This window comes from Physeter macrocephalus, chromosome 6 (assembly GCF_002837175.3).
Source record: "Physeter macrocephalus isolate SW-GA chromosome 6, ASM283717v5, whole genome shotgun sequence".
In the NCBI taxonomy this organism is placed as follows: Eukaryota; Metazoa; Chordata; class Mammalia; order Artiodactyla; family Physeteridae; genus Physeter; species Physeter macrocephalus.
In genome coordinates, this window is record NC_041219.1 from 38,463,872 (window position 1) to 38,525,446 (window position 61,575).

Sequence of the window (61,575 nt, forward strand, 5' to 3'; positions counted from 1 at the left end):
AGAAGTTTACTTCCCTCACACATAAAAGATGTCTCGAGGTAAACTAAACAGTCGAGGGCAAATATGGTGAACCCATAGTCACTGGGAACACGGGCATCTGTCTTTCTGCTCCACTGACCTCACTCTATGGCTTAGGCCTCAAGGTCACATCATGGTCCAACATGAATGCCACAGTGCCTGTCATTTCATCTGCATGACAGGCCAAATGAAGGGGGAAATGTGAAAGATCAAAGGGAAGGAAAAACAGTTCGTCCCCTCCCTTTTAAGGAAACTTTCCAGAAGCACCAAACAACGCTTGTGATTACATTTCATTTGATAGAACTTAGTCACTTGGTCACACCTAGATAAAAGGGCACAGTAAGGGAAGCCAGGAAACATCATCTTTTATTCTAGATGGTGTGCCCAGGTGGAAATTACTGTTTGTTACTGAGGAGAGAAAGTTAACAGGAGTTTGGGTAGGCATCTAGCAGTGTCTGCCATAGGAGAAGGAAAATAGGGTTTTTGAGCACAAACTACCTGCTAGGTATTTTAACAGACTTTGCATGTCTATTACATGGCCATAGTGCATGAGATATGCTCATACTAAAAATTTATTTCTGGTGTATCTGAAATTCAAATTTAATTGTGCATGCTATATTTTTGTTAGTGAAATCTGGGAATCCTACACCCTCAGGTGGTAAAGGCTGGCAATTAGCTGGGAGACTATATGGTTTAGCAGCAAAGCAAGCCAACTCCAGAGTCCGAGTACGAGGGTTCAACCCCCACGGGTGATGGGACCTTGAATAATTTCTTAGTGTTTCTAGTCTCTTCCTATGCTTCAGGTTCTTTGATTGTAAAATGAGGATAATAATAGGCTCTCTTGGGGTATAGCTGTTAGGATTGGATGAGCTCTGTGAACAAAGTACCGAGGACAGGGTGTGTCTAAATAGATACGGGAAGTGGGTTTTGGATAAAGAACCCGGTCCATTATCTTGTCCCTCCTGGCTGTCAACCCCAACAGGCTATGGTCCAGAGAGCATTTGTTACCCTTGACCCTCTATATTTCACAGTCATTACTATTGCGAATTATAGTGATTAATCATAATAGCAGTAATTTTAATCATGTATCCACTGTGCTTTACAAGGTATGAAAACAATCTCCCTCCTATTAGCTCATGCGCTCAGCCTCCATTTTCTCATCTGTAAAATAGCAGCTGATGTAACTAGAGACTGAGATCACATGTGTTGAGTGATTGGTACCTGGTAGGTATTCAACAATCCTTGTGCTTTATTCCTGTGCTCTACTGCGTAGCCCTAGGTGTGCCCCAAATATCGTGTTTATATGCTGAATCTTTATTTCATATATATTTGGATATTGAATGTATATTAATATCTGTATTGAATATATAGGTTTATATTGAATATTCATCATAAATAAATGCCTAAATGAACCAATCCTTGTCAGAGCCACTAGTCATCCTCAAAGATAACTTTTATAGGGGGAATCACCCGAGGCACTTTTCTTCTCAGCAGCCATGGCTCACGGGCCCAGCCGCTCCGCGGCATGTGGGATCTTCCCGGACCGGGGCACGAACCCGTGTCCCCTACATCGGCAGGCGGGCTCGCAACCACTGCGCCACCAGGGAAGCCCCCGAGGCACTTTTGAATTGGAGTTCCCTCTCTCGGGTGTCTGAGCTTAGTTGTTTCCATTTAGCCTGGCCCTCACACCAGTATAGTAACTCAAACCTTTTTTTAATCACCGTCCTGTGCCTGGTCCCTGCTCCCAAAACCCCGAGTCAGGAAAGAGGCTCCAAATGAGAGGAGGTTTTTGTTGTTGTTCTTTCTGGTGTCGGCCTGGCTCAGAGCTAAGAGAATGTGGGGCAGGAGAAGAAAGGATATGGTAAGGATGCTAGGTGGTGCCTGGGGTGCTGAACGCACCAGGTGGGTCCCGTGACCCACGGAATGCTGTGACTGCTGGCTATTCCTGGGTGACTGGGATTCTCAGGACTCCGTCCCATTTCCTGGCAATGCCAGGTGGAGAAAGACAGCAAAGGGGACAGGAGAGCTGGTATCTGGTGTGGGTGGGCAAGACAGACAGAAGGGTGAGGCTTCCCCACGGGGTTCTCACCAGCAGGGCCTCAGACATCCCTTGTCTATATTTGAGGTTGAGAGAGGGCAGGCCATGTCACACAATCAACAGCAACCAAAGAGGACCGACTCAGAACAGATGTTAGAAGGCATATTTCACCAGATAGGGAAAATACAGTTCTGCCATGCCCAGGCCTCACAAGCCAATGGGTCAGAACTGTATCTGGCCCGATACATTTCTGCCCACATTCCATCTATCTACCCAGAGTCCTCTGGACCAAGGGCCAAATGGTATGCACCTGCCTCTTCTTTCCTCGGAAGGGATCAGAACCTTGACTTTCACCCAGCTGAAGTCACAACAGGGAGAACCCAAGTGATGGGCTCAAGACTTTGGTGGCCTGGCTTCAAGTGTTAGCTCTGCCCAGTGCAAGCTCAGGCCTCAAGAAAGCAGGTTCACCTCCCCAGGGCCTCAGTTCCCTCACCTATTACATAGGGATAATAGTAAGCCCCTGCTGGGTTATTATGTGGATGAAATGAGTCGATGTAGGATAATTTGTCATTAATTGTGAGTCATTTTGTGGCTTCCCAGCATCTGAAACTTCTAGGCCTATGACCCAGGCCAGAACCATCAGACACACCTGCCCAGGATCTCAACACTCAAAATAAGGATCCTCAGAGCAGGGAAGGGGGCGAATTCATTTTAGCAGCTCTGACCAGGGCCACTGCATTTTCTAGGGCAGCAGTGCCCAGGGGCCGGAGGTCAGACCTGGCTACGGTGGCAAAGCCAGTATGAGGGCAGTGTCCAGCCATGGCCGCTACAGTCTTCTCAGCAAACAGGCTCTGTGGCCCAGTTTTGGCTGAATTCTGGCCACCTTGCTTCCTTTATATCCCCAAGCTTTCCGTTTTCCAAGACTTGTTGCCCAGACTTCCTGGAGATTCTGGGAGCTGCCTCATATTCTTTCATAAATTCCTTCTCTGCTCAGATCAGCTGGAGTTTCTTTCCGTTGCTTGCAACTCAGAGCCCTGTCCCTGGCACAGCGGTGGGAACGACTTGCCACAGTGCCTGGTCAGCAGCAGGCGTTCAGCACATGCGCACCTCCCTCGGACTTAGTCTTCTGGCCGTGTTAGTTTGCTAGGGCTGCCAGAACAAAGTACACCAAATTTAGGAGCTTAAAGCAACACCCAGTTGTTCCCTCAGGGGCTCAGGAGGCTGCAGTCAAGGTGTTGACGGAGCTGCATTCCTTTTTGGAAGCTCTGGGGAAGAACCCACTCGCAAGCTCATTGAGAGGCTGACAGTTCAATTCCTTGCTTCTGCCGGACTGAGGTACCCGTTTGCCTGACCTGTGGTCTCCTCTATCTACAAGCCAGCAATGGCTATTGAATTCTTTTCCTACTCCCAATCTCTCTGACTTTCTCTTCTGTTTTCTCCTGCTGTGAAGGGTCCGTGTGACTATTCTGGGCCCACCTGGGCCCATCTTCCTACCTTAACGTCAACCGATTCTAACCGAAATCACGTCTACGAAGTCCTTCTGCCATTAGGGCTGGAATCTTACGGGGGCTGTAATTCTGCCCATCCCCCTCCCCCAACCCACTCTGCCATGCCTCAAATTTCTCCCCTTGCTAATGAAACAGCAGTAAAACATTGACCAGCTTAACGGGGTTTGCATCCTTACATGGGTTGATTGATTAGTCAAACCTCGAGTTATTTTACCGAGACAGCACTGCACATGTGCAAGACGGGAGGCCGGGTCTCCAGGATGACCCGGGAATCTTCAGTCTACGGAGCTCCAAGAATAGAAATGCTGCCACCAGAGCCCTTCACGAAGCGAGAAGTGCTTCAATAAGGAAATGCTGGCCTCCGGCAGCCCGAATAGCTAATACGGACGGATTGGAGACTAGCCAATCAGCCTCCAAGTTTGAAATTCCCCTGACCGTTTAAATTTCGCCCTGGACGCAGGATCGGGGAGATAGGTTTGCGAGCTTTGCCTTCTGTCTCCTTATCAGTCGACCTCGCAGTACAGCTTTTTCTTTTCTCAAAAGCCGGCGCCATAATATTGGCTTCTTTGCGCACCAGGCGCGAGCCCCTGCTCAGTAACACTAAGACTGTTGATCTCTCCTAGAAAATGTTTTCAAGCGAGGTCTGATCTGCATTTTAGAAAGACGACTCGGTGGCAGGGTGCACGAGGGAGTGGGGAAGGAAGAAAGCAGTCGGGGAAATCAACTGATGTGGGAGAGAATGAGGGTGAAAACGGGGGGCCTGGCCGTGGAAGCAGACGGCATGGAGGGTGATGGAGAAACCACCTGGTAGACGGAGGTCGGGAGGCGGGTGGGGAGGAGAAGCCAGGCATAAAGCAAGGCTGGTTCTTCCCAGTTTCCATTCTTCTTATCTGGTGCCATTAAGCAAAGTGGGAAACCAGGGAGGAAGAGAAGCGGGTTTGATGGGTGGGGAAAAATGGTTTTAATTTGAATGCATTGCATTGGAAAGGCCTAAAGAATATCACAGTGAACATGCATCCCCAGGTCCCGGGAGGAAGCAGAGGGACCTTGAGAAAACAAAAGTTAAAGCCAAAAACAGCGAACACAAAGGCAAGGGAGGGTGGAGGCACTCGGAGGGAGTGGGAAGTGCAGTCAGGGCAGGGAGGACAAGAAGCGTCTCAAACATACTGACAGCGCTGCTAAGGAGTCAGATCCTGCTGGCTGTGCCCAGTCCGACATGTGGTTTTTAAGTCTCCATCTGCTGCGGAATCATACACATTGCCTTCCTGCCCCATGAAACAGTGGAAAGATCATGGGCTCAGGAATCCAACAGACTTAGGTGAGTACCTTAACCAGCTGTGTGGGCTCAAGCAAGTTGCTTAACCTCTCTGAGGCTCAGATTCTTCACACATAGAATGAAATCAGTAATACCTGTCTCAATAGGCCTGTTGCGAGTAAATTGCCTATTACAGTGCAAAGGAGAAATCCAATCGATGTCAATCCCCATCCTCCAGCCTAGCACACAAGCCTGTGGATCTCTTTTCAGAGGCAGTAAGGTACAGCCAAAGGCCCCAGCGCCAGAATGACAGTGGTGAGCGCAAGCTTTACAGTGAGAGGGACTGAACTGCCACCTGTCTTTGCCACTTCTTACTAATATAACTGTGGGCTCATTATCTAACCTCTCTGAGCTTTGGTTTCCTGGTCTAGGAAATAGGGGAAGTAATAGCATGTGTCTCTGCTGAGGATCTGCCATGTGCCCGTCCAGATGTACTCTCCACCTTTTGCCATCTGCTCTGAGCCCGAGGAAGGTGACAATTACATCAACAGATATCCCTGCCCGCTGGCTCCGGTTGAAGCTCAGCTGCGGGGGCGAGCTGGCAGATGAGAGGAAGGGAGAAGAGTGACGTGGCCATTTCCAAGTTCCCTCCCTGCTGGGTCAGCGTGGAGCAGAGTATGGTACCCAGGTTGCCAGTCCCAGGGAAGGGTTCTAAACACTTCTGCCCACTGCATCTCGGTGCCAGAGTCGCCAAGAAGAACACAACGCAGTCAAGTACTGGTTGGAGCAAAGCTTTACTGACACGGAAAAGAGACAGGACAAGATCAGCTTCCAGTAGTGGGTGTGGGTCCCTCCTGGCTGGCAGGTCTCTCCCAGTGGCTGATGGAGGACAGCTGGCCTACGTGCACTCCTCTGTGCCACCGTGGAAGGAAGGACAGCCACAACAGTGGGGCTGGCTGGGTGCCATGTGACACGTGCTGTTAGACAAAAGAGCACTCGTCGTGCCAGAAGCAGGGAAAGATAATCCCACACAAAGTGGTAGGCACAGTGCAGGTGGGGTGGGCCCTTTCTCTCTCAGTAAGGAAGCGGTCCTTAGGCAGCTGAGTGGAGGCTGAAAGACTGCCGGCCGGAGACTAACTTTCCCACCAGTCCCCTCAGGCTGCTCTTCCCCTGATGACAGCTCCTATCCTTCCAGAGACAGGGACCAGCCCCCTTCCTCACATCTTCCTCAATACCCCTCGCTACTTCGGAAATTGTCCTTTTATTAAAATCTCAGGTTATCCTGTTTCATACCAGGACCCTGCCTAAAGCTGATGAGGAATGAATTGATTAATAGATGCCAAGGGCTTAGAAAATTTTCTGGCATAAACACTAAATGGTAGCCCTTATGTTATTTCAGAGGGTTTTCATGAAAATTTAATGAGATAATTTTTGTAAAATGCTCAGTAGCGTGTCTGACACAGAGGAAGACCCCAATTAATGGCAGTACTAGGAGAGTGCTTATTCCTTTTGTTTTGACAAAGGGAGGGGAACTCCTTTTCTACTTAACAGAGGGAATATTAGGAAGAGGGGCACGTCTCATCCTTCTCTTCACTACTCTTTCCTGTGACACAGAGTGATTGACTGTCTGGCTGGTGAGACCAGCAAAGGGGCACAGGGCAAGGTCACCCAAGGCCTTTTGGGGTCACTCTCTTGCTCAACACCCATCCTCAGGAGTCCCAGCTTCTCCCCAGGTGAGGTACCCTATGTGGAGGAGGCTTCTCTGCCTCTCACAGCTAGACAAGTTCACCTGAAGATAAGGAGCCAAAAAAGCCCCATATGGCCTAAGGGCCAAACTGTAGTCGCTGATTTTGCCAGATCATCAATAAAGCTAACACCTGGGTCGGTTTCTCAATGGAGTTAGAACCTGGAGCAGAAAAAGTGAAAATTGTTATCCTATCCTAAACTAGAAGTTAATTTGGTATCATCATCATCATCACCATTATTATTATTATTATTATTATTATTCTACCAAAAGATAACTTGCAAACAAAAGAGAAGCAGTATTCATTGCTTGGCTTTTGAGGAAATATGCCATACGAGCCTGTTTTGCAAAGTCTGTCCAACCTGGGTCTTCCCATACAGCGTACACCACAGTTCTTGTAGTTAGGGCTGAAGATGCTGTATGTTCAAACTTAACCTTCCTTAATATGGTCAACACCGTGGATATTTGTTATCCTGGCTGCCTAACATCTTTGAACGCTCATCCTTTGTCCAAAGAAGTCCCCATCTTATGAGGCTTAGTGCAAGGTAGAGGTTACTGTAGAAACCAGATAGTCACTTCCCTTGCCCCTAGGGTACAGGCATGTGACCCAATCCCTACCAATTAGACAAACCCATGCCCAGCTTTGACCCACAGGCAGACCCCACGTGTAGTCTATTCTAGGAAGGGCAGTGGCAGGTACCTCCAATTTTCAGGGGCATCTGTGACGAATATTGTATCATTAATGGCCTGTCCCCAGCATCACCCTGTCAGACGTTGGCGGGGCAAGGGACAATGTCTGTGACCACTGGGGCCGGCGGGGGAGTCTCCACCTAACGAAGTCTACAACAGAACTGTTTCTGCACTTGCAGTCTCAATGTCTGGCCCTCTTGAAGGTTCTGTGTTTACTAAATGGCCTTTAATAATTTCCATTTCTTCATAAAAGAATCAGAACTTGTTTCTAATGTTTGAAGCTAAGAACTCTGCCTGATATAGCCGTTGAAATGACAGTCCCTTGGACCATGAACAACATGAGGGCAGAGGCCAAGTTTGTCTTGATCACCACTGTACCACTAAGAGTTCCCTTTGGCTTTACCTCCCAGGTTATGCTCAGAAACTCTATCAGCCAAGAATTCTTTGGTTGCAAGTGACATCAATCCAAATCAAACTAATGAAGCACCCCCCAAAAAGGGACTAACTCTCATAACTGTAGTCTTGGGTTAGTGTTCACTTTAGGAACAGCTGAACCCAGAAGCTCACACAATGCTACAGTGTACATTTCATTTACTTTCTTAGTTCTTTTTTTTTTTTTTCTCACTTGGCTTCATTCTCAGGCCATCTTTCTTTTCACTTGGTTATAAAACTGCCACCATTCGTATCTCTAGGTTTACATCATTCTCACGATAATTCCAGAAAGAAAAGAAAAAGAACACAAACCTCTCTCTCCCAACATTCACAGCTGATCACCCAAATGGCACTGATTGGCCTTGTTTGTGTTTTGGAGTAAATCCAGGACCACTCACTGGGTTCAGGAGAACAGGAATTCCAACTAGATAGAATGGGTAAAGAGCTTACCCCTGCAGTGTAGAAGGCAATGACAGCTGGGTGACACCCCACTGGAGTCACATTGCTTTGGGCGGGACTATTCCCCAAAGCGATGCAGAACACGCAGAAGTGACAAAAGGGCAGATTCCCACCTCGGAACCATAAGTAGCACAGAGTTTGTAGTCAAAAAAAGCTACTAGAATGGAAAGGAAACATCTTCTCCTAAGATTAATACAGTTCTCTGTCTCTCCTGCCTCACTGGCCCACAAACACACACAGAAGGAAGAGGATTCAAACAGTTCTGGGGGCCCTGGAAAACGACAGAGGAACAATCCCAGTATTACTTAGGGGACAAAGCTAACGTCTCTTGTTACACCAGGAGGGAAAGAAAAAACCACGAAATGGAGCATAAACTTCCTAACTGTGAGGACCAGGACTGGCAGGCAGTGAATACCTCATCATTCTCAAATAGACCATAAGCTTCAGGAAGCCTTCAGTACATATCCTATTATATTGACATGAATAAAGTTGAGAAGGCGTGGGCTATGTTTGAGGCAGTAGAGGCTGAAAGAGAAAAGAAAAAAACCTTGTTTCTGATGTCCCTTTGTATCTCACTCATATCCAGATACTGAAATTGAACCACCGCCATGAGCCAAGTATCATATTCCCAAAATATCTGCCAGACATTCTTGCCATTTCAGCCTCATTGAATTACTGTGTGGTGCAGCCTTAGAAATATAAATCATGGAGAAGCAGGAAATACGTTTATTTCATTAACCCATCTAGCCTTCATTTAAGGCCTGCTTAAGCCTCTCTTAGAAACAGCTCTGCAACCTCACCCTGCAAATATTGGGTTGGCCAAAAAGTTCGTTTGGGTTTTTTCTGTAAGATGTTACAGGAAAAACCCAAACGAACATTTTGGCCAACCCAATACATTGCATTTTGTTTTCCAGCAGCAGCAAACCTGGTGATAGACTACCCTTTAATTCCTGCCTTTCCTCAAAAGTCCTCTCTTTCCAATTTAGTTGCCCAAATGGAGTGCAGAGCTTTAAGATGAGAACATCTTTGTATGTTTTTGTTTGTCATTTCTTAGGCTCCTGGGCAGTCGTTGGCCAGACTTGCTTCTCACTTCCATTCCAATCAACCAGTCACAAAGGGGAAGAAATTATTCCCAAGACTGGCAACAAACATCTGGATGGCATGCAAGAGCCCAGATGATCTTTGGCACAGAACTTGGTGCTCCATGGAGGGGTTGCACATACAAAATGCTCAACTGATTGCATGAGTAACGAAGACAGATTATTCGGTCATAGCAAGCAACTTTGCATGTTTAGATGACAGAGCAGATTTTAGGATCAGAGGCCCTGGAGTTAGATGGCCTGAGTTCAGATTCAGGCCATGCACTTACCAGCTGGATGACTTGAGTCCATGACTGCCCTTCCCTAGCTTCCATTTCCTCAGCAGTATTAATATTTACCTCCAGGGACTATTGAAAGGCAGCCTCAAGGAAGAAATGTGTAGAGGGGAAAACTATAACCTACAAAACATTACTCACTTTGTTATTATTATCACACCCAGACCAAAGAAGGCAAGAGACACATACTTAAGTGGCTCGGCTTGAGGTAAAATTTCAGAGTATATCCTTGCCACCTTTCCTGTGAGAATTCCCTTGCTTTCTCATCCTGTCCCATTTCCCAAGAGGCCTATGTTGTTCTTCATTCTTATTCTCAGCACTTAATACATTTCTCCTAAAACATTCATGGATGGCTCAGGTTTAGTGGCTTGATGTGTGATTCCTCCCAGGGGTATTGATGTTTAATAGGGAAGGAGACCCTAACTTCTCTTCTAACCATTAGAAGCTTCACCAGAGTCCTGGGAGACATCCTGAAAATGTCACCATCTGGGCCTTTCCCACATGATCATGTTAAAGGTTTGGGAGAGTGAACAAGGAGAGGAAGAAGAAAGCAAAAGAGAACCTGTTGGGAGTTACTTCTTGCTCCCCAACGTGAAGAAAAGCCTAGTGCCTGGAACGTGATAGCTGTTCCATAATCTTGAATGGATGAATAAATGATAGAATGAATGAACGAATGAACAAATAAGTGAAGAGCTGCCCCAATAGATTCTTCACTCACGAGGAAAAAATAAGTGAAACTCACTTTGGCAGGCCACCTCTGAGAAGTAGCCAACTACAATGGCAAATTCCCTGACTAATCCTTTTTACTGGAATTACCAGTAAGCATAATAACTGACTTGCCTTTCACTGATTGGATTTTTACCTGCCTTCTTTCTGGAATGCGTTTTTAAAAAGAGGATGGGGGTGGTGAAGAAGAACACGATTTTGGTAACAGTGAATGGCACAGGCTTTGAAGTCTGTCATATCTGAGGCTAAGACCCAGTTCAGCCATGAATTATTTCTGTGATTGGGCAAATGACCAAACTTCAACTTTTACTTCTATCCATGAAGGAGAAACTCCTGTGGGATACTCCTTGCCCCACTGTTTAAAAAAAAAAACAAAAACAAAACTGCAAGACAGAACAAAAATATTAAACAGTTGTTTTCAGACATTAGACAACAAGCAACATAGGACTATGATCTCCAAAAGAAAGGAAAAAATGAGGTAACAATTTAACGTGGAGGCAGTTTCTGGTGAGAATCACAAGGAGGGGGAACCCAAACAGAGAAAGTGACAGCTATCAGGGAGACCAAGAAGGCAAGTCAGCTAGATTTGGGGCACAGAGTACTGGAGTGGAGGGCCCTATGCAAAGAAAGACCTCCAGAAATCTGCAGAGGGATACCTTGAGTTTTTAAATACTAATCTGCTAATGTGTTAGGGAGAAATTCTATGAGGCTGAGCAAAGAAAAATAACATAATAAAGAACTTGCCAGGGAGCAGCAGTCCAAAGAACTTCTGAGCTCACCCAGGGCTGGAAATATTCAAACTCCCACCAGCCAGAATACAGAGATATTGCTGAATTCATATATATACCCAAGAGAACTTTTAGACATGAAAATCACAATATATGAAAATTTCACTGGATGGAATTAAAAGCAGATTAAATGCTACCAAAGAAAAAATCGTGAACTTGAAGACATACCCCCCTCCAAAAAAATCCAAAACAAAGCAGAGAAAGAAAAAAAGACTAGAAAAAATGCCAACAGAGCCTCATTGTCAAAAAAAAAAAAAATGTGAACAATATCAAGCAGTATAACCTATGTAACTAGAGTTCCAGAAAGAGAAGAATAAATACAAAGAGTATTTGAATACATAATGGCAATTTTAAAATCCAGAATTTGACAAAAACAACATATAGATGTAAGTAGGTCAATGAACCCAAAGAAGGATAAACACAAAGAAAACCGTACCAAGAGAAATCACAATCAAATCGCTAAACAAAAAGTGATAACTAGAAAATATGAAATGTTGCACAGAAAAAAAGACATACCATACATGGAGAACAAAGAGGAAAATTTTCACAGACTTCTCATCAGAAACTATGAAAACCAGAAGACAGTGGAATGATTAAAGACCAAATGATAAAAACTGTCACCGAAAATGTTCTAACCAGAGAATATCTTTCCAAACTGAAGTTGAAATAAAGATTTTTTTTCAGACAAACAAAAGCTGAGAGAAGTTCTCACCAGCTAATCATCACTAGAAGAAATGTTAATGAAAGTTTTTCATAAAGAAGGAAAATGATACCAGAGAGGAACTTGGAACACAGAGGAGTGAAAACACAGCAAACATGAAATGATGGTAAACATAAAAGATATGGTGTGATTTTTAATTTTTAAGATAACTAAGATAATTTAAAACAAAAACAGTAATAATGTATTGTGGGGTTTAAAACATGTGAAAACAGTAGCATAAAGAACAATGGGGGAAATGAAAGTTTAAATGTTACATATCAAGTGGCATAATATTGGAAGGTAGACTGTGATTAAAGATGGCTGCAGTAAACCCTAGAGCCATCAATTTACAAAAATAAGAAGAAAATCTGTCTTCACGCAGCTGTGTAGTTGCAGATGGTCTGGGGCATTTCTAGCAGTCCTCAAACCATACCTTGCAAACTGCAAGAAGAAAAATCTCTCCATATGTTCCACAGTGGGGTTCTGTGGCTTAAGATGCCCCAGCTACCTCTTTGACATCATCTCTAGCCATTCTTCCTACTGTTTTCTCTGCTTCAGACACCCGGGTCTTTGCTGTTTCTTGAGCCCCTCAAGTGTACTCCTTACTCAAGGCCTTTGCACTTGCTGCTTCCCTCTGGCTGAAGACTCTTTCAATACAGAGCTGTAGGGCTTACTGCATAAGTGTCACCTAATCAATGAAGTTTTCCCTGACCACTCTACCAAAAATACTGCTCCTCGTCCCATCCCCATTTCCTTGTCCTGCTTTATTTCTTCCATTGACTTATCATCATCTGCCATATTATTGATTTGTATGTTAATTGCCTGTCTCCTCCCACCCACCACAATTCTGGATCCCCAAAAGACCTTACCATGTGAATGTGAGTTGTTTCTCTCAAAGGGGAGGCATTTTTCCATGCCTCTTCGTTCATCATCATTATGCCCAAAATGGTGTTTATGAGAAGTCAGCCTAAGCAGCACCCACTACCACGGACCATCTATACTTCATAGGGGTTAAACCCACAACCATGGCCTCTTTGGAGCTAACCAGCAGGCCTGGTTCAGAGGTCTGCATCTGGCTTTCTGCTTTGCACACATCCTTTTGTCTAGACTCCGAAGTCTGATGGCTGAAGCTTCTGCAATACCCTAGGCACTGCTGAATCAGATGTTTTTTAGCTTCAGTGATTCACAAGTTCCAATTTGCAGAACTTTCTCAGGATAGCTCTTTTGGGGAGCTCTTTTTCTCCAGCTACCTCCGAAATGAACTGTTCCCCACCCTCAGTTTCACCTAACAGCAAGGTGTTCCTCTGGAAGCCCAATCTGGGGCCATGCCTGTATAATGGCCCTGCTCTAGGCCTTGAAGACATGGCGATGTTCTGTGTTTTGTGTGATAGAAGTTGCTGTTGCAGAGCCTGACCCCAGGCAGGTCCATGCAGCCAAGCCTGACATCCTGTGTTTTCATGTAGCTCCAAGAAGTTGCTTTGTGCTCTCAGCTCTCTAGAAGCAGGGTCCCCTGAGGCACACCAGCACAGGAAAGAATTGTAGAGCTCTCTTGGGGGGTACATGTGAATACACAGCTTTGGACAGAAGGGACCCAGCCACTGAAGACCTACTGTCCCATCTACTGAGTTCTAAGACACAGCAGGTTCTCAGGATGGGGAAAGACTCACTCTTCCAACCCATTTCACGCTAGAGTAATTAAGAAATCTGAATCAACTCTGTTAACTCCATCTGCTGAGATTGGGTCTTCTAGAACCTGATACCAATGGGGTGCTGGGGGACAGTTGCTCTCCTGTTTGGAGAATGCACAGACTTGGGCCAGTGTCTTCATTCCTGATGTTATCTGCTTAGCTCCTGCAGAAAATGTCACTTCCATGAACAGGGATGGTGACAGGATGGGGCATATGATCAAGGGGCCTGACTTGAAGAAAGGATCATCCCAGGTGCACAACAGAGCAATTAAAATCTTGGGCTCAGAATCCAGTCAGCCCACCCTGTATTAGAATCCAGCTCCACATTTAACCATTGGATGACCTAGGCAAGTTACTGCATGTTTCCAACACTGTCTCCCCATCTTGGAGATAAGGGAACGCAAGGAACATTAAAAGAGGCGATATATTAAAGGGTAGGCACACTGCCTGCAGCTCAGTCAGCACTTGGTAAATATTAACAATAATGATTTCTGTTTATGCTGGGACCACCACCCGCCAACCCACGGTAAACTGACAGAAGCTGTGACAGGCATTGTTATGTGTCCATCTGATTCCATTTTACTTTTCACTTTTTAAGTACTATAGACTTGAAGACTATGCAGGAAGTTAGGTTGGGGTCAGGTGACTGAGTTCTGGCCAGTGGGATTTGAGCATAAATGATGGACGCCACGTGCAGGCCTGCTCCTTAAAAGGCCCTGACTTGTGCTCTCGCTCACCCTCACTGGCACAGCTGGAAATGAAGGACCCCAAGAAGGCAGGACCACAGGATGAAAGAACCACAGGATGAAAGTGCCTGCATGGAGACCACGTGACAGGAAGAGCTGCCCAAACTGTATTGCACTGGTGAGAGTAAGAAATAGTCGTTTACTATATTGTGCCCCTGACATTTCAGGGTTTGTTACTTTAACATAACATAGCCCATCCAGACTAATTCAGAAATGAAAACTAGCTCAGGGGGTGGATGGAGGAAACTACTGGTGAAGATACAGTGGATATTCCCAGTCAGGTAGAGATGGGCAGTGTACATTTTCATCAATAGGAAAATAATTGTCATAATTTTCAGACAAAATTGATTGCTAATTTTCTATACAATTCCCTACTGGAACCAGAAAGTTGTAATAGCATGGGGCAGGTTTTATGACATGAAAACCTTAGACCACACTTTCTGGTCTTTATAGAGCATCACTGCTGCTCCATTTCCGTACCCCAAACTTCACATGATTCTGTGGATTAAAAACATCCTCTCCATAAATTTCAGTAAATTAGCAGTGAATTTCTGCAGTGAAAACATATTCTCCTTTAAAAATTGCATGTGTCTCATCTGAGGACCGCCTGTCAAAGGAAGCAGCCACTTGTAATTAAGGATACACAAAATCATAAATGATCACAGCCAGTTCACGTTAGAATGTGGCCACATATGTTTAGCAAAACACCAGACTTCCTGGACCATGGTTGGCATATACAAATGGACCAGATATTAACCCTGTAAGGCTCTGTTTTGAAGACATCAAGGCCTTTGCATGTACTGTTTCCTCTGCCTGGAAAGCTCACTCTTCATATAGCTAATTCCTCACCTTCAGAGCTCTCCCCAAGGGTCACCTCTTCAGGTTTGCCTTCCCTGACTACCCTTTATACAAGAGGTATCCCCTCCCTTAATTCTTGACTCTGCACCCTATCCATTTCCTTCATAGCACTTACACAATCTGTAATTCTGAGGGATTTTGTTTATTTGTTTATTATCCGCTTCTCCCCCTAGACCTAAGTAACCATGAAATCCACCATATCTCTAAAATTCCAAATATATGAGCTAATAAGTCCTCTGTAGTGTTTAAACCAGTTTCAGCTGAATTTGCTGACGTTATACCTGATTTTTACAGCTAAAAATCTTCCTAACAAATATATCTCCTTTCTATAGTATATTATTGTCTTTCCTGATCTTTTGTATATAAATTGAAAATCTTGTATGTGTCAAGTCCTGTATTAAGTGATTTATTTAATCTTCACAATAACTCTGAAAGTTAGGAATCATTTAATGCTCCTTTATAGATGAGGAAATTAATGTCCAAAAGTTGTAACTAACATGGGTTACTTTTTTGTCAGGCTTGCATCCCTTCTTTTGGGACAGCTGCCCTCCCCAACTCTGTGATTCTGAGGGAACCGTCATTCAAGTATACCACAAGGGTAGGCACAGGATTGAGGCTAGCCAATTGGAGCATCTCTCCACCTGGACTCTGTGACTGGGCCAGAGGGAGACAAATGACCCCAAAAAGCCAATCACAGTCCTTTCTTGGCACATAAATGCTAGGAGAGTAAGAATCTCTCTCTGACTCTAGGATCACACAGTAAGAAGACCTCATAACCCTGTTACTACCGGGAGCTCTCTTGCTGCCATGCAGAGAGAGCCTGCCTAAGAAGGAAGCCCACATCCAGCGAGAGTGAGTGAAAAAGAGGCCAAGGGCATCACTTGAACTCCTGGATCCAGCTGTGCCTGAGACATACATCTTGGACTTCTCAGTTGCAAACTGTAAATTCGTCTTATTACTTAACATGGTCTGAGTTGGGTTTATACCACTTGCCACTGAACAGGATGAAGTGAGCACCATGTAGAAGCTCAATAAATATTAATTCTCTTGATTTTCCTCAAAGTGACCACTTCCCATGAACCTCACCGACCTATCAGTTGACAACATGTCAGCTGTGCCAATCCAGCCACCCTATTTCCTCTCTGCCCCTTACATGTCACATTTGGTCCAGCCTCTAGAACAGGCATTTGCTATTCCTCCTATTTGACTGCCAAATTATGTCTTTCTAAAGGGGTTCACTTTTATTTTTTTATTTATTTACTTTTTTATTGACGTATAGTTGATGTACAGTATTGTGTGTCAGATATACAGCAAAGTGATTCAGTTTATTTTTCCAGATTCTTTTCCATTCTAGGTTATTATAAGATATTGAACATAGTTCCCTGTGCTATACAGTAAATCCTTTGTTTATGTACTTTACACATAGTAGTTTGTACTATTAATCCCATACTCCTAATTTATCCCTCCCTCCCTCTCTTTTCCCCTTTGGGAGCCATAAGTCTGTTTTCTATGTCTGTGAATCTGTTTCTGTTTGTATTATTTTTTAGATTCCACAAAAAGTGATATCATGTAATATTTCTCTGTCTGAGTTACTTCACTCAATATGATCATCTCTAGGTCCATCCATGTTGCTGTAAATGGCAATATTTCATTCTTTTTATGGCTGAGTAGTATTCCATTGTGTGTATGTGTGTGTGTATATATATATATATATATATATATATATATATATATACATATGTCACATCTTCTTTATCCATTCATCTGTTGATGGACACTTAGGTTGCTTCCATGTCTTGGCTATTGTAAATAGTGCTGCTATGAACATTGGGGTGCATGTACCTTTTCAAATTAGAGTTTTCACCTTTTCCAGATATATGCCCAGAAGTGAGATTGCTTGATCATATGGTATCTCTATTTTTAATTTTTTAAGGAACCTCTCCATACTGTTCTCCATAGTGGCTGTACCAATATACATTCCTACCAACAGTGTACTAGGGTTCCCTTTACTCCACACCCTCTCCAGCATTTAACCAAAGGGGTTCACTTATAGGTGAACTTCCCCTTAGTCTCTTATCCTGCACGACTGACAGGCCCATTTGTTAATAGCAGTAGAGACCAAAGCAAGAATTAAAAGTCTCCAGACCAGGCAGACTGTCTCAAATGTCCTATTTTAAAAGTCAGTGAATACTTACCTGTAAAGAAAGGACTATAGTTTCCCATTCATAATGAGTTTTACTCTCAGGCTAACTTCACAGAAATTCTCTCCTTCCTTCTTCAAAGCCCTGTTAGAGTTTGGCAAAGGTAGCAATTAATATACCCATGGGTCAGATGAGAAAACTGAGGCCCAAAGAGGTGAAGAAATTTGACTCAGTAGCAATCATCATGTCCAAACTGGAAAGTTGCACTTTCGTTGGAAAGTCAGACTTCTCTTGCCTGGATCCCTAACACTGATATTCAGTGCACAGCATGACTCTCTAATATTAGAGACTAGGGGTAGGATTGGATGTCATTTGATATCGTGACTGGGATCCAGGAAATCCTCAATCTTACCCTATTATTCATCCCTCTTTCCTAGAGCTTCCTGAGGGTCTGTTTGCACAAAAAACAATGGCAAATGGGACTAAGGACGGCATTTTATTATAGGCAGAGCAGTGGCCTTCCCCATTAGGAAATACGGCCCAATGATTTGGACTCAGAGCAACCACATGATCGCTTTGTCTGCCTTGGGATAGAGGCGGGCCGAGGCAGGGGGCAGGCAGAGGAAACTGACATGTGGGGAGTAAGTGTGGCTAAGGGTTAACCTTTGATGCCATCTCTAGTCCAGATTGTGGGAAAAGGGTCAACTTTTTGGAAACCAGAACTGAGAACATGTAAATTTGGAAGCTATGGGATAAGCCAAGGTGGGTCATAAAACCAGGGAGGAGAAAGTGAGGCTACAGAAGGAGAAGAATGAAACTGGCATGCAAGGAGGAGCAGAAAAGAGGGCCTGGGTCCTACTTTTCCAGTTTCTGGTTGCAACGGCACGGCCATCTACATTTCCTCTTCTGAGAACTTCAAAGAAATTCCCCTTTTGTGCTTAAGCTAACAGGTGGGTTTCTGTTACTTATACCCATTCTGTCATTCTCTTAACTAAGAGAAAAACAACCAAATAAAGAAGCAAGGTCCCAGTTCAGTTCAGTTCATGGCAATTTATTTAATTTAAAAATAAAAACAGAAACAAAAACAAAAGACATATCAGTTTCCAATGAAAATACAAACACTTTGGGTGGTTATCCAGCTTTTTTTTTTTCCCCTGTAGGCTGTCCTGGGCTCAAACCAATCAAATGAATGAAAACCAATTTTGACTGGAGACATAAAGCATGTTGCACCGATTAAATTACACCAATATATTATTATAATACCTTTGAAATGCCTTTCAGACCAATAAATAAAAAAAGACAAATTCAAATAAAAAAGTCAACTTTTTATTACCAAAAAAAAATAGAAATTAAATAAAAGTCACAACACGGATTAAAAAAATGTGCAGTCAAGTTTCTCTCTCTTTTTTTTTTTTTCTTCTAGGAATGATATCATGCCAGTAAATCCCTACAGAACATTTCCAGTTTGGCAATAAGCAGTCAGTCAGTCATTCACATTTGTACTCAAGACAGCAGGCGTGGCCAACACTCACCAGAGTCTCACCCTGAAAGATGCTCCTTGTCATCTGCAGAAGCAGCACCTTATAACAGGGATGGAAATTCAGAGAGTACCTGGCATTTTCATTTTGCCTGGGGTCTTGAAGCACTTCCTGAAAACTGATCATGCCTTGAAATTTACCTGTAAAAAGAAGTATAATTCTACTCCTTTGGCAGATGTGTAAACTAAGACACTGAAAGGCCCACAGAGGCAAGGAAAGGACCAGGAGAGCTGACCTTGAATCTCCTGCTTGGTCCACCAGGTCATCAAAGTGTCTCTCACTTGTAATTCCATGGAAATGAATCAAGCATAATTTCCTTGGCTGGGATTGGCTGGAAGGGATGATAGGACCTAATCAGGAAGCAAGGGAGCTGCTTTGAGGGCTTGTCCCTCTATTCCAAGTTTCTCCTTAAAAGGACAGAGTCAACATCACGTCTAGAATCAGAGGATGTTAGCAGAATGTCAGAACTAGGCAAGGCCCGAGAGACCAGCTAATCTACCCCTCCAGCCCTCACTGAAGGGAAAACTCAGCCCCAGAAATACTGTAGGTGCCTAAGGCCACCAGCACACCAGGATTCAACTCAGGGTCTCTTCCTCTGAGTGGAGGACTGTCTTTACCACAATCCACTGTCTGGTTCTATTGACAAAAGAGAACATACATGTGTTTTGGGGGTGGGGGTAGAATGACTTTCCTTAATAGTGTCATTTTTACTTGAAGATTGTAAGGATGGAAAATACCAAACAGACACAATCACTTGGGCAAAAGGAAAATACACCAACCAGTAGGTAGGTGTTATACCTAAGTCATACTGACAGCTACCAACCAGGCTGGCTGCCACGCATGAGGGACCAGCAGTGTGGCAGTGCAGGCTGTCCAGAAAAGGTTGCGTAAAATGAGACAAGGAGGGAGCTTTAGAGATTGCAGAATGCCCTCCGCGCACCCACACGCCCCATACACAGTTTGCTAGCTACAGAATTTTTTTCCCTTTGAACCTATCTTGGAGTTCAGGAAGGAGGTGGAATTGAATGAAGGGAAACCCAAAAAGCTTCCCATATTACACTACTCAGCTCAACCCGAAGGGATGCACAAGCCAAAACCCCAGAGCTGGTGACAAGGGGAGAAATGGAGCCATCTCCTTAGGGAAAAGGGCAGTTTCATTCTAATCAATGTTCTTAGTACCTGAAGGTGAGTTCCTTCTCATCTCCCCATGAACTATTATCTGTTGGTTTTCCCCAAAATACCCCCAAGACTAGTTCTCCTTAAATGTCTAGGTGGCTTTCAGAAGTCAGCCATCCTGAAACAAGAGTTTCAATTAGCTGGGGCCAGTAGAACCTGAAGTTGTCCCAAACTCCCAAATAAGACCATTACTTCCAAACTCAGTATCTGAAGATGCCCCACTGTGGGCGTGACATCTGATCACCTGTAATCCGGGTGTCTAGAAGTTACACTATGTTAGCTATGTTACTTTTCAAGCTAAGAGTCCTGTCACACCTCTTTTCTGCCTCCTCCAGAACCATCTGGAGGACTTCCAGGGAAGTGTTCCCTCTCCGGTCTGCTTCCTCCCAACCCACTCTGCTCTTTAAGCACCTTATTCATCTGAGTGGCTGGAACGTTCCCCCTAAAGCCTAGGAGTTCTAGGCAGGCAGGACACAGAATACCTAGATTCGTACGGGGAACCACCTTCTGCCTGACTTACCTTTCCTCATCCAAATATCCCACCTACACACTAACTCCCTAGAAGCAAACTCGCCTACCTCTGAGGATTCTACGCTTAGTGGATGGGGAAACCGTTTGCTATGAGTAAATAAGGTAAATGGTTGAGCGAGTTACTCCTTTGGGGACTATGGACGGTATTACATCCAATTCAAAACATTCACGCAGGTCAGAACCCACAAGGCAGCATTCCAGTTAATATTGAGACGTTAAAGAAATTGACAAGTTGTCCCCTTGCTGGTGTGGATCAACTTCCACTCATCTGCAAAAGATCACAGAGGGTTCCAAGCTCTGTTATACACCATAGTTTTGACCTCTGACACCACCTCTTTTTCCCTGTCTACCCTTAGAGGTTGTGCTGAAGAGCCAGGCAGACACCAGGAAGGAAGAGGCAGATAACAAAAAGCCAAAAAATCACCATGGGCTGACTCTAAGTCCTTAGCAGTGTTCAGAGCACTCTCTCTCTGACCAAGGCCCTGTCTTCCATTCAAGGTAGTGTAGCAAATTAACAAATGCCACACCAGTGGCATGAAAGAGATAACACAGATCCCACGGGATCTACACTAGCACTCCCAGGGCTTAGCCAGGTCAAGGATGGCAACTACACGGCATGAGTGCTACTGCACTCCTTCCCATCCCCATGGCAGCCATTACTATTCAATCACAGCACTCCTTCCCACTGTCTGGGCTACTCAAACCAGCACACCCAGCAGCCGCTATCCATCGATTACCGATTCAAGCTCAGATGAAATCTACGCGCCCACCCCCTGCAGTCAGACCAAGCCTGCTAATGTGAGGAGAGAAGGAGTGAGCTCTGAGTTCACTCAGAGCAGATGGTCCCAGTCTGTCTTGCCCTCCTCCAGAAGCACGTGGACGACTTCTAGGGAAACGTTTCCTCTCCCATATGCTCCCTCCCCACCCCCTAAGTGCTGGCCAACACCACCTCCCCTGGACTCTAGGAGGTGCCATAAAGCAAATGCCAATGAGGATCCCACTTCTGACTGGCAGTTGGCAGGACTGGCCAAGAGCCCACTTCTCCCTCGTAGGCACTGGCTCAAGGCTGCAAATTTGGCCAAAGCAAGACAGCACCAATCCTTTTTCAGTCTGTTGTCGTGGCCAGCAAAGAGGTAACCAGCTCTGTCCATAGCCCAGTCACCGCTCCCACTCCTCCCTCGTACCCACCCCAACCCACCCCTGCACCCTGGGGAGCTAGTTGAGTTTGTTACAGATCTCCAGCGCTTTCTTGTAGACCTGAGTCACATCGTCCATGTCCGTGAGGAGGGAGAAGCTGCTGTCTCCCAGCCGGTTCCGGTACCGCTTCAGGTACTGGGGCCGGGGCCGGTTCTGGAGCCCCTCAAAGTCCTGGATCTGGAGGAAGTTTTCGGCAGAGACGCAGCTGCGGATGCGCTGGCGGGCAGGGCGATTCTCCTGCAAGTCGAGCAAGTCGAAGGAGTCGCTGGACAGGACGCTGTCGTCGCTGATGACGCTGGAAGGACGGCTGTAGCTCCGGGAGAGGCCCTCGGCAGGGATGCCGGGCTCCAGCAAGGATTCCAGTGTGGGCATTTCGGGGCTGGCCAGGGCCGGGTCCATGGTGCCCTCTGAGTACTTGCTGCTGTGTTTCAAGATGCCCTTCCTGTGGCAGGAGAGGCTGTGGGACGTCACCCTGGCCGGGTCCGGGGGGCTCGGGGAGGGGATGCCGCCACCCAGCCCATCGTTACTGTCCAGCAGCTCCGAAGACTCGCTGCGTTCCGGGGACGAGTAGTAACCCGATTCTCTCTGCTGGGTCTTTTTCAAGATGCCTTTCTTGGGCATCGTGGCCGACTGTTTGGGGCTGAGTTTAGCTGGCACCTCCGCCTCGGGGGCGCTTGGCGGGGGTACGGCAGTCCGGCACAAGTCCTGCTCCAGCTTGAAAGCGGGGGGTAAGGCAGGGCTGACGACGCCTTCGATGAAGCCGGTGCTGTGAGAGCGATGCTCGCTGTTGCTCCGCTTCTTCAGGATCCCTTTGGGCCGCTTGGAACTCACCTTGGATGGGCTCTCAGGCACCGAGTCCTGGCCGGACTGAGCAAAGTCGTTCTCTTTCTTGGACTTCTTCAGCGACCGCTGCCGCTCCAGCATGACCTCGGGGGCCCCGGGTTTGGCCAAGCCCTTAATTTTGGCTTCAGCCTCAGCCTGTAGCCCCGTGGAACGGTGGTGCCAGTCGATAATGCGGGCTAAGAGCGGGGACTCGGCGCTGTGAAGGGCATCGCAGTCGCAGACGCTGCTCTTGTAGCCCCAGTTCACCCACCAGTGGTTGGCAATGTCCTCGATGGTGGCCCGGCGGTCGGGGTTCACCATCAACATCCAGCGAATGAGGCCTCGGGCATCTGTGGGACAAGATGCAGAAGAAACAATACATTTTACGGGAGTCTGGGGCTTTCCAAAGCTGACGCTCCGGGGGCGCAAAGGAGACACACTCATTTGAGGAAAACTCCAAATGGAGCCCTGGTGCAGCCACGCTATGGAGCAGGAAGCCGTAGTCTTCCAGACTGCACATCAGAAAGCATCATCGAGACTCAGAGCCACAGGCCAGTGGGCTATCACAGCCTGGCATGTTTCTCCACGCTACTGACGGACTGTCAAACTGCTGACTTTCCATCAACTCAGATCTTTATAAAATGGGGAAGGCCAGGTAACCAGGAAAGAATCCAGACCCGACCCCAAGCAGGGGCCCCCCACCATTCCTTTGGTGGATATCATTTTACTAAATGGGAAAACAGGTATAGATTACCATGGCTTTTAGTCCTCCAAAGTTAGGTTTATATAAACACACAGCGCTCAGGTCACCAGGAAAATGTGTCAGCACAAAAAGGAAATTTAGGGCTGAGATGGCAAGGAAAAGGCTTCTCATGAGAGGGAGAGACAGAGAAGGATGGAGAGGTGTTCATACCTGGCACGCCTGGGCATTGAGAGGGGGCTGTCCCCAAGGCTGGCCTGACCCGGGCCTTGGCCAGGCTCTGAATCCCACACCGAGGGCTCACCTCCTGTCCCTCTCTGACATAAGCCATAGCCTACCAAGCTGTCAGATCAGAGAGCTGATCTCTATCTGCCATCCATTTACGGCCTGTCTGAAAAACTCCATTTGTCAATTTCTGCTGCCAAAGAATTAGGGGAAAGCCCCAAAGGGATGTTGAGGAGGCCACAGGAACCAACAGACTCTCACAGCTTATAAATCGCCTTTTAAGATCAAACTGTGCTCCCCAAATGGGGGTTGAATTATATCCTGGGAAGGCGCCACCTCCCCTCAGCTACTTATGTAGCTAATGAGTAGCTGGCCAGGACCTGGCAATGGAGCCAGGGGTGAGCCCTGCAGCCCTGAAAAGTAACAGGATGTTCATTCATTCGGTCAATAAATATTTTCTGAACCCCTGCAGTGTACCAGAAACTGTGTTGACACAAGTTAGCTGGTCAGGCAAAAAGGCTGCCATAGAGTTCACCCTGAATTTTCTAAAAACAAACAAACAAAACACACGGGTTAGCTTATTGAACAAATGTATAGATATAGATATCTGCATATCTATACCTATTTATACAAATAAAATAGTCAATGCTCATTATTCACAGAGTCTGTGTTTGTAAATTCGCCTACTCCTTAAAATGTATTTGTAACCCCCAAATCAATACTCAAGGTGCTTTCCACAAAGTGGCAAAAAACGTGAATTGGCCCCCCCCACAGCGCACATGTGTGTTCCCAGCTGAAGCAGAACCAGGTGACAAGGCACTGCCTTCTTGTTTCTGCTCTCGTGCTGTAAGCAAGTGTCCTCTTCACAGTCCGTTTAGTTCGTGCTGTTCACATATTTGCACTTTTTATTGGTGATTTCACTGTTTAAAATGGCCCCCAAGCGTGGTGCTCAAGAGCTATCTGGGGATTCTAAGGGCAAGAAGGCAGTGATGGACCTTACGGAGGAAACATATGAATCAGATAAGCCTCATTCGGGCATGAGTTAAAGTGCCGTTGGCCCTAAGTTCGATGTTCATGAATCAACAATATATTTTAAATGAGGCGTCTTTAAACAGAAATATACATAAAACAAGGATACAGATTGATCAGCTGACAAAAACGTTGTGACCAGAGGCTCCCAGGAGTCGAGCCCTGTATTTCCCTATGAGTAGCGCTTCAGTATTCACAAACTCAGTGTTCATAGCAACGTTATAGGACACAACTGCGGCAAATAATGAGAATCAACTGTGTGTGTGTATATACACATGTAGGATGCGCGTACTGCAATATACGAAGTGTCTGTTAACCACATTCCAAATACGGCCACCTGTACACACCCCTTCTGTACCCACACAATGCTCTCCCATCAAGAGATGGAGCTTATGGCCTTGGTCGCTTTGACCAATAGAACGTGGCAGAAGTGACATCATCTGGCTTCCAAGCAGACGTTAAGAAGGCCTGGCAGCTGCTTCTTCCTCCATCTTCGAGCCCTGAGCTGCTATGTAAGAAGTCCACGCTCCTTCCTAGAGAGAGAGGCCTGGGGAGGCAGCTCATGGGGACAGAGCCCACACAGAGGGGCCCTGAGGTGTCCCCACAATCGGCCCCAACTCCAGCTACCATCTGATTGCAACTGTAGGAGAAACCCCAAAGCCGGCCCGAAAAGCTCTAACCAATCCAGGGAATCAAGAGATAACAGCTAATAGATGTTGTTTAAACTGCTGAGTTTGTTTGGGTGTGGGAGCGGGAAGGGATAGACTTGTTCTGTGGCAACAGGTCATGAAACAGCACCCATGTGCCACACACCCCGGCCAGGGCAAGGTGTGCAAAAGAGCAGCTCCAACCTTAGAGTCTACTGAGGGGGTTTTATGTCTACGTGGACTGGAAGGGACTTCACGTAATACCTTTTCCAAAATGTGAATTTATAGTGGAGAGACAGAAACTAAACAGGGTAAGGGCCTTGCCCAAGTTCACACAGCAAGCAAACAGGACTCCTAGCCTACAGAGTAGAACAACTATTCTGGAAATATCACAGTGGGAAGGTTTGGGGAAAGTGGCCTAATAAGCCAGCTCTGCCAGAAGGCAAAGATCTGGGGGGAAGAAAGAGGAAAAGCAGGAGTCTCCTTACAGACATTGACACAAAAGCAGAAAGTGTGAGCTGGCCTCGCCCGGCTTAACCGCTGACCCTCCATGGGCACACACCTGAGGGCTGCGTGGGCTCCCGGTACTCTCCGCTGCTGATCTGCCGAATGAGGTTTTTGTGATCGAAACCATCGAAGGGCATTGTTCCATAAACGAGAGTGTAAAGCAACACGCCCAGGGCCCAGCTGTCCACCTGGAGCAGAGAGACAAGACATATAGGAGCTGGGAAGTAGATTCCCTTCCAAACCATTAGCATCACAGACCATGAGCAGCCACCCTCAACGACCCCAGGAATGGAATTTAGCACCTGGCAGACAGGTTCCCACCACAGCCTGACACCTGATATGCAGTGCACCTGGGGCCTGTTTCAGAGCCTGACCTTTTCGTTGCAAACTGAGACCAACGGTCCCAACCCATAGAAGAACTTTCTTGAATAGATGATATTCTTTGATCCTCACTATAATTTTGTGAAACAGGTAGGGCCCCGGATTATTTTCAGCCCTATTTGGCAGATGAGAATACTGAGGCCCAAGGAAGTTAAATGGTTTCTCCAGAGGCCCCTCCCCATCCCAGTGATGGAGGTAAGACTGGAACATGGGGTTCTTGACCCCTAATCCAGGAATCCTGCACCTTCCTCAAATGGATCAGGGGTTGCAAACTCAAATGCTTACAAGAGCCAGGCAGACAGCAAACATGAACAAAGAAAGAGAGACAGTGGGGTACCACGTGGAGTGTTGGTTTGAAGACAAACTGTAGAGGGCATTCACCCATCTTACACAGGCAGCCTCCTCTGGCTAGTTGCTGTCACATAGTAATATAGGCTCAGCACTGCTAGATCCTTTGGTTTTTCAAGAGAAGTCAGAAAACAGACTTTTATGTGAAATCTCCCGTTTATCAAATGTTCCATTTTTTTTAGAAAGATGGCCAAATAAAGCACTCTTGCTGGCCAGATCACAGGCTGCCAGCTTGTAACCTCGGAAACGGATCATGGAGGATCAAAGCAGCATTCATTATCTGTGATAAATTTACAGTGTCAAGTTTCTGCAATGTTGTAAATTGGATCTTAGGCTCCTCCCTTACACTCTTGTTTTGGAAAGACTTTCTCCTCACTGCAAGTGATAGAGGTTCTTGGCATCCATCTCTTTACCCTCTAGCCCTGCCCCAAACACTCTCAAACAGATAAATATTTGGAAGGAAACATTTCAACCCACTGAATGGCTGCTACTTAAAGGATCCTGAGTGGATGAATCGCTCTATAAATAGAACTATCTCTTTAAAAATGAATAATCAGTCACAACTCACCCATTTTCAAAATGATATTTTCACATACCTGTGTCTTATAGTGGCCCTGAAAGCTTTAGGCACACAGAGAAATGTATTTCTCATGAATCAGAAGATGCAATTAAAATGTATTTCCTTGATCAGAAATGCATGCTGTCAAAAATACACGCAAAAAGATTCACTGCAGAGTGAGGCTGTTTGCTTTCGGTTTTGCTTGTTTTATTATAATAGGGAAAAACTGAAAACAATCTAACACTAGGGAAATGATTAAATAAATTACAGTATGTTCATACAATAAAACATTATGTCATCATTAAAAACCATGTTTTTAGTAATAACAAATTCAGAAAAGTCACAATTTTAAGTTAGTAATAAAAGGCGAGATATACACATATATAGTGACCTCAATTATTTGAAATATAAGATCTACACTGGAAAAAAAAGCCTAAGAAGAAGTCACATAAATATTAAGTGGTTATCTCTTTTTCTTTTTCTTTTTTTTTTTTTGTGGTACGCGGGCCTCTCACTGTTGTGGCCTCTCCCGTTGCGGAGCACAGGCTCCGGATGCACAGGCTCAGCGGCCACGGCTCACAGGCCCAGCCGCTCCATGGCATGTGGGATCTTCCCGGACCGGGGCACGAACCCGTGTCCCCTGCATCGGCAGGCGGATTCTCAACCACTGCGCCACCAGGGAAGCCCTAAGTGGTTATCTCTTGTGGGGAGATTGCAGGCAACTTTATTTTCTCTTTTAGGCTGTTCTGGATTTTTCTCCCAGGTGTGTATATTATGGCTTTGATAATCATATAAGGAAACGGTTTTTTGTTTGCTTGCTTTTATGTTTGTTTGGTTTTTTTAAGTATCCCTAGGTTCAGTTCTTTTCTCCCCTCCAGCCCCCCACCATACACACCAGGCAAGCTGCTCACCTCTGGCCCTCGGTAAGGCCTCCCGTTGACAATTTCGGGAGAGGCATAGAGGGGGCTCCCACAGAACGTTTGCAAGAACTTGTCCTTCTGGTACAGGTTGGAAAGCCCAAAGTCGGCAATCTACAAAGAGGAGCAAGACCCAGGGAGCCTGTTAGCATTACAGTCAGAGTCTGCATTGGCTCAGCTCACACCACATGGACCCAAGCAGCTGAGGCGCCCCTGCGTGGCTCTGCCAGCTGGGTCACCCTTTTCTCTGCAGCCCTGAGCTTTCATGAAAGGACCAGTTGGCACAAGTGGGCCAGTGATTCCCGACTGCAGTCCCTGGCACCCACTGCATGCTCTGTTACTTAAAATCACTCCTTGCAAGGACTCTATTTTCACGTCAGTGTAGACTTGTCCTGAGAAATACCCACAGAATCACATGCTCGATATTTCTGATGAACACTAAAGTGTGTAACTATTCATCTGAGACCCGTTCGTCTGTGGCCTACCTAAAATCTCACTGCCTTCATCCACAGCGGTGTACGTACCTACCTGTGCACTGGAAATCAGCACCTTTTATAGACGTACGCACCAATCAGAACTGTATTCTGCCCACCTTGGGACCCTAGATGAAATGGACCCACAGCACCCGGTTCTGAGTCATCATATTGCAGCCCAAACTCTGCCACTAGCCATCAGTGTGACATGGAGCAGGTCCCTTAGCTACTCTGAGCCTCAGTTTACCACCAGAAAATGGAAACCCATGACCCCTATCCTCTTCTGGATCACAGGATTATTGTGAGAATGATTTTTAAAAAAAAGAATTAATCAACGTGAACGAAAAAGTGCCTTGAAACTTTGTCTGCAAGTTCCAGGCAAATGTTTTCCCTAACCTTGCTTCTCTTGTATCGCACACCCCTTGGAATCATCACTCTCTTCTCCTTTGGTTTCTTGAAGTGTTTGACTATCCCTTATGGCAGCGCTCTTCTGTGTGTGTGTGTGTGTGTGTGCACCTATTCATATATACATATAATGTATATATGTTACACGTATATACGTATTATCACATCTATGTATAATGTATATATTATACATGTACATATCATCACATATATCACATACATTCATGTTATATTACATATGTACTTACATATGTATGTACATATGTATATACAAATATATATATTATATGCATATAAATTCACCTTGCCTACTAGGCTGAGTCCCCCGAGGCAGGTGGCGGTTCCACATCTGCCCCTCATCTCTGTAACATCCACTGCTGAGCACCTGCCCTCACCCAAGAAACACCTGTCACCAGAATAGGCATTATATTTTGAAAAGCACAAGACAATTAGTAGATAATACAAAATAATAATAGTAAACTTAGTTACCACTTACAGAACAACCTCCAATTATATCAGGCATGGTTCTAAGCACCTTACACTCTCTAATCTAACCCTATCTAAAATCCCACTTACACAACCATGTGAATGTATTACATTTAAAAGTGGTTAAAATGGTAAATTTTATGTTATGGATATTCTATCATAATTTTTTAAAACCCACTTAACAGATGAGAAAACTGAGGTTTAGGGAAATTAGGCTATTCGTCTCAGGAGAGCTACCTAGCAAGCAACAATGTAAACCGAGTGTCTCTAAAGGTTCAAACCACTGCCCAGCGCTGCCCCAGGGTAATCTGCAAATCTCACCCAGTCTAAGCCAGCCTGCCACGCTGAGCCTCTGCGGACTTCTGCCCTTCCCCAAACTGATTTCCACTTGAAGCTTATAAATAGGATGAGTGATTCACACACAGCCCAGCTGAGGCTCTGTTTTGAAGGCAGCGCCCAGAAGAAGGCTACTTTGTAAAAGTCACCCCTGAATGAACGGAATGGCACTGAAAGCAGCTGGCGCACAACTGCCCTCAGAAAACGCATTCTCGGGGCTCAGCTTGCACTTAATTGCCCTGAATTCCACTTTCTAATCGAGGCCCCTGACTGGCTTGCAGGAAGTTGGTTGGAAGCTTTATGAAGTGTGCCCTGTCAATCAGGACAGGAAGGGACCAGCTGCAGCCCTGGAACATCCCGAGAAGTCGGCTAAGGCAGGAACCGACACAGCACTGTGAATGTCGGCGGCATCTGGGGCACTGCGTGAGCTTCCAGACACAGGCGCGCGCGCACACACACACACACACACACACACACACACACACACACACACACACACACAGAGTTCTCCATCCGTGAGCCACTTAAACTTGGGCTGCAGCTCTAAGATTCCACGCCGTATGGAGCTTATATCAACTATAAGATGGGAAATGGCCACTGTATAAAACTTCTCAAAGCCTCAATTTCCCATCTGTAAAATGGAGGTAGGAATAGTATCCACCCCCACGGTGTCATAGCGAAAATTAAATGACATAAAGTATGTGCCAATTACTATGTTAAGCATTTTACAAAGTTGGAGCTCAAATACGTGTCCCACCTTTAAATCCACCTGGGTAGCTTTATTAGCTTCAGGATACTCAAAACAATACTGGTTTTCCATTGGAGGTAATTATGTAAGGTTTCTTTTTCAAATACACATGATTTCTTAAGTGAATTGCACTAAATAAAAGTATTAAAGTGAAATAGCACAGAAGATACTAGGAAAAGGCAAAATCCATGAAGAGAACAAAAGAAAAGACATTTGGAAAGTTTGGGAAATAATGATTTTAAACATAATAAAACAAAAAGGAATCCCAGAAACGGTTCCAACCTGGAAGAGTCGTAAGCGGTGAACTAATCTGGCCCCTCGCTCTGTAAGTGAAGCAACTGAAGGTTAGAGGACTTAAGAAGCTCCGCTGAAGGTCACAGACAGAACAGCTACATGAACGTTGGGTTCTGTACGATTCTCTGTAACAGAACATCAGTTGTGTATCGAGGGTGACTCCACCAAGGAGGCATCCAGCTTTGCTTTCAAAGTTGTATTTTGCCGACACACTGGTAACCTTTGGAGAAAGGTAACCACTTTGCTGGTGATGGGCTGTTGCCCTGCCCCGTTCAGAACCACCCTCTGTCCTCACACTGGGCTATTCAGTTCAGCCTGGACTCTGAAAAGGATACCAACACTCATGTCCTTAATTTCTGGAGTTTTTGTTGTTTTCAAACCTTTCTAGAGGTGTGCCCTGCTGGATGAAAATCAGAGTTATACAAAGTGGGAAGTGATTATTCACATTTCAAAAGAATTAACCTCACTACAACATGGATGAACTTTGAAGACATTATGCTAAGCGAAACAAACCAGACACAAACAGATAAATATTATATAATTCCACTTATGTGAGGTACTTAGTGGAGTCAAGTTCATCAAGACAGAAGGTAGAAGGGCGGTTGCCAGGGGCTGGGGGAGGGGGGACGGGGAGTTAGTGGTGAACGGGCACGGAGTTTCTGGTTGGGAAGATGCAAAAGTTCTGGAGATGGTTCCTGGTGGTGATGGTTGCACAACAATGTGAATGTACTTAATGCCACTGGACCGAAAACCTAAAAGTGGTAAGCTTTACGTTACACATATTTTACCACCATTTTTTAAGAGGGGGATTAACCTCGATCACTGTGAATAATCCCTGTGAGCTCACCCAGTGAAAAAGGAAGGATCAGCTTGCTGATGATTAACCACTGGGAAAGGATGCTGATGTTGATGATAATAAAAGCAACGGTCTGACAGTCATTTGTATCTGAGAGGAAGTGCACTGGACAGATCAGAGGTTGTGGAGCCAGAAGCACCTGGGGCTAACCTTGGACTTGGCACTGCTAGATCATGGGTGGGAACTGCCACCAATTTCCTCATGGGCAAAATGGGAATAATAACAGAACCCACCTCTAAAGCTGTTCTGAGGATTGAAGGCATGCACGTAAAGCCCCTGGAAGAGTCCTGGTACCGGCTGACTCTATAAACTACAGCCGTTAGGATAATGCTGGTGGTTTGGTCTACTTAACAATTGTTTGCTCAGAGCCAGTGCCCACCAAAGAGCCGAGAGAAATGACTATCATTCAATTCCGAAATAAGCGTGTCCGGCGTGAGAGGCTGCACTGTACGACAGGAGAAGTAAGGGGTGCTGGGTTTGAGTTCAAATCCTGGCCTCGCCTTCTACCAGCTGGACCAGCATCGGCACCAGCTGGGAGCCCCACCCCAGACCTACTGAGTCAGCACCTGCATTGTCACACGGTCCCCAGGGGATTCGCTGCATGTCAGTCACTCTGAACCTGTGTTCCTTCAACTGTACAATGGTGGGGCGCGGCGATGGTTATAATGTAACCTACCTCACAGGGCGGATACGAAATCAAATGAACTGATAGATGGAAAGTGCCTTAAACCGCGCCTTACACATCGTAGGCCTTCGGTCAACGTTTGCGATCACTACTTTCACCTGAGTCTCAGTTTCCTCTGTTGGAAAAGGGAATTGCAATAGCCTCTACCACACGGTGTTATGAAAAGAAAAATCAGATTAAATGAGATAATGATAATAACAGCAGCACTGCTGCATGCCAGTCGTTGTTCTGTGAGCGCTACGTATATTAAAGCCTCACACCAACCCAGTGAGCAGGGTTCCCCTGTTATCTCCATTTTGCAGATGAGGAAGCTGAGGCCCAGGGCAGGAAAGCGGCTGGCCCGAGATGTGGGTGAAGAGCTGCGCTGGCGGTAAAGCTCCACAGAAAGGGGAGTTATTGCTCTCGGGTGGCTGAGGAGGAAACGGGCTTTCTGTGTCACTCTCCAGAAAGACACACTCCATAGCTATGTCGGACCCTGGAGTTCATTGCTGTGGCTCTCCTGTGACAGCCTCACTCGGGTTGTCAGGAAGTGGAGGATACAGAGTGAAATGGTGAGCAAAAGTGAGCGGGGTCAGCTTGCATCGTCAGATCTAAGGTCACACCTCCTCTCGAGAGAGAGATGGGAAATAAGGGGCCCCAAGCCATCTGGGGAAGCTCTTCACTGAGGTACCTCCAAGAGGCAGCCTCTCAGGGGATGCAAACAGGCAACCACCCAGCTCATTCGACCCTGGCAGCCCCGCGTGGCTACTCTGGCCACGGTGACTCGGGCAACCTGGCCGTGGCCACCATCAGCACTTGGAGAGTCTCCCCCAGGGACAGCTGTCTGCAGGCTGCCTATATACAAGGTAAGGCCAGCTGAAGCAAGGATGAAAAAAGTGGCCTCCCCTTGCGAGTGTGAGGATGCTCTGTTGGATTTAGGGCAAATCTGGGTGGGTGTAGTAGAGAATTTATCAGGTGCCTGGTCTTTGGAGTCAAAGAACCTTAAGTTTGTAGGCAACCCCATTGCTTATTAGCTGCAGGAGCTTCCTCACCTGTAAAATGGGGGTAATCAGACCCACCCCAGTGGAGACATTCTGAGAACCAAATGAAATAAGGCGTGTGGAAGGTCTGCCACAGGGTTCTGGCTTCTAGCAGGGGCTCCAAAAAGGTTACTTTCCTTGTCTAGCCTCCATGCCCTGCCCTGCTCCTGTGCTTGCTGCTCCTTCCCCTTGGAAGGCCATCATCACATTCCTTTCTATCAAACTCCTAGCCATCCTTCAAAACCCAGTTCAATTGCCACTGCCTCGGCAAAGGCTTTCTGATCTGCCCATAGTTCAGACCCACCACTTCCTCCTCAGTACTTCCACGACAGATTACAGAGGGACTATGAGGCACACAGCAGAGCCACCTGGGCCTAAGAGATGAGGATCAGGGAAGGCTTCCTGGAAGAAGAGGCCTTCAAGCTGAAACTCTAAGGAGGGGTAGGCAAAGAGCAGTAGGAAGAGCATTCCAGGCAGAGGCAACTGTGTGTGCAAAGGCCAAAAAGTCTGGTGGATTTGAGGAGTTGTGTCCTAGGCAAGGGACCTTCTCTGACTGCCCCCCACCCGCTAGCTAAAATAACACCTGTCATTCCCCATCCTCATCCTGCATGGATTTTCATCACCACCAGAGAATTACACTACATATTTGTTTATTGCTCGTGCCCCCAACTGGAATTCTAAGTCCATAAGGACAGGTTCCTTACCTTCCTCATTCACCTCTGTATCTTTCTCATGCCTCATTATTACTTCTGGTTTAACAACAGCTAGATTCTGAGCTCCAAGAAGACAAGGACCTGGCCATCTGGTTCACTATTAAATTCCCAGCATCCGGCACCATGCCAGGTATACCATAGGAACTTAGTAAATATTTGTGGTCAAATAAATAGTGCTCATGGGAGGTATTCAATTTGCTGAATGGATAAGTGCAGGAATGGAAGAGTGAATGCAGGCACTCACGGATATGTATGTACACAGACACATACACATAAGTGGACAAATGAACAAACAAATGAATGGATTCATTAATGCATGAATGCAGCATCCTCACATTCATATAATCAAAGCCCAGAGGCCCGTACCCTGAGCTGCCCTTCTTGGTCTTGTTAAGCCTCGGGGTTTCCATCTTGACTCAGCCCTGGCCATTCAAAGCTGCTCTTCTTATCCACAGCAGCAGGCACTTCCATTGTCATCAGGGGCAGCGGGCCATTTCCCCTATGTCCCTCTACTCTGAGCCCTGGGAGCTCACCAAATTCCCAGCCCTCTTTGTGGAGGTCTGCTGACCCTGGGGCCTGGCCCTCTTCTCATTGTCAGGCACTTTTACAGGAGCTGTCTATGGGAATTGTCAGCATTCCATTCTCCCAGAGAGTGGGATGTGAATCTGGCCCATTTTTATTAATTGCAAATTAATGCTGTGCCGGGTGTCTATTTTGGTAGACATGCTTCTCCGCAAAGTACGGAATGCAACCCAAAGAAGCGCATTGCTCTCATTCTTTCTGCCGACCGTGTGAATATTTTTAGAAGCCACACCCTCACGCGGTGGCCAGAAAAATAATTCCCAGTGCCAGATGTGCTCTTTGCAAATCGACATCAGGCAGGGAAGGGGAGAGGAACAAGAGCCATGGCTCACACCAGAACTGCAGCGACAAGTTTCAGCCAGTAGCATGTTTATAGGCTTTCTGGGCAACAGCCCTCCACCCTCGAAATACGCAACATGGACCCACAGTTTGAGAAGCCCCTCACTGCTCATACTCTGCTGGCTGGTAACAGACCTTCAGGGTCAGTGGTCCCCTGGTGCAGACACTGATGACATGGACTCTCCTGAGCATGGAGGCCAGCTTGTGGCCATGTGTCTGCCTGCCTTTGCTACGAGTGCCCTTTCTAAATATGTTTCCAGCAAAATGCTGAGTCAGGAAGAGTTGAGCATATGCAGCCGGAAGACAGATCAACAGCAGCTGAAACACATTTTCAAAAACCTTGGAAGTGGGTGTGAGATGATATAAAGAGAATCTGCCTGGAAGTCAAACATGTGAGTTCTAATCCTGGCTGTCATCCCTTCACTCCAAAATCGAACAGCTCAGAGTACCGACTTACTGCGTGTGACAAGCATTGTGCCGCATTCCAAGGAAACAAAGACACAATGACGTACTGATTCATTGTGTACGACCTTGGGCAGGCACATCACTCAGACTTTCTGGGTCATAATCATTAAAACAAGGGGTTGGAAAATGACCCTCAAGGTTCTTTCAAGCTCTAGGATTCTCAGATCCTCGTAGGATTCCTTGAACAAACAGAAGGAACGAACAGCGTCAGAGAAAGGGGAGGTTTGGGTGTGTGTGTGCATGTGTGTGTGTGTGTGTTGTGTGTGCGTGTGTGTGTGTGTTGTGTGTGTGTGTGTGTGTGTGTTTTACCTTGGTAAACGCCAGGAGTAGACATTCTTAAGGATTAAGAATCCTAAGGAAAAAGCACCCAAACCTTACTTTTTATAATGTTCCATGTATCTGTTATTTCCCTACCTAACGGTTAGGGACCCTGGGATGAAGGACTGGTCCTGGGAGCTGGGAGGCCCCCATCATTGCCCTTTTGCTTTATGCAAATGAGCCGTTCTCCCAGGCTCCTGCCCATTGTTCCCCGCACAATTGCCTTCAGAATGGTGACCATTCTTCTCCTCCATCGGGGAATTCTATGACTCCGTAGGAAGCTATGTGCCTTATCACTTCTGGGACTACATCATGGGACCATGAGGTCAAGCCGTACCACAGAACCCGATCCCCAAGCGAGAGGCTCACATTCCAGGCCTTGTAAAGACCACATTTCGTTTTGAGAGTTCGGGGGCAGGTGGCAGGAAGACTCTGCAGAGAAAGTTACCAGGGTGGATGATACAAACCCTTAGAATGGGCCCCTCAGACCAGAACCCAATTCTCTAGCCGTGGCCTGACCACCGCGCCCCAGCACCTTCAGAGAGCTCACTTCCTGTTCAATTCCCTCCCCAACGGCCAGCCTTGTCAGCTGGGGCCTTGGATATTAATAGGTAGGTGCTAAGTGCTTTGATGACATATTGTCTAAAATCCTCACGTTTGTCACTGACTGTCCAGGACGGGGCACAGGGCCTGACACATAGTAACGACTCAGCAAATACTCATTTAAAAATGAACAGATAAACAACAATCCCCAAAGAAAGGGGCTGGCATCCTTACTAGACAGATGAGGAAACTGAGGCTTAGATATGTGAATACGTAATCTGAAACACTGCCGTTAGTGAGGGGCAGGGTTGCACTTCAAACCCAGGCCATGCAACTCCAAAGCCACTGCTCTTAACCTTGACTCACTGCACAGTGCTCAGATAAAGCTAAAGGCAGAGCATCTTGTTCAGTCCTCAAAACAAGCCCGTGGGCATTACCCTCTCCCCATTTTATGGCTGAGGAAACAGGTTAAGTGGCTCTCCCGATGTCAAACAGCTAGTAACCCACACAGCATGGAATTTTCTAACTCTGCAGCCACTGCTCCTTCTGGAATAATCCAACCACTTTGCCGGAAATGGAGAGACCCTGAGATTTCACTTCCTGTTCCTAGAAAGACTAATTTGACCGAGTGCTTCCTCCTTACTCTGTGGCTACAGAGAAATATGTGATCACGGTCAACCACTCACAAAAAACAAGAGGTCACCCGGATGTGGCTTCCAGGGGCCTCTCAAAGGACGATGGTGACTAATGGTTGCCACCATGATCTGCAACCAGAATCCAAACACCAAAGCAACTCCAACCGTCCCAGCAAGGAAACAGCCTCCCCATGATGCACTCCCTCAACAGAGAGCAACAACAACAAAAAAAGGGGATGATGCCAGGTCACTCCCATGCTTGGTCCAGGGACCAGGGATGAGGCACTAACGTCACCAGCGGCCAAGGAGAGGGACCCCTGGTGCTGGGAGTACTAAGGCCATTTCATAATGAAACCCATGCGGCAAGCTCCAGTTTATTTTGAAACCGTATTTGCTTACTTTGCAGCCATGATCAAAAGGCCATTCGGAGTGCTCTGCAGGAGGCACTTGAACCCTGTCGGCCAGAAGAGCTTTCTCTAGCTCCGTCAGCAGCCCACAATAATACTCCCCGTGAAAGTCAACCCCATCACTTGCTGGCATGTTCTTTCCCCAAAGCCACCACCGCCACCATTTCAGTCGGCTTCCCAGTTCCACAGCTGGGGGGGGTGAGGGGGCGGTGGGGAGGAGTTGGAAGGGAGAAGTAGAAGACAGGGGGTGGAAGTGACAGAGAAGTGGCAGAGACAGATAATAAATTGCGGGCCTGCGGGCAAATTCCAGCAGAATGGTTCAAACTTGGGCTCAGTGGGTCAGAGAGACATGGGTTCAAACCCCAACTCCACTACCTACCACTGTGTTATCTCAGGAAAGTTACTTAACGTCTCTGTGCCTCAGTTTCCCTATCTGTGAAATGATGTAAATAACAGTATCTATCTGATGATTGCTGTGAAGATTGAATTTAAGTGATATCGGGCAAAGATGCTATGAAATACAAATGCACTAGGTTATTGTTGTAAGTATTTTGATGGTGCTAATTATAGACTATGAGCTTCCCGAGGACAGGGACTGCATTCTAGTCAACTTTTAGGACAATGTCTGGCATGTAGTTGGAGATCGATAAATGCTTGTTGAATGAATTCAACCACTGGAACTAAACTGAGGGCTCAAACCCAGTGATTCTCCCCACCCGCCTGCCGGGAAGGAAGTGGCCGCCTTATTCGTAGGCTGCAGCCTGGAGCAGAGTTTAAGCCTTCAACCAGCTGTAATCCCCAGGTCTGGCATATCAATCAATGAGGCAAGAGCTTTACCTTAATATTACAGTTGTCATCGAGCAGTATATTTTCCAGCTTCAAGTCCCGGTGGACCACACCATTCTGAAATGAGAAGACAGGCAGGGAATTGAATGGGAGCAGTTGGGATGAGAGAGAAAGTGGGAGAGGGGGAGGAAGGAGGAGAGTGAGCAAAGGAAAATCTTTGACAGATTAAAGAAATGCGCCAGCGCGCCGGTGGTCTTCACCCCCATCCTACAGGGCCTCTCTCACTGTCATGAAGCTCCCTGCCAGCGACCAGCACAGCACCAGCGACAGGAGAGCATTAGTCACTTGCTGTGTGGTTAAGGGAAAAATGACAGGAATCCATTCTCCCCCAGAGCCTGTAAAACAGCGGGGGGATTCTTTGTCGGAATGTAATTCCACTGTGTGAAAGCCATATAGTCCCAGGCAGTGGCAAACATTGTCTGTCTGTGATGCGATTCCCAGGGAAGCAGCAGATTTCTCTGCTGGGGACTCAGAATGTGGGGCTCACAGACCTTGCTTGTCTGCCTGTCTACCTGTCTCCCCAGTGCCTGGCTCAATCTGTTCTGACCCAGGAAACCATGCAGATCTGTCCTGAGGGTAACAGAAGCATTCCCAAGGGTTATTTCCTAAGCAGCTGGGAGGGAAGGTTCCTCTCTGCTGGTCAGGACTCAGTGTGGAGTGAAGGGTGAAGGTGGGAGAGGCCACTGAGACCAAAGCAAGCCGCCGCCATACTGCGGGACCTTTCCATTCAAGCAAATGCTGGCAAAGCTGGCAGATGAGCCCAGTGACAAGCAGACAGCCAGCTGAATGGTGAAAAGAAGTCCTTAACCAATAGGCTGTTGGTCTATACAGCAGTAACAACTGTCCTGCGCAATTCTTTTTAAAACCCAATGATCTTTTAAGGGGATGGGTGAGCGGGGGAAGAGGAACTGAAAGAACCAGCTATTGGGGCTGGAAGGACGTTTTTAACATCATTCAGCATAAAGGACCTTGGCAATTGAAGCTGCCCTTTCAAGAAAACCAACTGGCTAGGAATTCTTTGTCTTTCATTCAGGATTTCTTTAGTTCAGAATCTGCATGTTCACAGCTGGTACTTTATTGCTTATTTTCCTTTCTATTTGACAGTTCCTAGTATCTCTAAAAACACTGACTGGAGAGGTGAAAACATGTATTTCTACCACTCTTTCTAACCCAAACCTTCAGGGATTCAGAAATGCACAAAACAGGGCTCCTGGAGGAAAGATACGGCATGCAAGGTAGCTGATTTTGTTTAATTTTAAATATTGGGAGTAGTTTGGTTTACACTGTTGCATTCCCAGTTTTCATAAGATGGAATGAGCCTACTAAAGCCCCATTCATACAAAATCCAAGTTTCACACACTTCAAATAATGAAAACAGGATCTGTGGTGCTTTATGATGACACCTGATGATAAAATACAAAACACTGTACGATCTGAATCATCAGTGCCTTTTGAGTCAGCAGAGAGAAGTTAAATAATGTCCACGTGGGTTAAGGGTTTTAGACTGTAAGTAATTAGAAGATGATCATTCCAGAGTCGTTCTCAATTAACCAGAATATTTAACAAACCAGAAAGCCCCGTGTTGCAATCATTCAAATGAAGAAGCTGACTCTATTTTGGATGGCATGTTGGATTCAAGTCACTACTGTCCTCAAAGTGAAGGACTGTTCCAGGTGTGACAGTTCTGGGGAAAAGTATGAATGGGATGGAAATCAGGACTAAAATGATAAATAATAATTGGCTGAAGTATGACTTGGAACTATCTGTGTACTTCATTCCCTTCTCCAGAGACCAAGGGTAGCTAAACTGGCTGGATTAAGAGCACATCCCATTAGTTGTGTAGCAATAAAATTGTACATGTGTGTATGTAACCTCTGTGGATATAACCTGTGCAAGGAAAAGAAACCAGGGCATAGAAAGGTTCGGAACCTATGGCCCGCTAATTGCACTTCTGGAATTTCTCTTAAGTAAATTATTCAAATGAGAGAAAAAAGGTTAATGTATAAAGATGTCAATCGCTATTTCTAATAACCAGAAATTAGAACCAGCCTAAGTGTCCAACAATCACAATAATTCCAGAGACTTTTTAGTAACATAGGAAAATGTTTAGATTAAAATCCTAAGTGAAAAAGCAAGACAGAAATGTAAAAATACATGCAATGTGTACCACATTGATTGCATGTGGATTGCACCCTGGAAGGGAGAAAGGTCACTGGTGTAAAACTGGCGAAATCCGAGTAAAATCTGGAGTTTTGTTAATAGCAATAAATGAATGTGGGTGTCTCCATGTTAGCAAGTGTACTACAGTCCTGTAAGATGTTAGCATTAGAGTAAACCGAGTGAGAGGTGCATGGGAACTCTCTGTACTACCTTGGAAACTCTGCTGTAAATCTAAAATGATGCAAAATTAAAAATTTAAATGAAAAATAAATGTGAGGAGTAGGGGGAAGAAGATTGGAAAACAACAAACAAAAATGTCAATAGTGGGTTATCCCTGGATTCTGGGTGATGGTGATTTTCTTCTTTCTGGTTTATGAATTCTCCATCCATACTACTATGAACAGATGTCACCTTCATAATATGAACAGAATCACGTGGTGCCGTGAAAACCGTCTGTGGCCAAAGCCGTGGCGGGGCCAGCCGTACCTTGTGACAATAGTGCACGGCGGAGACGATCTGCCGGAAGAAGTGTCTGGTCTCCCTCTCGCTAAGGCGCCGCCGCTCGCTGATGTAGTCGTACAGCTCCCCTTTGCTGGCGTACTCCATGATGATCACAATCTTATCTTTGTTCTCGAACACTGCGGGAGGAACGGCGATACACAAACACCCTGTTTAACTGACAAGCTCACTAATGACTACAGACCGTGCGAGAGGGGACAACAGAGATGTCGCTGGACAAACAAATCAGTCCACAGCGTCACAAGGAGATGGGCAAGTTTCCCAGGCAGGTGGACGATGACATCATCGCTGCTGTTACTGGACTTGCGTCTGTAATATTACGGGGAATGTGCCTCTCTCTTCTGAGGACCCCACTGCTCCCTTTACCAGGTTCATTTCTCACAAGAACCTCCCACCAGAACTGCCTCCCTGTAGATGGGGAACAACAAACACGACTACCATTTATTAACCATTTGATACGGACCAGCTACCCAGACCCCAAAACGGGTGGCAAAACTTGTCCTCTCTTTGCTGAAAACCTTCCAGACTTTCCATCTCACTCAAAATAAAACCCGAAGTTCCAAATGTGGCCACCAGGTCCTACATGTCCTATGGACCCCTTTTAGCCCTATTACATATCTAGTCTGTGCATTTATTCTGTCTACCTCACTAGAATCTAAATGAGGGTTGGTTTATTTCATTCACTGATGTATCCCCAGCGCTCAATGCCTTTTGGCAAAGGGGCTCAATTAATATTTATTAAATGAGGGAATTCAAAACTTCATAAATGCATTCTGGACCATTATACTAAATAACTACATGGCACTAAATGCTTCTCTCTCCCCAAACCTGATATTCTCTAGCAGTAATGCTCAAACTCTGCTCGACTGAGTCCTAGGAGTTCCAGGCAGATGCCTGGGGGTAGGTCAGGGGAGATCATGAAGGACAGGCTCTAGGTCCTCAGCTCCACCTCAGCCAAAGCCACTCCACTGCTATCTGCTTTACAGTTGGGGCTTTCACATAAGACATCCTTTGAGCAAAGACAAAATAATAATTGTGTTGAAATCCATCCTTCCAAGGGATGTGGTATAAAAACATTGGTAGGGTACCCAAGACCCTCCTTCCCTGAAGGACCCCTGCCTACCTCCCTCCATCTCCTCGGCTTCTACCACTGCCTGTCAGGCCCCCTATGCCCACCGATGCCAGACTGTTCACTGTTTCTCCCAATCACACACAAACACACTGCTGTTTCCCACCTCCATGCTCTGCCCTCTGCCTTTACTCCCACCTGTCTTACCTGCCAGGGACACTCCAACTCATCAGTCAAGGATGAACTCAAATCTGATGCCTATGTTGCCTCCCTTCTACCTCTCATAATGGATACTTGCAACACAGCACTTTCGAACTGTGTGGATATATTTGCTGATTTACATATTTATTTCCTCTGCCGGGACTTTGAGCCTGGACTTGGAAAGGTAAAAACTGTAGTTTTGGAATCAGACGCTCCTAAGTAGATTCCTAGACCTCCCTCTTACTTGCTGTGTGACTCTGGGGGAGTTGCTTACCCTCTCTGTGCCTCACACTTTAGTCAATGGTAAAATGTGAATAATATCAATAAGTACTTCCTAGAATTGTTGGGAGGGTTTTTTGGTATCAGGTGTGTTAAATGCTTAAAACAAGGCTTGTACTTATGGCAGACACTCAATAATGTTAGTTATTACTGTTGTTATCACTACTATGGGACCCCAGGGCCTAGCACTGAGCCAGACGCACTCGATGAACTGGAACGTGCTCCCAGCCTGGGTCCCCTGTCCTCCCATACCTTGTCACTGGCTGCTAGAAGCTCAGGCTCCTCCAGTTCCTTTTTGGCTCCTTCAAGTCCAGCCAAACCTCTCTGATAAAACGAAGGGAGAAGGAGGAGGGCAGGGAGGAGGAGGAGAGGGAACAGCCAGATAAACATTGGCTGCTCCTGCATCTGCTGGCCTCGGTGTGCCCTGCAGCTTTGGCTCTTGCCAGGGATTTCAGCCTGTTGTGCGCTTTTCATTAACAATAAACTTTGGAAACTGGAAAAGCTGCCTCAAGATGCATGGCTCAGCCTCTAAAAATGATAGAGTGATAGGCCCTGGAGAGGGCAGTGGGTTTTCTAATTTTAAAAACCAGTGGGGGCAGGGAGGAGGAGGAAGAGGGAAAGAAAGTACTTTGACAGGGAAATAAACAGGGAGCCTCACACCCCCAAAGAGTCTGATGCATCCTTGAAGGAGGTCAAAGCCACTGGCGCCTTCAGTGACCATCAGAAGGTGTGGGTCACTGGCTGCACGCAGACAAAAGGACTGTTTCAGTGACCAGATGTATCCCTTTCCAACCGGCTAACTTGGTATTAAGGAGATATAAACACAATTCAGTTCGACACAGTTCAATATGTCAAATGTTTTACTAAACAGCCTCCATCAGTAAGCCCTTCTGGTCTTACCTCTAAAATAGAGCCTGATCCTGTCCACCTGTCTCACGTCCCCGGCCACCCCCTTCTGAATGATCTCCCCTCTGTTCACTCTTGCCTCTTTGCTGACTGCATTTGGAGAGGGGGCTGGGGAACAGCTCCCAATGCATGTTTCATGGAACACTAGTCCCACAAGACACTCTGGAGGAAAAGAAGGGTTCCGTGGTAAAACATAGGTAAAATAGTTGGAAAATGCTAATACTTGATCATCCCTTGGAGAACCTAGTTTCTTTAACTCTGAGTTTTGCAGGGCGATTTGGCCACTACAGTACTCCTACTGAACTAACTGGGAGCCAGTTTGGGAAACAACGGATGAACGAGGCGATAGCCTCACTGTTGCTGGTAGGGCTGGTGGGCAGCCGGGCGAGAGAACTGTCCACGGGGCCAGGCCTGGCTCTGAGATCCCACCCCCAGCCCTGCAGCAGGAAGCAGCTGGAGTCAGGGTCAAGGCCCTGATTGCAGCCACATTAGCTAAATGCAAACAACATTTCTAGACTTGGGGCATCAGTGATTCATCCAAGAGGCCAGGTGGTATTATACATGAAGCTTCCTGAGCCCTTCCTAATAAGAGCAGCATTTACTGAGGGCCTACTATGTGCAGGCACTGTACCCATGGCATTTTGCACGAATTATTTGATATGGCTTTGGTCCTATGAGTATCTCTGTTCTACAGATGAGAAAGCCCGGGTACAGCAAGGTTAATAATGGCCACGGCCACAAAGCAAGCTCAAGGCCTGGGCCCACGGTCTGATGGCACCCTCCACCCTCTTAGCCGCTATACTTCTATCCATATACATCAGCCCTCTGAACCTCAGTCTCTTCATCAGTCGAATGAGGCTAACAGCTTCCTCACACGGTAATGGGGGATTCAGTGAGCTTATGGGCCTAGCACCCTGAGCACGGTGCCCTGGCCGCTGCTCAATCAATGGGAGCTATTCTCATAATTACTTCATCTACCTCTTAGGCAGCTCTGGCAAACAAAACCCTAAGACTTTCCTCTCCCGGCCGGCATCACTCTTTAAAACATGCTGTGGCTCCGCAGAATCACAGGATTTTCGAGCAGGAAGAACCTTAGAGATCAGCTATTATTTTTCCAGAATAGCCCAGGATTTATAATGTATAACAGCAAGGCCTTGGGAATTCGTCCTGAAGAATGACCGGTTTCCGCACCCCTGGCCCACGACTCCTTGCCCGCGGTGAGGTCCCTATCCGCCAGGTGACAGGAACACTCTCAGCCATTCTTCTGGCAAAAAGGGCTGCTTCCCTTGGGCACTTTTACAACTGGTTATTTATAAGCCCAGAAATCTTGTCTGTGTTTTTGTTATTAGTCACTAAGCAAAAGCTTATTTTCCACCAGTAGGGAAGGGTTTCCTTTCTGAAAAATGAAAGCCTGTGTCTCTTGGCCAGACAGTTCTACCCAGAAGCCCTGTGGCTCCATAATGGTAGGGCAAACTATGGCCCTTGACATGCCAAGCCTACAAGGAAAATTAAACCCCTGAATAGAAACTGAGCTCAACTTGAGTCAGCCCACAGCGGAGGGGCCAGGTCCATGTGGTGCAGACCCAGGTTTCTAGAAGAGCCACAGAAACTTTACAAAGCACCCATGACATGCACGGCGCTGGGGATATTGGAAGAAATCTTTACCAGGGTGAGAAGGGGAGGAAAGGTCAGCCCGGCAAAAGGAGCAACCTGAGTGAAGCGGGGACAGGAGCGCCGAGAGCAGGACCACCAGAGTGGACAGGTGCCAGGGACTAAGACAAGAGAAAGAAGCAACGGACTATGAAGGAAACACAGAGGCCTTGAACGCCCACAAGGAGCCTGACAGACACACAGCCAAACATCGCCAAGAACAACAGACATATGGAACAAGGGACAGGGTAGCATCCAGGATCCTGGACCCATGAAAGAGTGCGGGGCTCACATCATCCCAAGAGCCTCCCCAGACAGTGATCTCTCCTCTCCTAGAAGGCTGATTCATAATCACCATAGTTCACACTTACTGAGCGATTACCGCATGCCATGGATTGTCACATCCAATACTAACCATCCTATGAGACATTAATATCACCCCTACTTCATAAATAGAGGACCAGCGCTCAGATCTAGAAACAATGTGGCCAGCGCCCCGCACGTCCTCTTCGGTCACTAACCATCTCCCCAAGGATACGTATATAAGCCAATATCATAGATTAGTTTTGGATTTTGAGTTTTCTAAAAATGGAATCATGCAGCATACAGTATATTCTTTTGAGTCTGGCTTCATTCGTTCAACATTATATTTGTAAGAATAATCCATGCCGTTCCATGTAGTCAAAGATCGTCCATCCTCGTTGCTGTAGAGTACTCCAATTTGTGAGTGTGTCATGCTTACTTATCCATTCTACTGGTGAGAGACATCTGGGCTGTTTCCAGGTGAGGGTCATTATGAATCATGCTGCTATGAACATTCTTGTGTGTGTCTTTTGATGGTCCTCTGTATGCATGTCTGTTGGGCAGATAACCAGTAAGGATCTGATCCCAAATGTGGGTGACTTGAAAGCTTATATTCTTGCCATGACCCCCCACCACTTTCCTCCATCACAGGTTTACTCTCCTTGCCTAATACTCAGTAAAGATTCTTCTTCATTAAGGAGAACCAACATCACTACCTTTCCTGACAATGCTTGTTTATCAGCCTATCTGAAGCATTTATCTGAACATTTTGCTATGTGTTAAAGGAGATACAAATGTAGCATAAGACGGTCTTTGTTCTCAAGGAGTTGCTATCTAGTTGTATAAAACTAGTACTTATAAAATAAATCAAATGCTAACCTGTGGGATACAGACTTTAAGTCCCCAGATGAGCAGCGAGAACGATGGGTGAGGCAGCCTGAGTGGGCCAGAGGAGATTCCTAGAGAAAACAGGCGTGGAACTGAACCATCAAAAACACCCTGGGTTCTGTTTGCACAAGCTGGTTTTACCATTGTCTCGGCACATCCTAAAATATCCAGACTCTCTCCTTTTTCTTCTACTGTTCCGCAGGAGGGCCTTCTTCCCGGATACCAACTTGAATTATTCTTCTTGTTTTCTGTTTATTTTCCATTTCAGGGGAGACTGGGAATTGGCTGCTATAGTAACAGCTACTTCTCCCAATTAATTCTGAATTTCATCAGATGTTCAGTTTGACAGTCCAGTTCTGCCTTCTGATTGTCTGGCTTTCACCACCACGCTAATTACCCAACTCCTAACCATTCCCTCCCTTGGGGTTAGTAACACAACTTGTATAACTTGAGAAAATGCATATGATAAAAACAGTGGCCTGGCCTGGGAGAGACGCCAATGAGTGAGGAGATCTTTGGGATTTCAACCATCCACTGTGTCGTTTAGAGCCAAATATGAGGCCATTTAGGAAGAAAATGGGCTTGGGGAGGGAGAGGGTGAGAATCAATTAACAGGACGTTCCATGAGAAGCAGGTTATAAAAAATGGAGGCTCTCTTTCTGCTTAACATGTAACCTCGAGAGAAGAAGACTCATCTGTTGGTTTTAAGTGAAAGGCCAAGAGCCTAGAATGGACCAGTCTGAGTTCTCTTCATGCCTTTGCCTTCCATCGACTCCATCTCCTAAATCAGTTCCAGGATGCTGCCCTTCGCTCCATGGCAGGGCCTCCTCACATTAGCAGCATTTTTATTACTTTCCTAAGCCCTCAGATAGAAGTACCATTCCACTCCTCAGGGTACTCTTTTATTAAAGTTCAGGAAGATCCTCCCAGAAAGTCATTTTCTTTTTCATTTCAGAGATGGAGTGATCTTTCCTTGGCAGGAATTGTCTGCAGCCTAATTGGGTCATTTAGTCAATATAAGATTCATACTTTAAGAGTTCCCTCCCCAGAACGAAATTTCAGGCACCTCATGGGCTCAGACCTTCATAAAATGGTCCTCTAATCCCTTGAGTCTGAAAGCCCAGGGCAGTGAGAGTGAGAAAATTAACCTAGACTGGCAGCTCTCCCATCATCAGTGAGTTGGTCAGAGTTGACTAATGTGCTCCCTGGTTTGGACAATGAAAGGCTCTTTAGTTCACTCATTGTCTTTTCTTAAACCAAAACTCTTTCTGGATGTCGGCTGGCATGCCCAAGGAGAACCAGAGTCAAGCAGGCCACCCACCGCCAGCAGTGGACTCCACAGAAGGCAGACGAAATGAAAGAAAGTGTGTAAGCTGCCCGAGGAAGAGCAGATGTAAAAGGCTGGCCAAGTACCATTTATTAGTGCTCTCTGGGGAGACCAATAGCAAATACTAGGAGGGCAGGGGACATGACCAGGATAGAGGGGCTGTGTGGGAGAAGGAATCAGGGCACCATGTAGGACCAACCATTGTACTCCACCCTCCTCCACAGTGAACTTCTGGAAAAAAAGCATGCTCCCCCAATTTGCACAGTGAAGGGATAGAAATCCCACCCTCTGTGAAAACAGCCTTAGTCTCCCTCTCCTGAAAATCCCCACAGGTGGCTTTGTTATATGGTTTCATCCCACCCTTATCACTTAGGGTGGAAAAGACAAACCTGTGGTCATCACACCTCTGGTTCTAGCCACTGCTTGACCCTGAGGTATGGCTCAGGACTATCCTGTCAACCCTAAATTCTAGTCTGCTTCGTTGGGCAACAGACTGCAGAGCTTAAGAGCTTGACTCCCGAAGCCTGGCTACCTGGGTGCAAATCCAGGTCCTGCCATTTATCCATCTGAGTGACCTTGGCAAGTTACTTAACCTTTCTGTTGCCTCAGTTTCTTCATCTGTTAAAATGAAGCTTCTATCCTCATTGTGAGGATTACCCCAGCACGCAGCAGTAAGCAGACATGTAAGTGTCAGCTGTTATTATTAGGCAGCAAATCTTAGTTTAAGAAAGAAGAACAAACGAAGACATGCCTGGATCAAATCCAGGATTATTATGGATCTGCATTGGCAGAATCCACACTTGAGATTGCATTTGTGCCCTTGAGGGATGGGAGAGGGGTAGGAGAACAGAGGAAAGAGTGAACTAACACTCAAAAGACATCAAAGGACTCCGCGAGCCTGGTTCTCTTAACTGCGGTCCATTCTGCAGTCCCCAGTGGTGTTCCAAAGCACAGATGTCAATCTTGGAGCCGTACCTACCAGATGAACCCATTGTCAGAAGTCACTGGAGGGGGCGGGCACAAATTCCCAAATCAAAAAAACCTCAAACTCTGCAAGTTAGAAGTTATAGTTCATCTAGCCCAATCCCCCTTTCAATATCCACATCTCCTCTGTAGGGTATGGTCATTGTAGAGACCCCCCCTTCTACACTCCACGAGCCTTCCTAATTTGCAGCCTCGGCAAATTAACAGAGCCATCCCAGTTCATTTCAAAAGACCCTAAGTTACACGGCAATACAGTTCCTTTTTTTTTTTTTCTTTAAAAATTAGCTTCAAGTACAAGTGGTGTTATTTGAGGCACTAGAAAATACTGAATTCCAGGAAACCCAAGAGGGTGAGGCAGGACAGCCAGGGAGTAGCATTCGTGTTGGGTTGTTTTATTTCTAATCTCCAGCCTCTAGAAAAATGACTTGGGTGTAATCAAATGAAAACAATGAAAATAATACACTTGAAGGTCAAATAGCTAACTTCATAGGAAACTCATTAGAAACGTGACTGGACAGATTCACAGCCGAAGAGCTTGTTTGCCTGATTATAAGTGAAGAAAACTCTGGAGCTGTGTGATTAACAGGAGTGGGTCCTTCATTTGGATGCAGTCTGAAGAGACTTCATGTGGAACTTGTGAATCTGACAGCAGAGGGAGTGCGTTAAAATGCTCAGCAATTCGCCATGGGTTCAGAAGAGTAAACACAAGCATAATACACCACTTTGCCAAGTTCAACAAACTGTTTCATGGGGCTCTGAGTCCCTGATGAGGGCAGCAACCAAATGGCTGAGGAAGGAAACCCAAGCCCAAAGGTATCGCCCACGGCTCACTGGTGACAGCTGCCAGACACATGTTCTGCTCTGGAATCCACTGATGACAAATGATCGGACCAAGACAAGTTTCTAGAGCAGGGCTCACTTCCTCCTGGTTGGAGGATCAAGCCCATCTTTCTCAGACTGGCCAATTAAATTGAAATCCCTAGGGGCGAGGCCCAGGCATCAGCATTTCTTCTTGCAAACGCCCCATGAGATTCTAATGTGCATCCAGATTCAGAATCAGTGAAATGGACAATCTGGCCTCAACCTTCTCTGCTACCACCTCCCAACAGAAGTTTCTATTCCAGCCAGAAAGGACCTCTCAGATCTCTAACTAACATCACATCAAGAATGATCAGTATGGTTTATTGAGCATGTACCTGGGACCAAGCTTAGCCATTTTATTCATTGTCTTAATCCTCACAATCTTATCTATAAAGTAGCTAGCTATTGACCCCATTTTATAGCTAAGGGAACCAAGCCTCAGAGAGGTTAAGTCACTACCCCAAGGTCACACAGTAGCAATTGGCAAAGCCACTGATTCATTCAAAGCTAAGCCCATTTGGACAATGCATACATATTCACCCTGCTAGCCCAGTACCTGGAATATAGGTGCTCAATACATCTTTGTAAAATGAATGACTGAATGAATGAATGATTAAGTAAGCAAATGAATAAGAACACGGGGTTGTATTAGTGACCCACAGACCTTGTTAGATCAAATCAGCTGTCCCTTGGCTTCAAAAGAGCCTAAATCAGGATTTGCCTGCTGCCTGAAAACCCTGGATCAAGTCACTTGAGCCAGAGAAGGAAAATGTTAACCGCTTCCATTGTAGGTATTTCCAAATCACTGATGCTTGCAACGAAGCTCTGCTTTAGTTTCTAACCTACTGAGCAGGGGTTTTTCTAATATGGTGCTTCTCAAACTTGAGTGCATCAGAGTCACCTGGAGGGCTGGTTATTACACAGAACATCAGGTCCACTTGCAGGGTTTCTGATTCAGATGGTCTGGGATGGGGTCCAGGAGAGGCTGACGCTGCCGGTCCTGGGTCACCCTCTGAGAATGGCGCTCAAGTGTATCATCTGGCAGTTTATCGGGATCCTGCCATCCTCAAGGGGTTCTCTTCCAGGGGCGGCAAAAGTTTCTCACTCCAGGACCTCTGCTGGGTTCTGTGGAAACATCTTGCACTGGCCCCACTGCCTCTGGCCACAGGTTGCAAGGGAGGAGAAGGCAGGAATGCCCGTCATCAGAGCCTGGATTTTTAAAGCAGTGATTTTCACCAAGAGGCAAGAACTAGATCCCCTTCCAGAAAGATCTATCGGAATCTCATAAGGCACAGGTAACTTAAAAAAGCATATTGTAATGTATACGTCTAAGAAGCTGGGAGGAGCTTTTAACTGATGGTAAACTCATCCAAAATGTCTCCACAGTAGGAGTTTGGAGAATTTAGTAGAATATAGACTCTTTTACGTCTTCTCATGGACAGCAGGCTTAAGGCTCATGGAGCCAGGGCATGAAACTCACACGATTATTAAAAGAAACACATTTGCTTGCTACTGTGTTTTTGAAGTTTGAGAGACTCTCCCAAAGGCAAGCGATCACAGCTGACAAATGCCAAATAGCCATCCTACTTTGTCCCAGAAAGCCAGGCTCACCCTTACCTAAGACAGGGGATGTGATGAAAAGGCTGGCCAGTCCGGCATATCACGATGTAAAAAAGGGCCGAGAGAGAAGATGTAATCTTGCAGGGCCAAGAAAAGAGATTTCCAGGCACAAAAAAAAACCAAGAGCATAAAGGTGAAGGCACCGGCCCAATCTCCCCCGCTCCCCACCTTTTTGCTTTTACATGCTGCACAGTGCTGTTTCCCTGAAGTGTTGTGCAGCAAGATGCTGGTTCGTGGTTTTGCAGATTGAGTCTCCTGGGCTTCCAAAGGGGAAACGGGGGTGAGACAATGTGCCTTTGATGTTTGAACTTGGGTCCTGAAATCAGAACCCCAGGCAAAAACCATTTTTATCTCTTCCATCCTAGGCAACCAAGTTGAAAGCTCCGGGGCACTTCCTTTTCAGCTGTTCTTTCCTTATTGTCAATTACCTCCCTGCTGAGAGAATGGAATTCCTTTGACTGAAAACAGGGGTCCATCCCAAGATGGTGCCAGAGATTTCTTCCTTCCTTTTCTCTCTTGATTAGGTTACCCTTATAGCATCACACGCTGGAAGGTGTATGTCTATCCTCTTTTATTTACTTAGCATTAGAAGCCAGTTATGGTTTGTGTGTTTACACAGAGTTGACAAATTTGAGGGTCAATCACCTTCACCTACGTGTCAATAGGAGAGTAACCCCAGGATCTGGTTTGAGAAAGAAACATTTAAAAGGAATTATTTTTGAGATCTGGTGAACAGCAGCACTGATCCAGTGAAGCTGCAGATTTTATGAGCCTGCAGGTACTGTGAATAATATACAAATAACTTACATTTCCATGAACTGCAGCTTAGAAAACACTTGACCTATGAATTTACTGGACTGGGGACCCAAGCTTCTTCCTAACATGTATGCAGAAATATTCTCTAAAATACCCACCAAGCTGGGATTTAATACTCTCACATATTTAAGACAGTAACCTCTATGAAGGCCAGGAATTATCTGTGTCACAGGGTTTAGGACAAGGCTTGCCCCCAATTAGGGGTCGCTGCAGATCACCAAATACCTGTTTATTATCAGCAGCACAAGCTTCAGAGTGTCACTAAGTTCAACTCTCAGATCCACCAGTTACTAGTAGTTGGTATAACCTTGGAAAATGCACTTAGCCACCAAGTTGAATTTTCCTTACCATAAAATAGGGATCTTAACAATTCATCTTTCATGGATATAAGGATTAAATGAGATCATACATACACATATCCTAGCACAGGGTAAACACTCGATACCTCCAAGCTATTATTAGTATTATTTTCAAGTGTCAATTTTAAAATGTTACTTCCCTCCTCAAAACCAGTGGCATCCCCCTACTCCTGGTGTAAAAAATCCACACTCTTTCCTTTAGCCAATGTGGTCAAAATCTGGCCCTCTCCAATTTCCTCTCTCCTGCCACCCTATTCAGTCCCTCAGGCTCAGAGGCCTTCTGTCACTTCTCACAACACAAGTTGCTTCCCTCCTCTGAGCGTCTACACATACTGTTCCCTCTGCCTGGAATGCCCAGGTCTTCGAAGGGCTCACTTCTCATTCCATTCAGGTCTCAGCTCAAAAGTCACTTATCTGTTCACTTGTCTATTCACTGAATTTCAGCTCCATAGCCCAGAGCCTGTCTCCTTCACCTTTGCATTCCTAGTACCTAGAACCGGGCCTGGGCACATAGTAGGCACTTAGTTTTCTTAATGAATGAATTATTCCTCTGGAACTAGTTATTTCAATATCACCTGATTGTACAGTCCAAAATGGTGCATTCCCCACATGAAACCCCAGAGGTCCTAAACGTACAGGGTTAGGGTGCATCATTGCTTTGTCAGGTTGCTGCTGTTATTGTTACTGCTACTGCTGCTTTTGCTAGGATGTGTGTGTGTGTGTGTGTGTGTGTGTGTGTGTGTGTTTTAAATCACAAAGGTCCTTGTTGAAGAAGAAATTGTCAAGTTCACTTAGCTAATGTCCAAACAGCCAATTAGATGCCTGGGCATTGATTTTTCACTCAGAAAAATTAACACATGTCTGCACTCAGCTAAGGCTCCTGATTGGCCCATCAAAGGACCAATCAGCTTCCAGGGAGAAGGTTTCACTTTGTGAGCTACAGAGGGACCAGGGTATTAACTCACAGACTCAGTTCCCACCACCATTGCTACCTCTGCACTGCCCCTGCCACACCCCAGGGTTGAAAAGGAGGGAAAAGGCCAGCCTGAGGGGGATGCCTGGGGCACAGTGGTGGGCTGCAGAGCCAGCAAAAGAAGACACAAGGTCAGAAATACAGGGATGAGGCCTGGCAGAGGGAAAAAACAAGTGGGGTAAGAAGACTTGTGTGCCAGGGCCACCAACTAGCCAGCATACCCAGTATTATAAGCTGAATAATCCCGGCCCCACTGCAAAAAAAAGCCAAAAAACAAACAAACAAAAAACCCTATGTTGAAGTCCTAACGCCTAGCTCCTCAGAATGCAATCCTATTTGGAGATAGTCTTTAAAGAAGTAATCAAGTTAAAATGAGGTCATTAGCGTGGGCCCTAAGCCAAAATGATTAGTGTCCTTCTAAGAAGGAAAAATTTAGACACAGACACATACAGATGTGAAGACACAGGGAGAAGATGGCAATCTACAAGCCAAGGAGAGAGGCCTTAGAAGAAACCAACTCTACTGACACCTTAGTCTTGGACTTTCAAGCCTCCAAATTCAAGAAAAAATAAATTTCTATTGTTTAAGCCACCCAGTCTGTGGCAGCAGCCCTGGCAAACAAACACACCCAGGGAGTCACGAACCTTCCAGAGCCTCAGTTTCCACAACTACGATGCTGTCCAGTATGGCAGCCACTAGCCAAATGTGGCCGTTGAGCTACTTGAAATGTGGCTAAAGTGTCTGAGGAGCTGAATTTTTATTTCAATTAATTTTAATATCCATCTGTAGCTAGTGGCTTAGACAACATAGTTACATACTTAATTTCAGAGGATTTACAGACCCCCTGTAGCTCACTCATGAAATACCCTGTCAATGGACCCCAGATTAAGAACTACTTAGGATGATTATGGGGTCTTCATAACAATGACCTTTTTGAGCTTACCAGTATATGTATCATCTCATTTAATCCTACTGACAAACCCTAGGAGGGGGTAGAATTGTTATCCCCATTTTATAGGTGCAGTCATTGAGGCACTGAAAGGCCCACCATCCTGCTCAAAGTCTCATGTCTGGAGTGAGAACTCAAGCTCTTCCTTGACTCCCTAAAACCAGTTCTAAGGGTTTTATGAATTGAAGCCCAAGCTCTCACCTGAGGCCTTGGTGAAAGTTATTTCACCCAAAGAACTTTAATTCATGCTGATACCCATCTTTAAAGTTACAAGCACGGGCTTCTCTTCTTGAAGCCTCCAGCAGGGGCTGGACTAAGGCCTTGACCTTGATAATAGGATGTTCTTCCACTGAGGTTCATCTCTGGCCTTTCCTTGGAAGGGGGACAGACTCCTGTTCCCCATTCAGCCTGAAGGATTCCCAAGTAAAGAAGTAGGCTTCTTGATGCCAGACTTCTGTGACCACAGACCATCTCCCAAATAAAGAACTGGAAACTTCATGCTGGATTAAAACTCTGCTTCCTGGTAAAGAAGCCTCCAGCTCTAGGCTAAGAAATCTCACAGAACTGCACACAGAGCACGTGACCCACACTGGTCCACACCATGCATGCTGGCCTTCAGGTTTCCATAGCAACCGGGCCACAAAGAGCAAAAACACTCCACATTTAATAAAATTCACTCTCATCCTGCATTTTGTATCTCAACTCACTTCTCACTTCTGGAAATTCCCCTCAATTACCAGGCATATTCAGATTTGTTTTATCAGACTGGAATCTTACTTTCGTCAATTCTTCCTCCAAAAAACTCCTTCAAGGCCCAGCTTGGATGCCATATATTTCCATGAAAACTTCTAAGCTTGGGCTTCCTTGGTCCCAGAATATATTGTTTACATATCTACGGCAGGTCCTGGGCAGGGCCTGGGACTCTGCATTTCTAACAATCCCAAGTTATGCTGATGCTGCTGGTCCAGGGACTGCAGTTTGAGACTCACTGCAAGAGATGTTTGTGGAATGAATAAGTGACTGAATAAATGCAAATTTCCCTTAAAAATCCTATCTCCAAGGGTCCCAAAAATGAGCTTTAGAAAAATCAAGATAAAGGATATTATCAGCATTTACTTCTACATGAGGAGCAAAAATAGAAATAGCAGGGGAAAAAAAGCATAGCAAAAACCAGCAGGGAACCAGAAGAAGGAAAACTGAAATATCAGAAAAACTTTAGGGTCACCATCTGGTTTCCTCTTAGCCCTTACTGTATAAGTTATGATAAACAGACCAGAAATTAAAAATAGGTTTATTTTTCTGACTCAACCATATATTAAAAAATATTCTACAGAAATGTTTTGATTCAGTAAATCCAAGACTAGGGATTTTTCATAAGAAAATAATCAGAAATGAATTTAAACATGATGTACAAGGAGAGTCTTTAAAGCCCTGTTTATAGTAACCAGAAACTTAAAACAATTTACATATTTGACAGAAGAAAATAGATCCAATAAATTATGGTATGTCCATAAATAGAACACTATAAAGCCGTTTAAAATGTCCTTATAGTGGAATATTTATTGATATAGGAAGAGATGCATGATATAAAAAATGAAAAAAAATCAAGCTAAAACCCAGTATAAACAGTATGATCTAACTCTGGATAAAAACCACATACAGATATAGAAAAGTAGATTAAAAATATAAATATGTATAAAGAGCCATTTATCAAACTGAGAGAGCAGAAATTATTTTTAAAATTTTAACAGCTGTATTTCAATCATTTCTGCAATAAACTCATGTTGCTTGTGTAATTTTTTTAAAGGATATTTTTTTAAATGATAGACTGGGACGTTTATACTCTCCATTTCTTCCCATGAGGAAGTAAAGAGTTGAAGCATGAGCACGATTATAAGCTTTTCCCCTCCCTGTCCTTCTACAAACACCAACAACTCGAACTGCATTTGCAAAGTATCTGTCACACCAACAGATCCCTCTTCTTTCTTGGCATTTCTTGGACCTGCTGGAAGTTAATTCCTAATTCAGAAAGGCTAACTTTGAATAACTCATGACACCCCCCCTGAAGCATCAGCTTTGGGGAATGACATTTACAATAGATCCACCGTTACTTGGCCACCCAGAAAATTGCCATTTTCCAGAAACCATGGCTGTCTCACATACTGGTTTTCAATAAGGTGGGTTGCTTAGCAACCACCAAGAAACTGGGAAGATAGAAGAAGGCACCAGCCAGAGCTATTTTATCACCAAAGTGCGCTGTGCTACATGTGTCTGGTTGCACTCAAGGTAACCAAATAAGAGATAACACCCAGCTATTTTTGCATCATGAGGAAAAATACTTGGCTCCTGCCCAGAAGGGCAATTACCGAAAATCTTGGCAGGCCCCATGGTATGAGAAATGATAACTGATACGGGGGTGAAAAAAAAAATCACTGACCTTCATAAATACTGATGATATGAGGATGGTTGAGGGATGACATGATCTCAATCTCTCGTCTGATGTGAACCATGTCTTGTTCATCCTTAATTTTGTCCTTACGAATGGATTTTATAGCAACCTATAAAGTCAGGAAATGAAATGTTACTCAGAGAACTAAACAGATGCAAATCAGCCATTGGGAGAGTTTGGAAAATAAATACAGATGTTACTTGTTGGCAGAACCGACAATAACCAAAACAAAGCTTCGAAATACCCCCGTCACATCTTTCATTTATAGCAAAAACACCCTTCTCCAGACAACAGAAAACATCAGGTTTTAACAGCCTGGGTTTGGGATGGTGGCTTTTTTTTTTTTTTTTTTCCACAAAGCAGAGGGCTGCTTCACGCGGCCAGATTCATTTACTCTAGGAATCCTGATCCTTTGAAAAAAGAAAAAAGGAGAGCTTGGTTTACAGGGTGTCGAGGACTAAACATGGAGAGGTGAAATTAGCATCACTCAGCCCCACCATGCAGCTGCCACAGTGATGGATAGAAAAGGCTTTATTACGTGGCCTGTCTCAAGGCCAGTTCTGCTCAAACCTTGGGTTTGAAGACTCCAGCGTATGCTATGCTGATGCAATTGCTCAGAAGCCAAATCCTTCCTGCATCCTTCCTCTCACTAAGGCACCTTTGATAGCAAGTGATACGACCAAAAGGCCCTGCTTGAGAAAAGTCAGAGTAAAACCAAGGAAGCTAAGCTAGACTCCCTGCCCAGCCCCAGTTGATTCCAAAAGCTCCGTGCCAATGTTGTCTGCAAATCCAAACTGCAGAGAGTTGCCAGGGCCAAGGCGCAGAGCAATTACTCAAAAGAAACACATAAATAAAAAGACATTAAAGGACAATGGGAATCTAATAAGGAAGAAATATGTTTGCCAATGAATTCATCTCTGCTCATAAACAAGTTGGTTGGTAATTTAATCCGCCTTGGCTCTAAGGGGGGCAAAAACTACTTTGGAGGAGGGGGTTATCCATGGGTAACAAGGGAACCTGCCAAGTGATTTGCTGCCAGCTCTGCAAGCCTGCTTAGCTCCCTCCAAACTGGTCCTCTTGTGACCTCAACCCTCACCTTAGCAACCTTTCCTGGATGAAAGGAAGTAAAACCACCCCTCGGACTGCAAAGGCACGAAGCGCTCTGGAGGAAAAACGTCCTTGTTAGCAGCAGCCCAGGGCCACACCTTGCCTATCACAGGGTCAAGCATGGGCGGCTGCAGCAGGAATGCACTCACACCTGGGAGCACCTGCAGCTTCCGACTGGGCACCAGATCCCCGTGCAGCGCTACACATGGAAATGTTCCTGAAATACAACCAGTCCATCTGTGATGCCACAAGACCTAGGAAGCTATTATTCTTGATTTTGCTCTTTGCTGGTTAAATCAACTAGCAGGTCCCCGGATTTCTCCTTTGCAGACCTTTCCCCAGATGTCATTAAATCAGTATTGGTGTCATTACCTGACCCTACACTAGTGGGGCTCTTGTTCACTGTTTTCTCTCCAGCGCTTAAAACCATGCCTGGCGCGTGGCAGGCCTGAGAAAACACTGCGTGTGGGCAGGGAGGCAGGTACATAGAGAGGAAAGGGGGAAGGAGGGAAGAAGGGCGGGGGGGCAGGGGTTGATGTTATTAGGTGGATGAGAGGCCAGACCAGGGAAGTGACAGTAGAACTGGAGCAAAAACGGAGGGACCACTCCAGTCAAACAGCACCACCGAGACAGGCACGTCAAGAAGATGACTTAGGATTTCTTTGGCATCCTACTTAACGTGGGCAATCGAGGAATGGGGAGAGCAAACAGGAAACACAGGACGCCCTGCTGTCAACCCAGGGGCAGGTAGCACCCTCCCTAGAGTGTGGGTGGACCACGCGTCTGGAGACAAGGAGGCTGCACAGAGATGAGTGAGCTTCCAGCTTCAAGGCCCCCTTTCACCAGGGTGCCAGGCCCCCCAGCTCCCCCAGGCCCTCATGACAGCCCCATTCAGGATGCAGCGAGAAATGCCTGCCTTTGCTTACGTCAAATGTAAAGACATGACTTGAAGGCTTTATTTTATCTGAGCAGGGCCTGAGATCCTGGGAGCTTGCTCTGGAGGAAGGTGACAGTGAACACACTCAGGCCGTGGAGGATGTGGGTGGCTCTTGGACCAACTCCTACATTCCTCCAGGAACTAAAGATGGGCCGAGTGCTGAAACTACCCCTTTGATTATGCAGCAGGCTGAACTTGGCCTTGGGGAGGCCCTATTGTCAAATGACAATAGAAATAAATTCTTTCACCATCCAAGGTCAGGGGAGGGTAGTGACATCCTGGGGGGGTGAGAAAATAAGTGGACTTGTCAATGCCCCCAACCATGGAGCGAGAGGCCAACGGTCCCACGGTGTATTTGCCAGAGGGATGTTTCCAGCCCAGTGTGAAAAGGAAAGTGCCCACATTCTAATCACACCCCACTCGGCACTGAGGAAACTAAAAAGGCTCTATAAATGTTAATAGCCATGGTGGTTGTCCCTCCACAAAAGCTTCCCACTTCCGACAATGAATCTTCTATTCAAAGTGTAAAAGAGGGCCCATTCTGCCCCCTATTTCAAAGGCATGGTGGGAGACAAATGCTAGAAATCACTTAGAACTGTGCAACTGTCAAGGCCAGAGGGAAGACATTCAGTTCAACTCCCGAGAGCAGGAGATGACTCACCCAAGGTCATAGATCCAATGAACGGCCAACCACGAAAGCAATAAGGATAGAAATAATAGCGGCATTCACAACGCACTTAATATATGGTACAGACACTGTGATAAGTGCTTTACATCCTTATCATTCAAGCTTCAGCTCCACGGTCCCTTAGGGAGGCCTTCCCTGACCCCTCTACCTGATAAGGACACTCCTGGCCTTATACTCTCCCTACACCTTTCCCACACCATCTGAAATTATCCTGCTTCTTTGTTTGCTGCATATTCAGCCTGAGGCCAAATCCAGTTCCCAGGATGTTTCCATAGGACCTAGATAGCTAAAAATGGTTGTAACAGTTTTGAAGAGTTGTTTAAAAAGGAGAATGAGATCTATAAATGCAGCTCCTGTAATGTAATGCAGTGCCTCCTTTGTGAAGTTGAAGGATAAACTGAGCCAGCACATGGTGAGGCAGCATGGCATGATGGTTAAGGACATGGTCTTGAGTCCTGGCTAAAACCACTCACCAGCTGTGTGACCTTGAGCAGGTTGCAAAACCTCTCTGTGCTCCAGTTTCCTCATCTGTCAAGCAGGAAAATACAGGACCTACCTCATAGGTCCCTATGAGGATTAAATGGCTTAGAACATGCCTGGCCCAGGATAAGAGCTTAATAAATGTCAGCCACATTTAACCCAGAGAGAATACCCCATAAATAGGGCCTTCCTTCCTTTTCTCCAACCTGAGAACAAACTTGAATTCATCCTGCTTCCTCGTGGGGCAGCAAGTGAAGGTCTAGGGAATGGAGACCACATTTGTTCCCAAAGTGCAAAAAGGGCAGGAGAATCTCTCTCCTAGGTCTTTAAATTGTACCCTCATCAGAAATGTCTGGAAGCTCAGAACAGCTGAGCCCACATGAGCATCCGTGGCTCCTGAATCCGAGACCAGACAGGAGGACGAACAACTGGAACCCGAAAAGCAACCTCAGGACCATTTCCCCTTTCTCCTTCCAATAGTTGCCAGGTGAACAGGGGAATCAAATGTTCCACTTAGAGACAAAAGTCTGACTCAACGGTATCCACTTCAGCCTTTCTGGATTTTGACTATTCATTGACTTAATCCTTTTGAGCACCCACCTGGTACCAAGCACAGTGCTGAGATACCATGATGCAACATGATTCTGCCCCAGCCCTCAAGGTGGGGGTGGGGAACAAGGGGACAAGGGCAATAAGCAAAAATCACACAATAATTATGTAATTACCTTCGTGGCCAAAGGCTACCAAAGAGATACACAGAGATGCCCCATATTATGGAGCAAACCTCCTCCCCAGTTTTCCTCAATCCTCACCCACATCTACAAAGAAAGACAGAGGTAAGGAAAGGGCCCAGCAGGAAGAGGTTACCAAATGTCTGAAATCATACACCCTCCAAAAAAAAAGTCCAGTTTGTTCCTGCAAGAGTTGGAGAGATTTCACTCTGCCTTCAAAATGACTGAAGCCGAGAACTCAGGTGTTTAAGCCCGACGCACAGCCCAGCCCCTTTCCTAAGTGTTCCCAAGTCTAGACATCACCGTGTGCCTTATAAATGAGGCCACCCTATCGTTTAATGATTAAACCTTATGGCTGTGGACCTGCAAATTCTGCCCTGCGGTGCCTGACTGTTTAAGAGGCAAACAGCCCAGCCAATGCTGATCCCTTGCTAAATATAACAGCCTTCTCTTCTGCAGTGGTCGTTTTTCCTTTTCTGAATAATCACCCAAAACTACCTGCTCTGCAGCCTGCTGGGCTTCCTTTTCCACAGTGGCCATTGTGAATGTTAAGAGCTCAGGGATCTAGGCAGGGCTTTGGGGAGCAGAGCAGTATGATGAAAGCTCAGGCTTTTGCTGGCTGGATGACCTCAGGCAAACCTGAACCTCACAGGCCTCAGTTTCCTCATCTGTAAAATGGGGTCAGCAAGTCCTAACTCTTGGGGCTGTTGTAAGGAGGAGAAGTAAGTACAGTGCCTGGCCCTCAGGTGTTCACTGAATGGCAGTGACTATAACGAGGCCTGTCAGAACGACACAGTGATACAGGGTCTTGGGCCACATTTAAAGGGGTGACAAGCCCACAGCACATCATCACACGGGCCTCTCCCCTCCCCATTCCTCCCACACACATCCTCCCCTTCCCCACATTTGTACTGAGGCAAGAACAGGTTAAAATTAATATCCAGCCTGCATGCCTACACAGAGCAGGCCAGCCAGCCATCTTCCTGGGCTGCTCTGGGGAGTGGAGAAAATTCCGGGCAGACTGGGTGTATTTGAGGCTCCAACCCAAAGAATCACTACCCTCTTCCCTCCACAGCCACCTCCCATGATGCTCATTGATTGACATCTGCCAGCCTAAAGAGAGGGTTCCAGAACAGTGCCTCTCAAAGGGGTCCTGGGCATCTGGTCAAAATGAAGATTCTGAATCCAAAGGTCTAAGGTGGGGCCTGGGATTCTGGATTTCTAGCAAACACCAGTGATGTCAGCCCAGGGACCACACTTTGAGTAGCAAGATCTTAGTGCTTTGTCTTTGGCCTAGCATATCAACATCTTTAAAGCAGCGGCGAGGGGCTTCCCTGGTGGCGCAGTGGTTGCGCGTCCGCCTGCCGATGCAGGGGAACCGGGTTCGCGCCCCGGTCTGGGAGGATCCCACATGCCGCGGAGCGGC

The 61,575-nt window shown here is 46.0% G+C and overlaps 1 protein-coding gene across 3 annotated transcripts; it reads right to left on the reverse strand.

The window, feature by feature from the left end:
- Positions 1-17,927: 17,927 nt before the first annotated feature.
- Positions 17,928-56,532, reverse strand: NUAK1 (NUAK family kinase 1). 3 transcript variants are annotated; one of them, XM_028490529.2, is made up of 6 exons: positions 56,195-56,532; positions 40,540-40,691; positions 37,885-37,950; positions 27,738-27,857; positions 25,594-25,726; positions 17,928-22,780 (listed from the first exon to the last, which is right to left on the reverse strand). In XM_028490529.2, the coding sequence occupies exons 1-6, from the start codon at positions 56,265-56,267 to the stop codon at positions 21,627-21,629; spliced, it is 1,698 nt and encodes a 565-aa protein (XP_028346330.1). In that variant the 5' UTR covers positions 56,268-56,532; the 3' UTR covers positions 17,928-21,626. The 3 variants fall into 3 exon arrangements, with proteins under 3 accessions (XP_028346330.1, XP_054941256.1, XP_028346331.1); XM_055085281.1 differs by lacking the exon at positions 56,195-56,532 and adding an exon at positions 28,925-29,027 and having other exon boundaries at positions 40,540-40,648; XM_028490530.2 differs by lacking the exons at positions 37,885-37,950; positions 40,540-40,691; positions 56,195-56,532 and adding exons at positions 28,925-29,027; positions 30,201-30,919.
- Between the last annotated feature and the right edge of the window lie 5,043 nt (positions 56,533-61,575).

Bases quoted from the DNA above. Each gene is read 5' to 3' on its own strand.
- NUAK1 (XM_028490529.2), bottom strand. From the start codon at position 56,267: ATGGTTCACATCAGACGAGAGATTGAGATCATGTCATCCCTCAACCAT. The intron at 27,858-37,884 runs GTAAAGCTCTTG...TCCTCTTTGTAG, and splicing joins ATGACAACTGTAATATTAAG to ATTGCCGACTTTGGGCTTTC. The intron at 22,781-25,593 runs GTGTGTGCCCAT...CTTGTCCCACAG, and splicing joins GGAGCCCACGCAGCCCTCAG to ATGCCCGAGGCCTCATTCGC.